At 38.9% G+C, this 72,089-nt stretch overlaps 3 protein-coding genes across 8 annotated transcripts in view; 2 read left to right on the plus strand and 1 right to left on the minus strand.

Annotated features, from left to right (window-relative positions):
- Positions 1–11,768, plus strand: part of LOC145465308 (protein APCDD1-like) — a 14,591-nt gene extending 2,823 nt beyond the window's left edge. The window contains exons 1-4 of one of the 3 annotated variants that reach the window (XM_081449083.1): positions 55–865; positions 4,270–4,413; positions 4,588–4,714; positions 7,993–11,768. In XM_081449083.1, coding sequence (XP_081305209.1) covers positions 4,362–4,413; positions 4,588–4,714; positions 7,993–9,451 — 1,638 coding nt within the window. In that variant the 5' untranslated portion in view covers positions 55–865; positions 4,270–4,361 and the 3' untranslated portion in view covers positions 9,452–11,768. Of the gene's footprint in view, positions 1–54; positions 866–926; positions 1,558–4,269; positions 4,414–4,587; positions 4,715–7,992 lie in introns of those variants that run through there. The other 2 variants (XM_081449084.1, XM_081449085.1) reach the window with 2 other exon arrangements.
- Positions 11,769–21,719: 9,951 nt separating this feature from the next.
- Positions 21,720–51,660, plus strand: LOC145465858 (DNA repair-scaffolding protein-like). 3 transcript variants are annotated; one of them, XM_081449612.1, is made up of 28 exons: positions 21,720–21,816; positions 21,887–21,956; positions 24,238–24,293; positions 24,463–24,517; positions 33,409–33,470; positions 35,622–35,716; positions 36,535–36,577; positions 37,638–37,833; positions 38,785–38,927; positions 39,723–39,767; positions 40,930–41,129; positions 41,528–41,628; positions 42,233–42,437; positions 43,085–43,200; positions 43,855–43,922; positions 44,077–44,327; positions 44,487–44,558; positions 45,074–45,154; positions 45,994–46,074; positions 46,444–46,543; positions 46,991–47,102; positions 47,330–47,644; positions 48,784–48,863; positions 49,118–49,232; positions 49,357–49,453; positions 49,526–49,640; positions 50,257–50,313; positions 51,065–51,660. In XM_081449612.1, the coding sequence occupies exons 3-28, from the start codon at positions 24,264–24,266 to the stop codon at positions 51,197–51,199; spliced, it is 2,970 nt and encodes a 989-aa protein (XP_081305738.1). In that variant the 5' UTR covers positions 21,720–21,816; positions 21,887–21,956; positions 24,238–24,263; the 3' UTR covers positions 51,200–51,660. The 3 variants fall into 3 exon arrangements, with proteins under 3 accessions (XP_081305738.1, XP_081305739.1, XP_081305740.1); XM_081449613.1 differs by lacking the exons at positions 21,720–21,816; positions 21,887–21,956; positions 24,238–24,293 and adding an exon at positions 32,890–32,979 and having other exon boundaries at positions 24,457–24,517; XM_081449614.1 differs by lacking the exons at positions 21,720–21,816; positions 21,887–21,956; positions 24,238–24,293; ... (4 more) ...; positions 37,638–37,833; positions 38,785–38,927 and adding an exon at positions 38,942–39,529.
- Positions 51,661–55,957: 4,297 nt separating this feature from the next.
- Positions 55,958–72,089, minus strand: part of LOC145465866 (phosphoenolpyruvate carboxykinase [GTP], mitochondrial-like) — a 19,211-nt gene continuing 3,079 nt past the window's right edge. For both annotated transcript variants that reach the window (XM_081449626.1, XM_081449625.1), the window contains exons 3-7: positions 63,703–63,887; positions 59,285–59,673; positions 58,303–58,618; positions 57,489–57,950; positions 55,958–56,522 (exon numbers count right to left, since the gene is read on the minus strand). In XM_081449626.1, coding sequence (XP_081305752.1) covers positions 56,239–56,522; positions 57,489–57,950; positions 58,303–58,618; positions 59,285–59,673; positions 63,703–63,887 — 1,636 coding nt within the window. In that variant the 3' untranslated portion in view covers positions 55,958–56,238. The remainder of the gene's footprint in view (positions 56,523–57,488; positions 57,951–58,302; positions 58,619–59,284; positions 59,674–63,702; positions 63,888–72,089) is intronic.

The raw sequence follows: 72,089 nt of genomic DNA on the forward strand, positions 1-72,089 counted from the left end.
AATCACAGCTTAGTACATAGGTTTCTTAAAAGGCGTGAGGCGACTTTGTGGAGCCGAACAGCCGAGATAAGGTAGGATCTTAAGACGCCGTGTTTACAACATTTAACGAGATTTAAGTAGATTTTGCTTGACCAATATAGTTCAAGGCTTTTACCGGATGTCCATTCCTCTTTGGTGGAAATGTGCCGTGTCATATCTCGTCTTTAATGGAAAATTAAATTTCTTTATATTGCTGTTTCTTCATAACTGATTTAGACATGGATAAAACAATTCATTGTGTCAGCGACTTAAGAACTTAACTGTAAACATGTCATAATTAATGTGGCTTCAAAAGAATAGAGCAGACAATTTGACTCCGAGTCATTCTGCCTCGAGGAAACAACATTAAAATGAATGAAGCTTAACGAAAGAGTAGGTTTATTTGATTCGATGAAGTTCACACATTTCAGTCGGTAGCGGAACAATTCACAAAACCTTTTGATTCTTGATAGCAGCGACAGATGTGTATCTTCGTGTTCCCAAATTCACTTACTGCGTTTTCCATTCCCCCGTACTTTCATCATATATTTCCATACAGTTTGCTTTGAAAGGCTTTTTTCAGGCGTGATTTGAGTGGCAGGAAATGGTACTTGAGCATTTTGCTCCTCGTAAGTAACTGTAAACTAATCCCTCTTCATTTGGTTTCCCTTCATTGAAAAGTAAAAGATCGACACGAGATTACATTTGGTCAGCTTGAAATCAGCTTTTATTTGGTGCGCACTTGTCCTTTCTTATAAGGTGTTTGCTATTTATTTTAGCTGATCACGTTTGCCTCTCAAACGCGAAAAAATCAGATGGCAAAATGGCGAAGATTTAATTTCTAAAGGTAGGTGTTTGTAAAAATCCGGTGATTACGAAACGCAAAGCGCTTTTACTCTTAGCTTGTTGGCATTAGTCAAGACTGACCATCCATCGATTTTTCCACGTCAAAAACAGCTTTCAAAACGACATAGCCGGGAAATGTCTACTAAAAAACGCCCTTCAAATATCATTATGATTTTTTGGAATTTCTAACATCCTTGACAAAAAGAGATTACTGGATAGCCATTTATGTTACATAAACCTTTTGCCTCATAATTAATCTTTTTCCTGTTGCTTTTTGAAGACTAGAGAGGAAATTAAATCGGCAGCAAATCAAAAGCAAGACGTTCTCTATTTAACTTGGCAATTCCGAGAGACATATTATGCACATCTGAGAAATATTAGTTAAATCTGTTTGCGTGCCGCGAGGATTTATATATCCGATAGTTAAGGCAGAGCCAGCCGACTTCGTCATCAAATATATAATGAGTTTCTTTCGGTACAGGTCTTAATGTGTTTTCCAGTTGTGATAGGATAAAATCCCACATCATTGTGGAAGATTAGACGGGCTGGTTGTCTGGAAGGGTTAGTATAAACTGCCGTCCTGCAACCGTTCAATCACAACAATTCAGTTACTCAGTGGAGTTTAGGCAGGAGAGCTGAAGACGACTGAAGATTTCATCGTCCTTTTAGAGCAGGGTAACGCTTTCTACCGAGGTAAATGTGATTAAGTTTTGGTGTATTAAGCCATGCTACTTCAGTTAGACATGATACTCGGTAGCTTTGGGAAGCTTACTGCAACAAAGGAAACTATTTTATTGTGTACAATTTGGCTGATAAGTATTATTCGTGTTATAAACTAATGATTCATGTTAAATTACAGGGGCTTTGCTGAAAAGCTTTCTCTTGAATCCATTCTTCTCTGAACCCTCGTGACTTATAACCTCCAAAAAAGATGGAACCATTCACGAAATACCTTCTCGCTAACGTTTTTTACGTGTTTGCTCAAACTAACCAACAAATTGCCCTCGAGTTTTCACAACCTCGACTTATAGCAGAAATATTGTTGCAGTCGAAATCATTATTAAAACCATCGTAGTGTTATAATGAGAATCTTTGTTTCATTTGAGTTTGAATCATTTCCAGCAAGATCGCGTTACAGTTAACCTCGCATATGCTAAATATGCTCATCTTGCTTTTAAATTCATAAACACATGAGCTTGAATTGACAGATTTTCCATAATTGTTAGATTAGAACTAAAAATAGCCGTAACTTGAAGACAAAATTTTTCAGGCAGCGTGCGAAGGTCTCGGGGGCGCTCTTTTGCCTCCATAATATGGAAACAGTATTCTCTGTAAAGCTCTCTACAATGCTTCTTGACCAAGAAGCAGATTTTCAGATTTCGAAAGAGGAAAGGGTCAGCGACACCACATTTCTACCACCGGGCAGTCCACACAATCAGCGAAAAGCCTGAAATTTGCATATCGTTTTGATTAATTTTTCGTGTTTTCGATCTTATGACCTTAAATCTTTCACGCGGCGTTTATAAAGCTGCTCGTTTAAAGAACAAATTGCCCCTTGTGATATCTCTGACAAACACGTCCTAAAACTGAAATATTATCTTTTTGTTGATAGGTTGACTCTTGCCCTTTTCCGTAAATTTAGCCAAGGATGCATTTTCTCTGAAAACACAAGCAAATAAACTTTGTATTTAACTTGTACGCCTAAGGTAAACTTTGGCTAACGCGATTGGAAAACCACTTTCTGGTTGGCCACTCTTAGCAAACAAAGCAAATTGTCTCAAGCTCTTAGCCATGCTAGGAATCTTGAGTTGGGAAGGTTAATGTCAAGATTCGAAAGTTACTGCGGCGTTCCTTGAATATTACAGTGCTTGCTGGATTATGGCATGACAAGCAATTATAATCTTTTGAAGAATTACTTATATGTCTAGTGGGATTATTTCAGGAACAATGTTAAGAAGCAAAAACATCAGAAAGTGGAATTTGTTACATGATAATACTTTTTCCGAGGTATTTAGATGAAAACTGGAGCTATTTTTCAACGACAACAGGCATTTCTATCATGTTTTCCCTCACTTCACTGCGTACCATCAGCTGGAAAAAAGTGTAAATGTTTTCACTTGACTAAAAAAATTCTCAAACAATCTTCCCCTAACCACTAAAAGAAAGTCAGTAGTCAGTAAATGACGGTTAAATTTCAACTACACTAAGAACGACAGCCTAAAACTGACCTTGCAGGAATTAACTAATAGGACATCAAGTAAGGAAGCATCAAATATCTATGGTATAAGATCAATGAATTAGATAAACATTCCTGAAGAACGAGTGAAAATCATACCATTTTAGAGAGTGGAATGTGTCGTGCTCTGGGAAATTGAAAAGATTTTTGACAAGTAAAGCGTCCTCAAGAGTAAAAACACGTGCTAAAGACAAAATCTGGACATTGGACATTGATACATAATATTTACTTTCTCGAGGGGCTGACATGTGAATTCCTCTCCCTAATAAAAGAAAATCATTAAACGGAGATCAAAAAAATTCACCACATGCCATGTTTTCCTTAACTTGTTTGCTTCATCTATGAGCGGATGTGGTTTGTATCGTGACCAAGGTAACCAAGTAATCCACACCATTAGTTATTCTGTAATTACTTTTAAATCATTCTTCTTTCCTTTGCATGATTGTCAACGGCAAATTTAGTTTTGAACAGGGTCGTGGAAACCTTTAAATATTATTTTGCTTCTTTTATTGACTCGTTGTTTACTACTTTCAAAAGAAAACACGTAAAAGTTTGAAACAACCGCCAGTTCACGATTGTTGCCATTCTACCTTTTGACATATTTTAACTTGTATTTGTAACAAAAACAAAGGCTAAAGAAACGTATCAAAAGGTACGCATCTCCGTGCCATAATCGAAGATCTTATATATCAATACCTTTTAAGGTTGTATCCGAACCGGTCAAAAAAGGTCCCGTATGAAAGTGAAGAGCTTTTCATAACCACAATGACCGGCCAGAACTTAAAACACCCAAAAAAAGTCATCCTTTGTAAACTTGTGGGATTTAACCATAATTATGAAAAACAACAATGCGGTTTAGTAGACAAGGATCGCGTTTCATAATAATTATTCGTTTATGAACAATGGAGTGGGAGCTGGGTGACACAAAAAAGTGACCTGGAGGGCATGCATTGAGACATGAACAGGCATCGCTTTGACACAAAAAGATCACTTCAAGAGATAATTAACTTAGTGGCGAGCCAATATAGCACAACTTCACTTCTTGACAAAGTGCATGCTTCATACTAATCTCTATGCGATTTTAAGAATCTTGCGAGCCTTGGCTACCAGCAGGAGACTTCAAATTGACCTCTTAGGATAAAAACGGTATTCTTGCTTTCTCTGAACAGAAGTAACAGTGCAGCCAAGAAGAAAGAGCATTTACTGAGCCTGAGAATTTGCTGTGAAACTCAAGCCTTGCATAGACATACTTGTAAACGCCATGAATGTAACGAGGTTTCACCTTGCCCTAATTTCCTTTTGGATGTTATTAGGTAGGTATTTATCGCTCTTTATTGAATTTCCAGTTTCAAGTTGACCAACTTTGAAGTTTATGTTTCATGGATCGTAGTAGAGCTGGCCAACAAAGTGCCTACAGTTTTCTGCAGCTTGTTTGGGCTTTGATAAGAATCTAAACCCTCACTCCGTGTTTTATGTTCTAAATTTAGTGCTACCAACATGCAAAGCCGGTGAAGGAAGTTGTCTTCATATTGTGCAGTACATATATCACAGCCTTGGAATAAGAATTCGTGGTTCCGACACCCCAAACATTGTGGGAAGGTGGACTTCATCGAGGTAGGGCTTTCGTCGATAATTTTAATTCAATGAAAGTGATTATTCCTGGGAAGGACTGCAGTGCGTGTTGTAATCCCAGGGATTAATAAACGTTTCAACAACATAATCCTCTGATAAGGGGCGGCAATATACTCAGCGAAACGTATTTAAGTTATCCGTAGCTTTCGCTTGTGGCAAACATTCGGAGTTAATTATTGTTTATTACCGAGGTGACTTAGAGCGTGAAGAAGGAGGAGATAAGGCAAATTAACTCGGCAGAGGTGCGTCGTGTTGACTGGTGGCGTTCATAATTGCTTGGATTTCTACAATTGGCTGGTCTCGTAAAAAAATTCCTGTCATTCTGACAGCGAAATATCTGAGCTTGTTAAAGACAAAAGACTGCAGCATTTCACCGCTTATTAACCGGGTGTCTTTCAACGTTACTTCCTTTGGGAGTTATCAAGTTAATTGATTAATATGTGTGTAAATGAACATCATCATTTATGAAGCAGTGACGGTTCCGCTAAACGCTCTTCACACTCCACGTTGTTTATTGGTGGCCAAATTGGCACTACACTTTCAAGCGCCACTACATGCTTTCTGTATTTGTCAGAATGTCCAATATATGTACTTTGGAATTCCAACAACGGAAGCTCTTTTAGTTGAAAGTTAGGGCGAGGTCCACTTGACGTTTATATTTTGCAGTGTACAAGTGACAGTGTAATGCTAATTTGGTTTTTCATACTTCAAGGATACGAGGGGTTATTTCCTTTCAAGGGAGATTCTGGCTCTATCAGCCATTGTTTCATCCTTTTAGTATCAAGTTTATTGTATGAACTGTCGTGTTTCATGATATAAATGTCAGCAAGGGCTTGCTTTGTTCCAAAAGCTAAGAAATCCAAAATAACACCAGATCAAAGGTCAAGAAAACTGTCATTTTACATTAGCTTAATGGACTGGTCTTTTTTGACTGCGTTATCGCAAAGCTAGGATTTTAGCCGAAGCAATATTAATGAGACAAGTAATAATTATTGAAAACAAGACGTCTCGCAATTTATTGTGTCTCTAAAAACATCATTACACGCACGAACAACTAACGCCATGGGTTAGTGCTTGGAAGAAAACATTCTTTCCTTTGTCGAGTGTCATGATGTAGAACGTAGATCGTGAATCTTCTCGCAGTTTTGTTACGTGATGTGGGAATTAAATAGCTCCAATAGGTATCATCGCTGTCCTCCAGCCATCGCTGCAGCTCACCTTACATTAAACAGGACCCATTTAGGCACGTGACACTCAGTGTTCCGCTTTGTCGTTCGAGCGGTTACTCCACTTTGTGTTGGCCAGGAGCCCGCATCTCACTTAAACCATTTTCGTGTGTAAAAAAGTTTTCAAGTACATCACGATCACGTAGCGAACTCATTATCTGCTCAAGAACATTGTGCCATTTACCGCAGACACTAAATTGCGGTTCAAAAATGCAAATGATATTGAGTTGTTTTGGGTTGTTTTTAAGTCCAATAAAAGCTCTTTATGGTAGCAAACGTCGCGTGAGGGCATTGTGGTGTTATTTTTTTTAAATAAGTATAAAAACGTTTTTTAAAAAATAATTGCCGCTGTTATTCCAGCTAAACTTTCAAGTAAACCTAAGGATATGTGCTTTCCTGAGACAATATTTAGAGACTCTAGATAACACAGCATACTTTCAGAAAGATAGCCGGAGAACTTTAATGTGCAAATTGTCTCTACTTAAGATAAGGTCTTTTACACTAAAGCTCTTAAGCGCCTTTTGGATATCAAAACCCAAAAACTTGATATCGGCATCCAGTAACCTATTTGTAGTCAGGGCCCTGAAAACGTCAGCCAAGCGTTGCACACTCTAACGAGCAAGAATCTTTGGCATTGAACTTTGCAAAACAAAAATATTGTTGGATTGAAGAAGGTAAAGGATTGAAAACATAACTCTCGCTTCATTGTATTTTCGGACTTGTGAAAAAAATGTTCTTCGCGAGATTTTCAACAGTTAAGGAAGGATGTCTTGTTTATTTAAATCAGTGAACAGGATGAGCTTCAGATTTAATTTAATCGTATTAATGCCAACCAGAGAAGGGAACTGTTCGTGACACACAATGGTTAAAATTTACCTGGTAGTGGTATTATTTGGAAAACGTCCCACACTGACTGAAAATCGGGTACTTTGGTGATTGTGATGTACCTCAGTAGATGAAGCAGTTTTCACCGAAAAAAATTGCATCCTGCTTTCGTCATCACAAATAACGTGCATTGACTTGTTTCCGAAAATCCTGCCTCAAAACCCGAAGTTGTTTGTTTCTCAGTTATAATCAGGACTCGTCGATGCCAAATAAAAGCACACTAAGAGAGGGCGTTATTTCTCGGATAATGTGAAAGAGTTTGATTTGGCAAAGATTTTATTTGCCACCTCTATGCAAGACTATTTTAGTCCTCTGCTAATCTTCCTCGTCGCTTAAAAGCCTAAAAGCTCCGGCTTAGTCAGTCTCGGTCGGTTTCAAATGGGTGTCGTATTTTCGATTTGGGACCAACGTATGTTTTGGTTTGGAATTTCCACATTGATCGTAATAAGCCGAACTAGGATCACGTACCTTTCCAAAAAGGTTCAGAGATTAAAACTGAGTTATACCTGCTAGGTCATGTTTGGTAACTGATAGCTTCGGGTATGGTACCTTTCTGTCAGACACTCGAGCCGCGATGTCTCTATAACCCAAACATTCTAAACTGAATGATTTAAAAGGCACTATACATATGCCTAATTTAGTAACAAAACAAATAGGAACACTTGAGACTGTTTTCTATGTTTTCGTTGTTTAGTGATCAACCATTTTTTTTTTTTAAATAGAAAAGGCCCATAATAATCGGCTTGCGGTTAATTGTACAAATAAGTTCAAATAACTTCCAGAAAAAAATACAACTAGTGCACGGAATACAGCGGCATAGCGACACAACATGAAAACCAAGTCTTGACCACACTGATTCAGGTCACCTGCCACCATCCTCTCCTAACGCGCTGACTAAAAGTTGGGAGATGTCTTTGACTTTCTTGGAGAACAACGGAATCAAGGGTTGATCTTTCAGCTGTAAATAATCAGTTCATCAAATCAGAGGGCAAAATTACTGACTTCTGAACTGCCGAGACAGGAGGCATTTTTTTAATTAAACAACCAGTATATACAAGACTTATTACCCCTATGGCCACCTTTCAACCATGCAATTCAGGAAGGCAGAAGCTAATTTCTTACTTTGAGTTCGCCTGTTCTTGTTTTCAGTTGTGAGGTGCGGCCAGGTCCACAGTTTGTTACAAGGTACATCAAAGTTCTACGCAACGCGACGTGGGAAGGTTATTTCCATCGCTACAATGACTCGCAGTGCTCAGAGCCCAAGTTAAGTCTTTATATGAAAGGGTTTTACAAGATATCGAATGAACCTTTGGAAACCATCGAAGGCAGCAACAAGGCATTCTTTAACTTTACAAAGATAGAACTATACCCACATAATGGCCATGAACAGGAAACAGCAGTCAATGTATCAACTAGACATTGTCCAAATACGCTGCGTGTTGTGAGAAGTTTGCGCGCCGCTGACGTGTTTGAAGTCGACATCAGAGCGTTCAGGAAACGTGCTTGTCGGAATGCCTTTGGTTTCTTAGAATCGGAATTTGCAGCATTAAAGCTCGAAACTCGAAGAAAGAGGAGCTCCAAGTTCGACAAACTTTACTTTGGTGAGGTCCCTACTATACGAGTGACCCGGAAGTACAAGCCCAAGTCTTACCAGCTTCCTCTGCAACGGTATAACTCCAACTACAACTGTACTATCTGCAAGAAGATTCAATCAGGCACTGGTGCGCGGCCTCCAAAGATGCCTCAGAAACCACCCCGTCCCGTAGTACTGGACGGACAGTGGGCCAGTACCACCTGCGAAGCAAGCCCAGGAGGAAAGTTCTTAACGCGCCACTTTAAGTTCATCAAAGATTTATGGCAATGGGAATGTCATTACTACTTTTACTTAGATGCTGAATGCAAGAGCCTTGACTTTGAGCTGAACGGAAAAGGAACATTCATGGGTGGTATTCCTTCTAAACTCGTGGCTGGAGCCTATGACTATGTGTTTACCATGAACGAGGCAGCAATCACTCCATTTGACTCCATCACCACACGAATCTTAAACACTGCAGAGCCTAATACATGTGGAAAAAGCGGGACTTGGAAAACACATGTCAGTCAAGATATCACAATAACCAAAGGCTGTGGACTGTATACCATCTCTCTTCCCCATACTGAATATGACCTACTCAAGATGGACACAAGCCAACAAGGCAACAAACTGCTTTACGTGGGACAGCGTGCCAGTGATGGAACAGATCCATCCTCTCCGACAAAAAGACCAACATCTTTTCAAGTGCCACTCGTAGAATGTTCGTCATTCAAGTTTAAATTTGTACCTCCGACAACTCGCCCGACAACTCGCACGACTACTAAGTTCCGCAACCCAGGTATAATCATTCCCATTGCAACGAAACCAACTGTTAGGCGAAAGGAGACTACCACCAGAAGGCGAACCGATCGAGAGACTCTTCATAAGACCACGCAAAAGATAAACGAGAATGATGACAACACCCAGAGGATAACAGGTGATGTTAGAGCTGCTTTTAGGAATACTGCGGCAAGTTGGTCATCGTGCAAACTCCTGCTGATACTGAGCATGCTCGCTATTTTATGGCGGAACTGAGCGAAGACATTGTATCGTGTATGTGATCAAGTTTCATGTACGTTGAAACAAGTAGGTACTGAAGGTACAGCCATTTTCATAATCGTAAAAGAAGGCACGCTTGTCCGCATAAATATAACGTAAATAACTGTTCGTGATGAACACTGATGCAAATGGCAGTTTATTTTAGTTTAAGTAATTTGATGGATTTTTTGCATAGAGACACCAAATAATGCTGACTTGGAATTCTATTGCTTAACACACCACTAGAACGTGCACTGAAGCATTCAGTTGGCGCAGGAAAGATATTTTTGATTGCCTTCGAATGCAAAAGTAGGTGAAAGCCAAAAAATGTTTAAGAACATCGTTCTTTACAGCAGTTTCTTCAGCGAAACTGAACCATGTTTTTAAAAGTGAAACGACAATTAGTGTGATGGTGTATTTTTCGTAACGATCGGCTGATTTAATTTGCGAATGTAACTTGTCGAGGTGAATATTCATTAACAGAGTAAATACATCAAAGAAGGAAAGGGAAGGCTGAGCAGAATTTCTCGAATTTCGTATTATCTTCGTGTGAGGTTCATCTGAGAGAATCTTAGAGATTTCTTAAAATCTTGAGAAAGTCGCCACCTCTAATTTAAATTAAGTTTACGTTCTGTAATTTGCCATGTTTACTATTCCTACAACGATTGTAGCAAGTGCATTCCAAGTGCGCTTTGTTCCCAATTTGAGTAAAAGTCAGGAAAATACCTACTTCAAGTAATTTAAAATTAAAAACTCCGTTAATGCTTAAAGCATAAAGGCCTACAAATAGAGCACTCTGTTCAATTAAATTGTTAACCAAGAGGGTGTAAATGTATTCCAAAAAGTAAAGTAGTATTTTTAACACTTTTTTGTTCTAGAGGCTTAAAATTTGTTATTTAATAATTCGTTGAACATTTTGCTGCATATTAAAAATACAATTGTAGTTCCTCGTGGTCGAAGAGACGGAATATCATTAGTGGGATGGATATTCAGTACTGTAAAAAGTTAAACAGAGAGCGTCAAAAAGATAATGAAAATTAGTTTTGTAACCCATGTATCATTGTAAAATGGAATAATTGACTGACAGTTTTGTAGATAGGATAAATTTTTAATAAAACATCTAGGAATGTTGGTAAAACACTATTCCTCGAGTCTTTTCTTTATACAGCTAATGCCTTCCATTCAGTCTTCGTATCTATCTGCTGTTTTAATTTTAAGTTTATAAAATTCCAATCGCCGTTGCAACATTACCGATCCAAGGAGGATTACCTGAATCCGTTTCTGCATCTCTCTCTCTGTCTCTTCGCTTCTTCCCTTCTGACACAACGTTTGCGCCCTCGTCAACTATCAGGCATAGAAATCGAGTTAGGATGCTTGGCTGAAGTTTATTTATGTGCGATCCTTTATTTTTACAAGTTTTAAGTTTTAAGCAATGATGATTTGATTATTTATTTCATTTATTTATTTTTCTAATACCTTTTACTACAGAATTCGCAAAACGCGTGCGAAATTCGCCAGTAACATATTTGCGGGCAACATTTCCGTGATATTTCATGAGTATTTCATTCTCTAATAAGGAAGGGAAAGTAGTTTAGAGGCAATAACAGGTATAAAAAGCAAAAAGCAAGTCTTAATTAATCGGTTTTTATCGCTGCTGTCGCCACGCTGTCCTGATTTTCAAGGGACTTAAACGATAAGCCAATTTCAAAAGAGAAAATATATTCAGTCAAAAAAGGCACACACTCGTAGGGGAATAGATATTGAAATATTCATATCGTAAATCCTCGAATTAGCCCCCACCACCTCCCCTCGAATAAGCGCCCCTCCTATCGGCCAAAATTTAAAATAAGCGCCCCCCCCCCCCCCAAATAAGCGTCCCCTCCCCTACCCCCATTTTGTGGACGAGTACTGAGATAACAAAGGATGTATAGTTTTCGTCATGTAGTATTAGATTAGTACATTGTTTCAGTTTGTGAACACGTATAGTGAACACGTTGAACATGTTAACTACTAACGGTGCTGCGATTTAAACTTTAGGATCAGCTTTTTATGTCGATAAGCAGCTTATGTTGTTGTTTACGCGCAGATGATGTATTAAAAAAATGATCATGTCAGGCCGCTATTTGGGAAAAAATTAAATAAGCGCCCCCCTCGAATAAGCACCCCCATCTTCTCCTAAATTTGAAATAAGTGCCCCGGGCGCTTATTCGAGGATTTACGGTATCTGGCGTATGCTACTGACTGCACTCCATTTCTGAGCTTTTATTGAATATCTGCATATCTGATCCAAGTTAGGACTTCCTCACGGCCGCCATCTTCAACTTTGAACGTGGTCATAGCGTAGAACTGAAAATAACGCAAGGGCCTTTGTGACACTGGATTGGTAATGACTTCAAATGTCGTTCTTGCATCAAATGAGAGCGTTGATTGATGAATTCCTGATGAATTTGTCAGGTTTCCCCAATTTTTTATTAAATGATCTACCTATACCTGAAAGCTGTTAAAAGATGTCTTTTAAGATCCTCTTTGCAATCATAATTTTGTTTTCTTTCAGTTCAACATTCAGTGTTGTTTTTAAATTATGCTTGTTTCCGACACATCAACCTGATGTATCAAAACGTTTTCATACTTAAAATTTGACTTATCAAAATTTCGTCTCGCTATGACTGTTTAGAGCGTTTCTGACCGGTAATGTATGTCGCTGGTTTAAAATTAGAAAACAGATGTTAACTCTACCAATTTGCATTATGATTGCATTTACCACTTTTTGGTAAATGTATATGCTGATTAACAAACCGATAAAAGTTACAAAGACGTAAACTATAAAGCAATCATTTTAGGCTGACAATCTGACCAAAACTCTAAACTAGTGACTGATGTGGAATTCATGATGAAGTTCATGTAATCCTCGGGGGGGTACTCCCAGAAAAATTGGGTGGGGGTGTGTGGCCCGCTTCCCAAACTCCTTACCCAATTTATGACCAAAATCTGCGATATTCCCTACCCTATTTATGACCTGACCAAAAATTCGAAACCCTATTTATGACCTGACCCTTAAATCAGAACCGGCCCTGTTTCAGACCTGCATTATAATTAGTTCCCTAGTTCAGACCAAAGTTAAATTACCGTAAACATAATTTGTGAAGGGCTTTTGTTGATTTTCTTTTCGATGATGAAAGAGCGGCTTTTTCTTAAAAACATAGCCATGTCAATAATTAAGGCTAGAGTGCAAAAACCATACCCTATTTATGACCAAAATGGCTAAAATTAGCTAAAATCGATACCCTATTTATGACCAAAACGACTGAAAAACCATACCCTTTGGGACCGCACATAACTATATAGCCCATATAAGGGAGTACCCCCCCCCCCCGGATGTGATTCCTCTACATGTTATTTTCATTTGTTGTCCTAAAAAGTCACCAAGAATCGCCGCCTTTTCAAAGTCAAGCCTGAAATCACCAATATCACCAACTGTCGTCTTTATTTTTCTCCCGATTCTCTTGAATCACGTAAGTCTTCCCATATTATAGCCTCCTAGCTAGACAAACGTTATTATGGCGACTATACGTGTCAGTGTAGGCCTCTTATATGTGTCTTGATATTTCCGGTCAAGGCTTTCCTAAGTTTAATCCTGTTACTATGAATAAACAGGATTAATTTGTTTATACAGCCAGGAAATGTTGTCGAGTTTTATTTCAAATGAGGCTTGGCAAACAAGATTTGGTGTCGGTTTTCTTGGTTGGCACAATAGGCTATTGACGATAGAATTGTAAAGATCCTTATATCACTGATAGAGTTTTTCTTGCAATTTGTTTTTACTCTTTTAGTTCAACGTTTTCTATGTCAATCTTCAATCTTTATCAAGAAACTTTAGTGACACAACCTAAACAAACTCATTCGCGTGTTTTCCTGCTAGTGAATTACATTGTGTATGCTTGAAAAATGTAGATTATGAAGTAGATGGACGATTAAATACTACACAAAATAAGGCGATGTTGGCTACATTGTACATGAAATAGTTATCTGCCTTTCCGATAAAAGAGTATGGGTTTGATAACTATTTCGATACATAGAAGAGGGTCACTGGGCCGAAAAATAAAGAATCGAACATACAACTTCAAACATCAAGCCTAAGGTACCTAGAGAAGGCGTATAAGAAATTGAAACTGATCCGTTGAAAACATGGTGGCATAAACATTTCTTCTCTGGTGTAGTTTCCTAATCAGATCAGTATTCCCTGGCTAACTGCGAACTTTACATCTCTCAAATAGTATTCGTAAGTATGGCTTTCTTGTGTGCATTTCAACAATGAACGGCAAACTTGTATGTACTGGACTACCTTATCGAAATGGATCTACTTTTATAATAGTGGAAAATCAGTGCTACTGTACTCTGGTTGTCAATCCACAGTAAATTATCCACTTTTACCACACAAACAATTCAAGCTAACCTATTTTCAATACTGCAGGCTATGATCGACTTACTAACATCCCGGCAAAGTTCAAGACTGATTCGAATCACACCGTGATTTTCCAAGATTTTTTCAAGATCTCAGTTGTAATGGGATGATTACCCAAACATTGTAACATAATCCAATGAGCCCCAGCTGAGAGGAACTTCAATATCTTGTCGCCGCACTTCGGCAAGAGACCCAGGGCCGGTTAGTATTTACGGCACAATGTAAGCCCCGCAAAATTTTTCACGACAAAGCTGCCCGAGAAAGGCAATGGAAATGATTTGTTTTCCCCTTTATATTCCATGGTTACATGGCCTCGTACAATAGCTAATTTCCAATGTGACTAAACAAGTCGAAAGTGACCTTGTAAGAAAAGTTTCTAAAATGAAAACGAGTTCTAGCAGGTCATCTTCAGCAGCAAGGTCAGTGAAGGAACTGAGATATAACAGAATTAGTCAAGTGAAATAACGCCAATTATTTCGAAAAGGCTGATAAATAGGAAACACTGATGTACCTAACCAAATAGTTAAACGATTGGTGTGAATCACAATTTTCGTCCTTGAAATATTACTAAAGAAGCACTCAGAATTTAGCCTAGTTCACGGTATTGCGCGTATCTTTCGTTTTCACGCATCCTTACCAACATAAACTGGTAGCCAGTTTCAGTGTACTCCTGTCAGTTTTAAAGTTTTAACTTTAAAATAGTTATTTCCATGCGTCTTTGCTCCAATTGCTTTATAGACTCGTTCCCCCTACTGAGGGCCTTACAAAGCGGAAGAATAAAGCTCCCACGTCACAAAGAACTTCTACCGGTCCGCTATTCATAAAATTTTAGCAGACATGCACCCAAGACCTTTTCAAGAAATTTTCAGGGATTATAAGATATATGGGAGCTACACACAGGTGCAACAGAGGCTTGGTTTAACATCTCATACTTTTTAGTGGCTCGCATACGTTCAAGTAGCCATTTTCGTGTGCAGAGAAAATACACTATTTGAATGTGCCTGTGTCTAGCCGCTCAGGCTAAGCACTGATAAATAACAACATGATGATTTTAAACCTGAATTCCATTTAGACTGGATCCGACTATTTGTTTCTGGTGGCAAACTAATATAGCTACCAAAGACGTTAAATGATTATACAACAATCCCAGATGTGGGTTTTTCCAGTCGACGGATGGAGGAACTTAAAACCGCGCTTAATTACTTTTAGCCTTTACTGGTGTTCGCGTGAAGACGATTCAGTGGCTAAATGATTTTAGTTCTGTCTTTTGGCATGTAAACTTTTAAAAAATATCAGACAAAACTGGAAAAATATGTCCTGCGCTGATGTTGGCTACTAATGAAGTTTCTCATCACTCTTGACGCTGAGTTGGAGCTATAAAAGAGACAGCCCATTTGTCCTTTACACTGGTCTTAGTATAATGGCCTGATGTAGTCCATTTTAATACCATGCTTATCCGATCCAGTGCCCGTGGCGTGAGAGATTTCCCGGCTTTCTTTTTCTTCCTACAAAGAACAGCAGGACTCGGTGCATATGTGGCTCCGAGTTATTGAATTATTTCCTTACTCTCGAATTGGTTTGATTTGTTTGTATTCAATTCTCTTCCGGACAAAAGAATAGGCCTGTTTGATGACAGACTGAGACTCACTTGCATATAACACTAAAGAGATAGGAAAGTGTTTACTTTTGGCACGACTTGACTAACTTTCCCACTTTGTCTTGAACTTGACTCGTATGACAGGAAGCAACAAAAGCCCTGAGTTATCCTGCAGTACTATTAAACTATAATACAGAAAATCCAGAACACTTACATTGTATGTATGAGATCAGTGTTATTTTGTGGACAAAACATTTTAATCGCACAAAACAAAATAAGAAGTCTTGTCCGGGCTCTTTTACCGAGGTCTCAGCATATTTCTTCTAAACATGCAACAGAAATAAAAAGGAATTCAAGTTCAGGTGTTTAATTTTATTTTGCTTTTCATGCTTTTTCCAAATGATCCTTTATACGAACCTGCAACAGTTAGTGAGGTATGTTTATCGTGGCATTTGATAGCTCTTTTTTTATACTTTACTTAACAAGTAGTAAGTAATACGAAAGATCCAGAGCAGACGGCCATTCGAGAAAGTCCTATCTTGTGTTTGTTTCTTCATTGTTTCAATAACAAATAGATTCATACCTATGGTATTGAACGTGCTCCACCATGTCTGATCAATGAACAAGCTAAGTAACTCAACCTGAGTTCATTTAATTATATTGGGATTAAACTTTTAACCCTGATACAGCTGTGCCTGAAACTCCCACCTCAAACAAGATTATAATTCGCTTAATTACATTTTATTTCTAAGGAAAAGCCGAGATGTCGTGGTAAGGAACATTTGCCGCTTGTTGCCTTTCAAACATTGAAAGCCGCCACATACGACGTAAGAGTTTTTCACCAAATTAAAGGTATCGTAGTGTTAGGTACCGTTATATACAGCAGCAGAAAGGAAAAGATATCACTGAAATGGCCGCTTAAGGAAAGATTGTCTGGAACAAGCGATTTAGTAGTTTGGGAAGACCGTTTGCAAATTGTATCAGTTGTAATGTACTTTACAACCTCTTTGGTGTAAATTCTTTTAGAGTTTTTGAAATACCAACATTTTGCCCACCCAAACAAAATTAACAAAATGCCAAGCGACAAAATAGGCAAAGGTTACAGCTGGCCGGAGTGGGTACCAAGAAAGAAATGTCTAGAAAATCCACAAGTATGCTGCTGTTTTGAATCAGTCTCCAAGTCAATGACACGCAGCTCTCATTTGCGTGCACCCACTCACGTGACATTTCCTGAACAACAAACTAATGTTTGAAATGTTGCACCGCATTTACCGCAATGTATGTATTAACTTAAGTGCTTAAGTCTGAAATACATATAAGATTAGTACTTGGCGGTTTAAAACCGTCATTTAAATTGTGTTAATTCTGATAAAAGGGCGTTCGGGCACTTGAACTATTACCAAAGCATATCATTATTATGGCAAGGCGAGACAAACTTCACTCTCCCTTGCTATAAGTTGATTGATGACTTCCGACCAACACTTGAAAATTTCCGACAGCCTTTTTCCCTACTTGACGTGTATTATTTACAACTTCTACGCTCAACTCTAAATATGTAAATTAACGTTTGAGAGAACACTGATGTGATTAAAATCAAACTACGAAGTATGATTTCGTTAATGTTGTTTAACAGACCTTTGCACTGAGAGACTATAAGAAGCTTAAGCTTTCATCTTTCATCTTCTTCACCTCTGTAAAGTCCTGTAAAATCCGACGAAACAATATTTGAATTTAAAAGCTCTTTTGAAGAGTCAATAAATGTCGTTGCCTTTTGTTGAAAAACAGCATATGCAACTTAGATAGTTTCAACATATTTGAATTATACCGCTTGCAAACAGGAAACTGATGGCATTTATCAATTTAGCGTTACCTACACTTCAAAGATGCTTTTGAAAACAAATTCCCCAATTCCGATCATCTACCCGTAAACTGCCGCTTATTGGCCCTGGGTTTATACAACGTCGTAAGGGGTTCTGGATGCGTTTATATCCGAGGGGAGTTTTAAGCGGCATGAAAAAACAGTTTGGAAATGAGCTACAGCAGTGTTGATCGAAATACGTTTTTTATATACTGTTTTTTTAATTAAGCTTTAAAACATCATAATAAATCGATTTCATTCCATTTTAAATTAGTGGGGGGCTTATATCCAGGGGAGTCTTCTAATCGGAAGTATTTTTTTTTTGTTACAGTTAAATGGGCCTATAACCAGGGGGCTTATAAGCGGCATTTTACGGTATGCGTTTTTCTTTATGTAAATTTTAAAAAGCTGACAAGCTGATCCTTTTTTGTGAACTATGGAACCTCGGGCATCCACTGAGTAATTTACAGGGTTCATTGCCAACTCAGTGTGGGACCAATATCAATTTACAAAACAAATGTGGAGTTCTACATTACGCAGCGTATGACGAAGAAACGACTCATTGCTGGAAAATGATCGCGAAGGACTAGGAACGAATAGAATTTTGATGAAGTAATGATAGTTTGTTCTCTGACTTGCTCCAATCCTCTACGACTTAGTGCAACAGCACAAACGTTCACGTCACTTGCCTTGCTGCTTTCGAAACAAAGTATCTTATCTTGACGACAGAAAAGTTAACGCTATAGAGAAAAAAGTGTATGTGTTAAAGAATTTTGATCAAATCAAGCAAAGCCAGGGAACTACAAAGTTTAGTCCTCATTTATTACTGCAGGTCAAAATTGCTTTAATGAGATCGCTACCCGTGTAGTGATTCAATGGTACAAATCCAGTAATCCAAATTAAAAGCTACCGATAGCGAAGATTAAAACAGGAAGTCGGTGCGTTTTCCATCAATGATCCCCTATCTTTATTAGACGCGCCACAATGCAAATCCCTTCAGTTCTTTACTAAAATAAGGTGCGAAGGTCAAACATAGGAAAGGAGTGCCTGTAAAACGATTTGAATCAAAACCTGCTCAGTGAACCAATCGGCAAACTTCAAGTAGCCGTTATAGATGATAGATCACGTAATAAATAAAGTCGAAGTAAGCAGTTCGTTTCCAGGAGCACCACTCAGTCACCACTTCTCAGTTCCCAATTTTAGTGAGCAAAGTTTATACGCTTCTTATATTTCAGAAATCACATTCTGTTGCAAATTATTGCTGTGATGATAAACTTGATTCCGGCCATACACGCATTCTGGCTGATCTATATGTTTTATTTATATTGCAGGTGCTGGAAAATCAACCATCCCTGAACTCACCTTTCTTCCCGCCCCATGGGGCGGGAAGAAAGGAGAGTTCAGGGACTGGACTAGTATAGCAAGCATGTATCTATCTTTTTTTTAAATCAATTTGTATAATAACCGACAGAATTCTCGCGTGCTCAGTGGTCGAGAGCATGCCGAGCAGAGAAAAAAGTATGACGTAACAAGTAACGCAATACAAGTCCGCTTTCAACTAACTATTTATCGTGGATAGAGAAAATTTGTCCCGCGATTCCAAAATATTTCTTTCTTCAAATTCGCAGTGAAATTGCAGTATTATTGTTACCAGTAAAAAAGGTTTCTTGGCATATTTTCGTGGTCTACCCTGTTATGGACCATAAAAGTGACGTCATAAGATGTCAAAAACTTTGCGGTGAAACCACTGAGTAAAGCCAGTTTTGATCATTTCCATGGATAACAAGGCCGTAGACTATAAAGTATAGAAGAAAATAACGAGCCTTAAACACACGTTATGAATAATGTAATTTCTGACGATTGAAGGTCGAATTAGTCAGAAATTATTATTACTCTGATCATGAGGGCACGATAGAGAGGCTCGCGGGGTGTCATGGGACTATTTAGGCGTCAGGTGGGAGATTTAGGTCATTGTAGGTTAGTCAGTCTTCGTGTAGTAGGGTACATCTATATCACATGATTGACTGACACATCCTCAATAATCTATTCACATTGAATGTCTCCTGTTAGTGTAGTCAGAATGTAACCTTGGTATTCAGAGTTAGTTATGTGTGTTGTCGGGTTAACAAACAAATATTTTCTTTACCAAGAAAGTCAGCGAGATCCCACATCCCATTACCATTTGGCGAGTGCGTATCATAAAACCACATAATCACTTATCATTTTACATAGGCTTTTAGTTTAGTCAGGCTATTACCAGTGTTAAATTTTATTTTATTTATTTGCGTTGTTTGTTAAGTCCTCATCAATATTAAATTTATACAGTAAAACCTTGCGTGTAAGAACCTACATTTTTTTTAATTTAAAGATCGAAATTCATCAAATAAGCATTTCACCAAACCGAATGAATTGAACAAATGCAACAACAAAAACAAAACCGGAGGAATCTACATAAACACACATATGCATACATGTATCACTGCGTCTGAAATCCGTTCAAAATTTCAGAATTGCGCGAGTGTTCAAGTTTAAAAATTATTTACGTTAAAGCGTAATTTGAATATTATTTTTTTCCGAGGGCTTTGCAACTTTACCATCTTTACCAGTCAGTTTTACCACTTCTCCCGGCAAACATTTCACTAAACCGATTAAATTGAACAAATAAAACGAGGAAATCTCCATACTTTGTAAACACAATATGAAAATCACCACGTACGAGTGTCAAATACAATATAGAAGCTTACTTAGCCAATCCTGTTCGCTTTTCAATTATAAAATGGTTTCCTGACCTCTCTTGGTTTCCAGCCGTAAAATTCAAGCAGCCTACGAAGCAGCCCGGTCCCTAACGACGCAAAGAAAACCTCAAAACTCGCCGGGCAGTATTTACAAACACAGTTTGGTTATTTTGGGAGTGAGGTTATGGGCGAAAACCGACAGAAAACTATTTAACAACTTCAACAAAGCAACTCAAGTGTTATTGTTTAGAGATTAGCAAAATTAAAACAATGAAATTTATGAAATGTCTCACAGCATGCACGGTTTCCAACCAGTAAGAGTTTACAACTCCTATTAAGATAAGCATATTTCCCCGAAGCAACTTAAAGAGTCGCTTACCACAATTTGGCAATTACCTTCAGTGTGAATCTTCCAGGCAGAAGTTGTGAAGACTTCAAACTGAACTAACCTTTTCGCCACCGATCTCTATTCCTGGTTCTCTCCACCTCGCTTATAGTTTGCCTCCATTCTCTATTCCTGGCAAATTCCACTTCGCGTCGTTCCTCGCTTATATTTCCCATTTTCGTCTCCTTTCTCTAGCCCTCGCTCGCTCTACTTCACCTGCTTCACGGCATTGCTCGGTATTATTTCGTCTCCTTTCTTCAGCCCTGACTCGCTCTACTTCACGGCAGTATCACGTACTCGCGACTTCCCGCCAAAAGATGGCATTCCGATGACCCCGGAGCAGGAGCGGGGGAGAACACTCTGCGACGCCTGCCCCCGAGTTACCTTGAGTACTCTCATCTCCCTTCCCCAGAGTGTGTACGAACGATGTGTGCGGACGCTCGCTCGCTCTCTCTCTCGTACTCTCGTACGGTGTGGTCACAACCAAATTTTCTCGGCTTGATTTTAAAACTTGGAAATGGGAAACCACACTCTCCCTACTTGAAGACCTTCAAATTGTCAGCTCATCTAAATGATCTTCATTTTACTGAACGTAAACGCAGAGCTTATTCATGAACTTTCGAATTGAAAATTATTTGGTGTCGGTAGAAATGGGGCCGCCATTTTGTTCTTTTTTAGTCATATATGATTGCTAATAACAGACTAAGAAATGAGAGAACTGAGGAGAGGTGCTATTTTTCTCCCTAGGTAGTACAGTCACGTGGGGTTAAAGTACTGAAAACCTGTGCGTAAGACAGAATTTCAAATCATCTCAGAGTCGCTTGCGCTACTTTTCCCGCGCGGCTATCCTTAAGCTTGCAAATCACGATTTCGCTTTTCATCGTTTACCTTATCAAAAATTTCAAGAATCAAACAAGCTGTTTAGTTATAAGAACATAACGAAATAAAATTCTTGAATCTGATTGGTTGGTAGTAGGCCCATAGTTGGTAGGCCCTATTTCACAGTATTTGTGTCCGAAATCTCTTCTTTCATACACCTCGACGACAAGTAATTTCCGCTATCCGCTAAATAAATCATTATCGAGTTCACAGTTCGCTTTGTAGACCATTTTCTCCTGGAACGCGCACCACTTTTTAGGACCTTTTAGAAAGTGTAAGTGCTCCATCGCCTCTATGTTTTAGTCAGCTTTCCCGCACCGCTCTCCTCAGCGCGCACGCTTGCCTTCGTTCCCAGTTCAAAGCGGTTAGAAACAATATGGCGGATATTTATGGCGGATAATTTGATTGTATCTCCTTTTCAGTTTTTTGGCACTGCTTAGCCCAAGGTCTGCCTTTGCCAAATGTAATTCATATCCCAGACAATAAGATCATTAATTAATGTCCTGTTTAATGTAGATTTCCCGAAAAGTGGAGATGTGCAAAAAAGGAAAAAGGATGGCGAAGATCGTTTCAGTCGTTTACAAAGGTAAACTTTCCTCAGGATATAAGCTTTAGCTTAGTTTAGGTGCTGGAAATAGTTTCCAGCACTTTTCCAACAGCTTGCTTACCAATGATTGAACGCTTTGTCCGCCAAAGAGTGGTAGAAGTGATCCATCAAAGTATAAGTGATGGAAAGAGCTGAGAAAACTATGACCATTGACCAACAGTACAAACCTGTACAAACACAATGACATGTGCGTGCAGTTAGCTGATTTTGTTTTGTTGTTGTTGTTGTGTTGTTGTTTGTTTTCTTGTTGTTGTTTTTTTTTTTGTGTTTGCGATCTCTGCTAATTCTTTTGTGACAAGTCTTAGCTTAGCAGAGATAATTAACAGTCTTAATTGATGTACGATTAAAGAAAATGTAGATCAATTTGTTTTATGTATGTTTTCAATAGATTTGCTTCATGCTGCTTTTTTGTAACAACTGCACGCTTAATTGCTGTATATGTTTGGGTTGTAGATTCAGTACCCCATTATACTAAGTCTTATACCTTGGTGCATCTCAGTTTTCTTGCCTTCATCACTCATCAACTTGAAATATTTCCAAACTTTTACATACTGTAACATAGGATTACTATGTAGTTGTGCGACACTTTTGAGTGGTATACCATGGAATATCTGAAGAGTCAGTGGTATTTTCTTGACATACACATGAGCCTTTGCCTACCAAGGAAACCTTTGCCAAACTATTTATACCACGGTATGGAAAATATAGTGGGCAATACAATCTATGAAATATACACACAGGACAAGATGGGAAGGTTAGGTGTAATACTGTTGAGTATGCATTGGCTTTCTTGTATTTCTATGGTATGGTATAAATGTGAATACATGGCTTTGTTTCCATTTTAGCCATTTAAGGACGTTTGCACTAATTGTTTCTGCGCATCCTTACTGCACACTCAAATTCATACTCCACGTCATGCGTGAGAGCGCATAAAATGAACAATGATAGGGCAGATGGCCATTACTATAGCTTTGCTTGGATTTAACCATCTTGGACGTTTGGTGACCCCTACTTCTCTTTCCAGAAACAGATTTCATTTACAATTATCTCCACATTGTCCAAAAATGAACTAAAAATCGATGTGGGAAGTTAAAAAAAAATTCAAGATTTCTGTCCATGGGATATCAAATCCTGCCATCTTGTGGCTGTAAGGCACGTGAAACTATGGTCGCTAAATGCGAAATTGTTTTTTAAGGAACCTCACCAGTTGACTAAATTCACTTAATAGGTCCACTTAAACAATATTTGGCAGAGAACGTGTCACATCAAAGATCTAATTGCAATATTTTGGGGCTTACAGACACTGTGGCCTTATTCGCTAACGAAGCCCAATTTTTTCAGATTTAGGGTGTTGTTCTGGGCATGCTCTCTTCAAAATGAAGTCGGTGACCCCCCATTTTTTTTTTTACATTTCTGACATAACTAACTCAACATCGTACAGTGGTAAAAGTCTCAGAAAGAAATCAATGTTGGAAAATTTCCGTGCGAATGTCCTTAAAGGAAAGTAGGATCGTTGCCATAATTTTGCAAAAAAATTTTAAGTGCTTTAAAGCCTGTTGTATTATTAGATTATGAGCTGAAGATTTCTTTTGCATAAACGTTGCCAATGGGGAGGCTGAGCCAACTATCATGCATAGAAATCAAGAGCAAAGAGCAAATAATCTTATAAATTGTTTTAGGATATATCCTCTAGTCTTTCAAAAGAAGTGGCCACCATTTTGTTAACAACCATACACTGCTAGGCTATGCGAAGGACTTGGTGAACATCTTCGATGCATCTAAAAGAACACTAGTGGTTTCCCAGTTGCAGAGCGCTTTAACTCTCTCAGGCAGTCTATCTGACATTGTTGTGAGAGATTTAAGGAAGTGTACTGGTGTTAGTTTCAGATGGAAACAAATTATAAGATATGGAAATCATTTCTAGGCTCGGCCCAAGCAACCAGGGGGGTTAAATAATGTCTTCCATTTCATATAAACAGCGTATGCGTCTAGTTTCCACGTGCTTAGTTTCCGTACGTTTTTGTTTTCAAATGTACAGTCATGTGAATTGGATATTTGACAGTTTCACACTGAAGAAGGGCTATGCCTGAAATGTTTGAGATTTTTCCCAAGATGACACTTTGACATTTTTCTACATTATCAGTTTTCAATTTGTATTTTCTTTTGAATTTTTATACCTAAAATAAAATACTAAGTACATGTAGAATAGAATGCTAATAGATTTGTACTAACCTGTCTTAAAATGTTTTATATTCAACAGAACCCCAGTAAAGAAATTCTATTGTCATGTCCTGGAGCAATTTTGAAGAGTTGAAGGTGATTTTATCAATACTATTTCGTGTAAATAAAAGCTTTGTGCTTTAATTAAAACCCTTCAAAATTGGCTAAATGTTGAATTCAGTTTAATCTAATGGGGGGTGGGGGATCAAGTGGAATAAATGTAAGAGCAGAATGTAACTGCCCATACACATGCACCTTTTTGTAGAAATTTGCAAGAAAAAATGGAAATGTCAAGAAAAAACGGCCTGCATCTAGTTTAGGTGAGTGTGATGATATCACTAAATAGTTACAAGGCCCTGGTTTAAATTAAGTGCCAATGAAGTAAAAAACAATTGCTGCTTATTTGAAATGCTAAAGAAGTAAAGAAGAATGGCGTTTTCCTTTTTGGAATATCTTCTTTTGTTTTAGAGATATTTACGTTTTTGTATTATGCAAATTAGGAAAGCAATGGCATCATAAGTACTTCCACTTAAACAGTAAAAAAACTGAATCAAGAATATCTCTAGAAATTTTGGAACAGTGTTCTTCAAACTTGGCACCAGAAATGTACTTCACAAAAGAAACAAAGTGACACTTACTTTGTTGCTGCCATGGCAACACTCTTGGCTCCAGTCTCTTTCTGTGAAAAAATAATTATGTCCATTTGCAAGGTCCCTTTAAAGTGGGACAGAGGATCTTGCTCAGAACACATGTGGCTTCCATATTGTCTTAACTCTCCCCTTTAGATTGTTGGGAGTGGATGATCCTTGTTTACAACAAAATCTGGGAATTTTAGTCTTAATTAAAACAGGACAAGCAGTGTGACTGTTGTCATGGTAATGACATGATGGGTGTAATATTGTTTCTTTTGTGATGTACATTTCTGGTGCCAAGTTTAAAGGACACTGCTCTAGTAGTTCTGGAGATATTCTTGATTGAGTGTTGTACTGTTTTAGTGGAACCACCTATGACATCCTCACTTTCCTCATTTGCATAAAAAATGTAGATGTCAAGGAAAAGGTTGTTGTTATTCATCATGGTAGATGCAATAATAAAGTATTATTGTTTGTCACACAATGTGGTCACTTGACATGTAGATTGCGACGTTTTGACTGCTTATGTTACAAGTAGAACGTGAGGGACTGGGCCCAGCCCCAGGTTACTTATTATTATGGGACCGAAAATCCCACGCGTGGGCGAGAATGAAAACGAAACAAGGATCGATGAGAAAATGTGTTGTCATTGTAGTTTTGTAGTAGTTCCTGTGCGAGATTGAGTAGAGTGTAACATTTGGTGACCCCAACGTGACAAAGAAACCATCGAAATGTCTATAGAAGTCGTTGAAGAGATTCAGATAGAGGTGAGAACAGCAATTTGTCAGCTTAGCGAAGCGAGTCTTCGAGAAATCTGTGCGGGGCTACATATCGAAGTTAAAGAGACGGATACGGGACGTCTGGCGTTAATACAAATCCTAACGAAATATTTAGACGCCAAAGAACTCGGAACTGAAGCACTAATGAATCTCAGAGAAACAATTAAAGAAAAGAAACCGGCAACGAAGGACGCGAAGAGTGAACAAGAGGGTGGTGTGAAAACTGAACATGTGGATCAGAAGTCTGCTGTCAAGTCAAGCACAAATGCAGTTACGCCTAAAGAAACCACAGCGATTCCACCGTTCAGGAAGGAATTTAAAATATCGGGACAGATTGGAGATTCACGTCAGAAAGACCGCTTGAGCTTTACCAGTCTTGCTCACCAAATTAACGCTGGATTGAAACGGGGCTATAAAGAAGAAGAAATTGTTGAGGCCGTTATTCGAGCCATCAATCCAGGCCTTAGATTGAGGAGCTACTTGGAAGGTAAGCCCGATCTAGATCTTGCCAGATTACGTAAAATACTCCGGTCACATTACCAAGAAAGGGGGGCTACGGAAATGTATCAGCTGCTCAGTTCGGCAGTACAGGAAGCTGGGGAGACCCCTCAGGACTTTCTTGTTCGCCTCCTTGATCTAAAGCAGAAAGTACTGTTTGCATCTCAAGAAGCAGGATCTGATTTGAAGTATGACCCAAAGCTGGTACAGTGCATGTTTCTGCATTCATTATTAACTGGGTTACAGAATGATAGCATTAAAATGGAGATAAAACCATGCCTGCAAAACACCCAAGTGGAAGATCAAGAACTTTTTGAGAAATTGAATGCAGCAGTTAGTAATGAAACAGAAAGAATGCCGAAGCTTGGTTCCCGTCATGACCAGCTCACAAACCGAACCCCCACACAGCTTGTAGCTCAATTGGCCACCCATGACGACAGCCATGCCTCAGTTGAAGGTAAAACCCCAGAAAAGCCACCAAAAGTTAACCTTCTTACTGAAGTTAGAGAGTTGAAAGCAGAATTGGCTGCTATCCGGGAGGGCATGGAACAACAAAGCCGCACTAGCCCTCACCCACAGTACAACCCTGTAGAGCAAGGGAGGGTTCCCCCTAGAGGGTGCTGGAATTGTGAAAGACAAGGAAGGGGTTTCCGTTGCAACCATTGTTTCAACTGTGGTGATGTCGGCCATGTCAGTTACCAATGCCTAAGGTCAAGCCGAAGGGGCTATAACTCAGCAAGCCCCCAGGGAAACAGACAAGGGTTGCCCCCACAGGACAAGGAGCAGCCCCCCCGATTCATGAGCAGTCCCAACAATGCATGAACTGTGGAAAGAGGGAGGATTGGGCACATCAATACTTGCGGTGTTCACAGTGCCATACTAGCCACTATTGTTCAAAAGTTTGTCAAAGGGAACATTGGGAGAAGCATAAGAAACTATGTCAAGCCATTAGCGAAGTTGAACTGAGGGAAAGGGCAAGTGTTGAAACATTGAAAACGTTGTTCAGTTCCCACCTAACCCCGAGACAACGCTCTAAACTCACCAAATTAGTGGGAAGAAAATGTGTGGTTTCCTGCTTGATTCAAAGGGAAAAGGTGGATGCCCTGTGGGATACCGGAGCTCAAGTTTGTGTTGTGTCCAAACATTGGAAAGAAATTAACCTACCAAACGAGCCTGTAAGAGACATAAGCGAGTTATTGGGGGAAGATGGATTAAATCTCCAGGCCGTGAACAGTACAAAAATCGCATATGATGGCTGGATTGAGGTAGAGTTCCAGTTGGTTGGGGAGGACGGGTACTCGGAGCCATTGACAGTACCCATACTAATAGGAAGTGAAGATAATCAGGAGTATCCCATCATCGGCTTTAATGTCATTGAAGAGGTCATTAAGAGGAGTAGTAGCCCCAACACAACCAGCCTATTGCCCCGAATAGTGAATGACTCGTTCCTATCTGTGAAAGAGGGCGAAGCAAGAGCGCTGGTTAATTTCATCCAAAGTATGGATGATGAAGCTGACACCGGTATGCTCAGAGTCGGCAGACAAGACATACGTGTCCCACCAGGAGAGACTGTGAGAGTCAAATGTCAGGTACACTTTGGACTATTAGAAGAAGATTTGCCTGTTGTGTTTGAGCCCAAAGAGGAAGGGGCGTGGCCTGAGGGGCTAGAAGTTCAGGGCTGTCTCCACCGAATCTCCCCGAGGTCTTCGAGCCGAATGTATGTTCCAGTATGCAACAACACCAAACGAGAGATGACCTTACGTAGGCGGACAGAACTGGGCACTATACAGTTAGTGCAGTCCGTCACGCCACTGCCAGTCGAAGCTGAACAGAAACAAGAGAAAGAGGAAGGTGAAACTTGGAGTGAGGCAACCAGTTATGAGTGGGAGCCAAGTCAGCCCGAACAAAGTAAAGCAAAGTGGACTCCCCCAGTTGACTTGAGCCATTTGTCAAGTGAGCAACGGGTGATTGTCAAGGAGATGTTGAGGGAAGAATCCGGGGCCTTCGCTATAGATGATGGTAACATTGGATGTGCCGAACATTTGAAATTGGAAATCAACCTGAGAGATGACGTCCCAGTACAAAAAACATACAATTCAATTCCAAAGCCCTTGTACGAAGAGGTAAAGTCACACTTGCAGGATATGATCAATCGTGGTTGGATAAGCAACTCAAAGTCACCCTACTCTTCCCCAGTGGTGTGTGTGAGAAAAAAGACGGCAGTCTGAGACTATGTGTTGACTATAGGCAGTTAAACAGCAAAACTGAGGATGACCGCCAGCCCATCCCTCGCATCCAAGACATCCTGAATAGTCTCAGTGGGAACACTTACTTTTCAGTGTTAGACCAAGGAAAGGCATATCACCAAGGATTCGTAGCAGAAGAACACCGACATCTAACAGCGTTCATCACCCCCTGGGGTTTATACCTGTGGAACCGGATTCCTTTTGGCCTTAAAAATGCACCGGCAGCTTACCAGAGGTACATGGAGAAATGCCTAGAAGGTCTCCGCAATGAAATATGTATTCCATATCTTGATGATGTCCTGGTGTACAGTAGAACATTTTCTGAGCATGTAGACAATGTGCGAAAGGTACTTAAATGTTTGCAGGAGTATGGTATCAAGCTGAAGCCAGAGAAATGTGAGTTGTTTAAGCCCCGTGTTCGTTACTTAGGCAGAATAGTCTCAGCAGATGGCTACACAATGGACTCAGCAGACGTTGCAGCAGTGGCAGCCCTTAAGGAAACTAAACCAAGAACTGTTGGTGAATTGCGCAAACTCCTGGGTTTCATAAGCTATTACCGCCAATATATTCGCGACTTCTCCAGATTAGCCAAACCCCTTTATGACCTACTTTCAGTTAAAGAATGCAGTGACCAGCCCAGCAGAGCTAAAGGACAGAAAGAGCACCCCAAGTGGAAGTTGCTGACATTGAAAGGACAATCGTCATCAAATCACAAAATCCCGTGGAATGAAAGACACCAAGAGCGATTAAACTTCCTAATTGAACTTCTTATGCAGCCAGGGGTAATGGCTTACCCTGACTTTGAACGACCATTTGTACTGCACATGGATGCCTCAAGCGAAGGACTTGGGGCGGTGCTCTACCAAGAACAAGGGGGGAAATTGAGAGTTGTTGGCTATGGCTCAAGGACATTGACGCCCGCAGAACGGAACCACCACTTGCACTCAGGAAAGTTAGAATTCTTGGCCCTAAAGTGGGCAATTACTGACAAATTCAGGGATTACTTATTCTATGCTCCATCCTTCGCTGTTTTCACTGACAATAACCCGTTAACGTATGTGATGTCATCAGCAAAGTTGAATGCCACGGGGCATCGGTGGGTGGCCGAGTTAGCGGATTATAACTTTACAATCAAGTACCGACCGGGCAAGACTAATGTTGACGCGGATGTTCTGTCAAGAATCCCATTGGACATAGACAAGTATATGAGCGATTGTACAGAGGAAGTACCCAAAGATGTCCTTGAAGCAACCGTGGAAGCAGTTAGGGAACAGGCAAAAGGCACAATCCCATGGGTTACGGCAATTGCCGCAGACTTGACAACTCCTGAACCGACATTAAAGGATCTGAATCTAAAACCCTTCAGCCCTAGTGAAATCAAGGAGGCACAGCACTCGGATAGTGCTATATGCCGCGTTCTTTACTACAAGACACACGGGATCAAACCGGGTGGTGGCCAACTGAAGAATGAACCCCATGGAGTTACCAACCTTATGAGAGAATGGAAGAAACTGGAAGTTGATGAACATGGTATCCTGCGACGAAGAACAAGCTCTAAGATACAATTAGTTCTGCCACACAACTTCATCCCAGTGGTACTTAAAGAACTACACACAGAGATGGGACACCTTGGAGTGGAGAGAGTCGCAGAACTTGCAAAGTCCCACTTCTACTGGCCACATATGTACCGTGACATAGAGTATTTTGTGACACAACGTTGCAGATGCATCAAACAGAAGAAACCAAACACAGTCATGAAAGCACCTATGATGCACCTGATGACATCAGCACCCTTTGAAGTAGTTTCCATTGATTTTCTGCATCTGGACAAGAGCAAAGGTGGATATGAATATGTACTGCTGATTGTTGATAACTTTACCAAATATGCCCAAGCCTATGCAACACGCAACAAGACGGCCCGCACTGCTGCTGAGAAGATCTACAATGAGTTTATCCCAAGGTTCGGCTTCCCAGCACAAATACATCACGACCAAGGTGGTGAGTTTGAAAACAAATTGTTCCACAACCTAGAACGTCTCAGTGGAGTTGCCAGCTCGCGAACCACTCCATACCACCCACAGGGCAATGGCCAGGTAGAACGCATGAACCGAACGTTACTCTCGATGCTAAGGACCCTCCCGGAGGAAAAGAAATCGAACTGGAAAGATTCCTTAAACAAGCTTATACATGCGTACAACTGCACAAGACACGAAACAACTGGGTTCTCGCCATTTTACCTGATGTTTGGCCGTTCCCCACGATTACCAGTTGATTTGCTGTTTGACCTAGACAACGACCTTCAACAGGGTGATTACCAGGACTATGTAAAGACATGGCAAGCAGATATGAGACGGGCCTACGACCTAGCATCTAGGAACACCCAGAAATCGTCAGCCAGGAGTAAAGTGTATTACGACAAGAAGGCTTCCGCAGCGGTCCTACTCCCCGGCGACCGTGTACTTGTTAGAAACCTTTCAGAAAGGGGAGGACCTGGAAAGCTCCGTTCACACTGGGAAGAGCAAATTTATGTAGTTGAGGAACGCATATCTGATAGTCCAGTCTATCGAGTAAAGCCAGAACTTGGCCGTGGGAAACAACGTGTGTTACACCGTAACTTGCTACTTCCTTGTGATGCTTTACCACTGCCTAAACCAACGAGAGCATCATCCAAGACCACCCAACTAAGACCTAGAGTGCCACCTCAGCCTGAAGACATTGGAGAGAGTTCCGATGATGAGTATGAGATGAACACACTGTCCTCTCTAGTCACCCATGAAATAGCCTTTCCGGCGGAAGTAGACACCCCTCCTATGGACCCACAGGACCACTGTGATAATGAAGATTGTGCCACTATGTCAGATACCAGGGACCAACCTGACCCACAAGTGGACACTGGTGACTCATCAGTGCCAAATTCATCCGTTCTAGATGTGACTGATATGGCCCCTGAGGAAAGTGACAATTCAGATTCAGAGGAACACCTAGAGGGAGCTACGCGACCTAGAAGGGAGAGACGACCCCCTCGGATTCTGACTTACAGTCAGATGGGGGTACCCGAGTACCAACGTTTAAACCCAGTAGTAAACGCAATTCAATGCCCTCAGGTGATACTTCCCTACCAAGTCATGGCCAACTGGCTTGTACCTCACTGCCGGTGTGTTCACTGCACCCCGCACATCCCATTTATTCCACAGCTGCAGTATATACCACAGCCCATATGGACAAACCAGTAATGAACACTCCTGAAGTCACAACTGATTACTCCGAGTATTAACCATGGACAAGCAGACCTGTTGCTCGTCTTCTGTGATTTAACTCATAAGCAAAATTTGTGTTGGATTTTCCCTCTAGTTACAAACTGTTAAAGACAAAACCTGCGGATAATGGAACTGCCACAATAAGTATTCAGTTTGAAACATGATGAGAACTGACGCTCCCTCCTAACCATTGTTCTTTTTGGTTTTGTATTTCCTGTTATAATGTCGGGACGACATTTCTGTTGGAGGGGAGTGTGTTACAAGTAGAACGTGAGGGACTGGGCCCAGCCCCAGGTTACTTATTATTATGGGATCGAAAATCCCACGCGTGGGCGAGAATGAAAACGAAACAAGGATCGATGACAAAACGTGTTGTCATTGTAGTTTTGTAGTAGTTCCTGTGCGAGATTGAGTAGAGTGTAACACTTACTGCTAGTCTTCTTCAGGTGATAAGGTCGACTGATTGCACGGTATCATTTATATCACAGAGGTCAACTGTGATTGGTGCATTTCGATCCTCTTATTGTTCCATTGTTCCCGCAAGTAGCTGTTCCCTCAGTGGTCCGCTGTTGTACCATTCTCTTGTTGTTGTGTTTTTTGATTGTGGGCATCCATGCTTCAGGAATTTCAATTCCACTATCCCTGTTGATGTTATTAGGGTGAAGTCTTATGTGAATAGCTTCCTTGACCCTACGTGTGTACCGGTAAGGATCTCGATCAATAAACCTGACTTCATTCCAGATAGGTTAGTGGCTGGTCTTGTGGGTGTGTTCAGAAACGGCGGAGGTCTGGGTGCAGGCAAGTTGTATATCCCTGTCGTGTTCTTTGATCCTCTCCCGCATAGATCTCCCTGTTTCCCTGATGTAGCCTTTGCCACACTCACAGGGAATCCTGTAGACAACACCATCTTGTTTAGCCGGGTTGATGGTGTCCTTTGGTCGCACTACGGGCTCTCTTCTTGGGGTTGTTCGTTTGTTCACACGAACAACCCCAAGAAGAGAGCCCGTCACGGAATTTAAATCCACCGCCGTTTTACCTTATGTCCAAGTAGTTTCGGAGTCTCTCTGCCGCTGCCTAGAACAACAAGGCATTCACACCGTCTTTAAGTCCGACACGACACTTCGGTCACACTTAGTGCAAGCAGTCGAAACGTCGCGATCTACATCTCAAGTGACTACATCGTGAGACAAATGATAATACACTTCCAAAAAGGAAACACCATTCTTCTTTATTTTGAAAAGCCTTTCAAATAAGCAGCAATTATTTTTTTTACTTCATAGGCACTTCAAGAAAAATTTTGAGGAATGCAAAGGTTCCAATTCTAACCATGAAATCCTGGGCTTCCAGCATTTAAGCTTATATGGAAAAAAGTAAGTTTTTCCAGTCAACCAAAGTCAAAAGTTAGTGGCCTGGTGCACCCAGGTGCTTCTGGAGCACAGCCCTGAGTTACTCAGATGTCTTGATTGTTGTTAGTTGTCCTTAATTTAAGTCACAAGAGCAAGATTTGAAAGAAGCTCACCAGTACAGTCTTTTATTTTTTCTCATTTTTGAATCTCACTTAATTTCAATGTATTCAGTCTCATATCTAGAAATTCCAGAGAATCATTGAACCAAATTCACAATGTGTGTTTTGAGAAACTGGTATAATAGTATACATGAATAATGTTTCCGGACCAAAAAAAAAAAAATTAAATAATTCAAATTTGTTCTATACAACTTATGTTTTGTGCTTAGTATAAAGTATTGTTTACCTGTAATGTTACATGTACACATTAGTCCTGTTATTGTATTATAAATAGGATGGCATAACCCATCAGCAAGAAAAAGGAGGCAAACAAATAATGAGTCACTTTCTTTTGTGGTAAGTGTGTAATGCAATGCAAGTCCCATATAAAGTGACATGACATGTGCACTGTACTGTATTGTTCATGTGGTATTATTTTTATAGCGGAGCTCTGGTGGCCCAAAGGGCTTCCAAGCGGAGCCCCATACTCGTATAGGAAAGGAAAGGAAACCCATGAATTGATTTTCTCATGGTGATCATGGCTAGCGGTATTGCTCGTGGGCATGTACGCACAACTATGACGGCAACGACGACGACAACAACAGAGTCACGCAACATGGCAGCCATACTCTATCTAGTTGAGACATGCAGCCTTAACTGGTTTACAGTATAGATCTTTGATATCAGACATCCACATTATGGTTAACACCTGTCGAAGCAAGGTATCTGCTGCCCAGTATCACATGACCATACCGCAGGCTCAAGTTTAAAGCTTATTGAGATCACATGATTTTTTAAGTTGACCACTGACTAAGTGCTGATTTTCAATTGGATCACAGGCTCAAGTCAGGTTAACCTGTTGAAATCAGAGCTTGTTTGTTTGAAAGGCAGTACTGTTAATGCTAACCAAGGATTAAAAGTTGACCAAAGTATAAACTTGTCTTGTGTAAAAATGTTTTCCCTGCTTATGTTTTGTGTAGTTTGAGATTGTTCAAATTCAAAACAGAAGGCTAAACAATATAAGCAGAAAACCTCACCACAAAGTTGTAAATTAACTTCAATCAAAATTCTTGCTTATCCTGTTTTTTTTTTTAAATTTCATTTTGCAATACACTTAAGTGTATCGCTTATCCTCAGTTAGGTTGATCAGGCTTTTAAAACAACCTGACCCAGGAGCTCTGCTTTTAGGCTTGGCTAAATCTATGTATTAAACCAGTGTAAAAGAACAAGGCTAAAATCAGCTACCATGTATACTGTAAGATGTTCTTCACACAGTAGTTGCAAATAAAAAACAATAGAGCTTTGATTGCCATGTATGTGATATATGCAACCACATGCACATTTATTGACTAGCCAATATTAAGTTGTCAATATATGATATTGTAATGTAGAATTTTGCACATTAATTGCAAGTGCAATACAGTTGGACCCCGCTAATTCGATCTGGGTTATTTCAAATGACCCATTATTTCAAACTCAAAACCATTTTCCTTGGATTTGCCTCTCAGTCATTTACTATCGGCTATTTCAAACTCCCACTATTTCAAACTATTTTTCGTTTCCCCAGAGAGTTCGAAATAGCGAGGTTTAACTGTGTAAAGTTCCTTTATTAGACTAACAAAATTACCTCCATGTCACACTGTTCCCTGCAAATTGTAGCTTGGAAGAAACATTCTGACAAACGATTTTTTAGGTTTAATCCTTTTGCAGAAGATAAATTTTCTGATTACAATTGTACCAAATTAAATATAGTTGAAAAGATACTCTCTATGGAAAAGTGGCAGTGGATCTTTTCAAAATCTTCGAAAAATCTTATAACAGAAAATTTAGGAATGAAAGTGTTTTGTTACAAGTGTCAGTTAGAGCAGGGTGGTACATTCCCAGACAGTTATCTCATAAATTTCTGTAGGTTTCATGAAATATGAAGCTTGGAAGATTGTATAATTATTTATTTGTTTATTTATTTTGCAAACCTTCCATTAACATTGGGAAATCTATGGAAATATTTTGAGTGTTCTTCTGCAATCTTCAGTAATCTTGGTACATAAATGTGGAAATCTTCCATACTTCCTGGGTGATCTTAGCAAATATTTGACAATCTTTAGAAAGCATTGAGTGGACTTTGTCTATCTTCAAAGTAGAAATGTACTGGGTGACCAGACATGACCACTAGAGATCCTAGTAAGTTTTTTTTCCTTGTGCTAATATTTTAGGATAGCTTTGTTTTATTTGCTTGGTGTCTGGTACAGTAACTTTGCACTTGTATTATGTGTTTCTGCACTCTTTTTGCAAAAAAGGTACAGTTCTTGCTTAGAAAATAAGAACTGAGTAATTTTCAAGCTCTGTCGTATTCCTCAGCAAACATATATTGAACAAGAGTGATCTTTGTCAAATGTAGCAAATGGCTTTTTCACCAGTAGATAATTGTCAATTAATCTACTCTAACTTTAAGTACAGGTTAAAATAAATTCAGATATTCATTGGTTTGTAAATTTCTTTATTGCCAAGTCTAACATTGAGAGTACCGGTGAGATCGATGGGTTTTCAACTGATGAAGAAAAAGATGAGGAACTTCTTGATTGTGAAATGGATTCTACATCCAGGTAAGATAATTTTACTTCACATAAATAGGTCCACATGTACATTACATTAGAAATCTGCCCCCCCCCCCCCCAAAAAAAAAATATATATATACCTGTGTGTCACTTGTTGCTCCAGCAACCTGCTAAAAAGCCAGGCAAGAGTCTTGGCAAGTACACTGATCTTTGAAAGCCTCACTTATCCCCAGCACTACCCTGTACAAGAGTATTGAAGGTCAAAGTTCAACATGTGACCTTTGAAAACCTCATTATCTCCCTGGCACCGAGAAACCCAGCACAGGATTGGATAAGACTGTTGGCAGGTGTACAAATGAAAGGGACAAAACAGTAGCCAAAGCTTGAGGGAAGTCCCTAGCTTAAGACTTACATGCCAACCCCAAACAAGGTGACCCCCAGGTTTATTGACAAACAAGTACATCCTCCACACAGGGAGGGAGGGTAGGAATTTTCTTTACTTTTAAACAAAGCTTATTGAGTACAGTGCACCACAGAAGGGAAGACTGCTTTTGCACTGAATCGTGGTGCTTTTATAGCTAGACATGTCTATGGGTGTAACCAATAGAAAGGTAACACAGTGCAGATCATGCTTTGATAAGACTGGACAATCTTTTGCAACACTTGACAACATAAAGCATTAAAGAATCTCCCCCAATCTATACTCTTTTTCATAAAAATACAGGAACTGTTTACAAGATTTGTATGCCACATTCCATTAAAATTTTGATTGTTTTACTGTTTACGCCGTAAAACGATTTTCTTAAATAATAGATTGTAAATGCATGTAGACTGTATGCAACTGATCAGTTTTTTTTTTTTTCCAGGGATCTGAGTAAGCCTTGTGTTAAAAGGAAGTACTCCAGTAAAGTAAGCAATTTCACTAATGTAGTCAATCTAACCATGTAGATTAACAAATCATTTCACTAAATTCATTAATTTTCCATAGCACTTTAGTTACATTATATTTCTGTGCTATTAACCATACCATTGAAACAACAAGATACAACAATGATATAGAGAACAATGCAGTGTACCTGCACGTGTACAGATTCCAAACGCACAGAATACAAATATATGCTACACTGCGTATCACACACATATTATGTCATTATTGTTATAATAAACTTAATCCATATAGTACACGTTCTAATTGGCTGAAACAGCGTCCTTTTATCAGAGAACAAATGCATGGTAAGCTGAAGGTATGAAGGCTGGCCATATCACAGCATCTTTTCATATGTGTATTATGTCAGATATGTGAAAAGACACTGATATAGCTTACCATCATAGAAAACACACCCCACTTAACAGCCAACTTACAGAAAGTTTTGTCTCAACGAAGGTTTTTTTGTCTGCAGGAATGACATAGAACAAACTGAAAAAATAGTAACAAAACATCAAATACCATTATCAAAGAGTGCGCTACTCTGTAATGTGCTTATCATACTTATCATGACTGATAAAAAAAAAAACAATGAGTGCAGTTGAACTGGGGTCGTGAGAGGACTTGCCTTTTGATTCAATTAGTGAGCAAAATTTTGTGCAGCTGGTTCAAGATTCTATGAGCAAAACTGTCATAATGAAAGTTTTGCTCATAGAATCTTGAACTAGCTGCGTAAAGATTAGCTAAACCATGCAAAGCAAGTCAGTTCAGGTTTTAAAGCTGCAGCTTGAGGGTAGAATGTGTCACCTGAGCATGCTGCTGACCACCATTGCCGGGTTAGCAAGCTATAGGCAATTATATTAAAGATAAAGAATAAAGAAGCATTGTGTGGCAAGCTCATAATGGCTGCAAAGGAGACTGGTAAGAAAGGTGAACTACATACATGTCCTTCCCTTGATTTCATTTTTGATTGAAATAACAGCCAGGGTTGGTGGAGCTGAGTAGTAAATAACTCTTCTTTAATTTTTTCTTCTTTGACTTCAGTGGAGGATTTTTTCAGAGAAAAGAAGTTTTTCATCAGAAGATTCAGGTTGTTGCAACACTTCTGTCACCCAAATAGGCAGGAAGCTAGAGGATGACAAAAGCTGCAATCTAATGCTGGATGGAGCTTATGAGCTGATGCAATGTTCTGAAACACCCAAAGAAGATGAAATAGTTTGGTGTGCAAGTGACGATGAAGGTAACTTTCAAACAACCAGAAATTAACCACTTGCGTGTTGACTAGGTCTGCCATTTCCATTTCGTAGGATGAAAAGTAGGTTTTTAGAAGTTAAATACATTGTTTTCATCTTTTTTTTTCATCTTTACATTTTTGTCACCTTCCCAAGAAGGTGACAACAATGTAAGGTTAACAATGAGATAAATTAGTATAGAGCGGTTTTCAATAACTGAGTGTCGTAAAACCAAAACCAAAGTAATCACTCCAGCCAATCACAAAGGACAGAGATGCTACAGTGAACCAATCAAAACCCAGAGTAATTACATGTAGCTGATGCAAAAACGAGTGTGAGTGAGTGACAATTGGTTTTGGTTTCACTTATGATTGTATGAAAAAGTGGCGCAAGTTCTTTTTGTGTAAGTGTAGAACCAATTACTTTTCACTCAAGAGAAAACTGCTCTAATTTTGTAGTGGTTAGTTTTTCAGCTATTAGCAGTGAGTGTTTAGTGATATGCAGCTATTCTGATGTTCCTGGTGTTGTACATGTACATGTTCTTGAACTTGATTTGGTCACAGTAGAAAAATTGTTCTTTCATACACTTACAGCTGTATGTTAATTTCATCAATGTCAACCTTAGCACATGCATGGTATGCAATCCACGCCTTTTGCGATCCACAGAACGTGTGCGCACTAACAAGAGTAGGCGTCATCGTTGTACTTGCTGGCTGGGAGGTCCGTATAGTAGGAAACTTTGATCAAGGTCTTGAAAATGCTGTCTGAGGTCACTGTTTTTCACTATACAGACTGACCTTAAGCCAGTAAACAATTTAATTCTTTATCTCTAAAATCACTTTTAAAAACTCAGGAAAGCATTACCATGACTGTGTGCAGAGATAGGAACTCTGGGCCATGCTAAGAACCAGTTATATTGTAGGATTAATTTCCCCACTCTGAAATATTCTGATTTTCAGAGTTGCCTGGCATTGTTTTCTATGAGAGAGCAGAGAGTGAAGATACGGATTCTGTAGCAAAGGTTCTGACAAAGCATCCAATGACAAAAGCTTGTCAAGGAGAAGCATTAACAAACGAGACATTAAACAGCATCAAGCCCTCTGTAAGTATGTGTACTTCAGCAAAAATATAGTATGATAACAGTAACTATTTCTGACACATTTTCTCCATTTTAATCATGGTGCTCTCAATCTTGTATGAATGATCTAATTGTAACCCTTCATTTAGTCAAAGATTAAGTCAGCACATCAGTAGTCAATATCACTGTTGCTGGAATTCAAAATGGCTGCATTCACATTTATGTGGAAACAGCATCTAGATACAGGATAATGTGGATGGTCAATCAACATGTGTCAATTTCTGCTAATAATAATTAAGTTGTCTGTAGTAGGAGCTAAGGTCTAAACTGTGTACAGTCCTAATTACTTCATAAAGTGCACATGGAATGAAGCGCTCAAGCAATACTGTATACTCTAGTAGCACTAAAGAGGCCTGACAATATGGGTTTTAAGTGATTAAGTAATTTGATAAAGTTAATTTATTGCAATAATTGATTTTCTTATTAATTTTTGCCACTAAAACTAGTTAATTTTATTTCAGAGAGAGTGTGATGTATTCCAAACACATATGGTGAAATTGTATCAGACAGGTTCCAAAAAAATTCGCGAGAGCTTGGACAAAATTACAAAGGCACTGCAATACATGGTATTCACAGTGATTCTGCTGGAATATTGGACTATTCACAAAATTAGAAACTAGAAAAAAGAGCCTAGAAAAGAAGTCCGGAAATCATTTAGTTCATCTCATTGTCTGGTATTTTGTTACATGTGGGTAACAATTTTCAGATCAAAGTTTTAATTTGGAATGTTGACCACTGACCATTTTTTGCTTTTTAAAGGGAGAGCTGATAAGTGATTTTCAGTCAGATCACGAGAGTTCACAGGTTTGTTGAAATTTTGGTGTAAAGAGTTCTTCATAATCTTACAGTTTAAGTGCCATTTTTCATCTTTAATGATTTAAGTTATATAGTGCTAAATTAGTCCCCCCCCCCTCCCACACCCTTAGTCTTAAGGATTTGTACCCCTATACCAATAGGTGCTGCTATTTTGTGGCAATTACTGCTATTTCCTTCAACTTTTCATGTCATTCCCACATTACAAAATAAGTGATCTTCTAAGTAGCTTGACTGTTGTTTACATGTACAATTTCTTAATAGAAATTAGTGTTGCATCCCTTTTAGGAAATGGCCTTTGAGCTACCAAAATAGAAACAAAAATCTTAGGTGCTAAGTAGAATCAGTACAGTAAGCATTGCTTGATAAATTAAAAGTAAATAATACTTGTGAAATGTCAGTCACTCTTTTATACATCACATACCACATGCTTTTTCTTCTTCATGTACATCTACCTTTTTAACATTAACTGCATCTATACTAATTAACAATTAGATTATGAGCTTTCTATGAAGTGATAGTTGATTATAGAAATCGAGAGTGAATAATCGAATTTTTTTAGTAGAATTCTAACTTAAATTAAACGCAAATAATGGTTTCCAAATATTTTTTGACGCATTATTGAACTTTACCCTTTGACAAAATCGCACGTATTGAATTGTCCTTTGTAAATTTGCGGTTGTTTACACACGCACACCGGTTTTTCAACAATTTAGGGTTTTTAAAGTCATGAATCTGTTTATATCCTTCTTTTAGTCTTCTTGGGAATTTAATTATCCATTTACATCTAAACTTCCCTCCAAAACTTCAGAAAAGCGATAAAAACGTCGCATTTCGTGGACGACCAACAGCTGCTGCACTCTAATCGCTGATAGTATACGAGTAGCTCAGCCAATCAGATTGCAGCAGTTGCATTAGTATACTGGTAGAATTCTACAAATGATTTTTAGAATTGGAAGTAAATATGCTAATATTCCAGTCACCGCGACAAAGGTAATATCTAGAAAATTATTACTTATTTAATAATGTGGTATGGAAGCAAAGCAAGAGATTTGTAAAATTAATCATGCACAATCATTAAATTAATCATGTACAACTTGTTTCCTTCAAAGATATCAATGAAATATATTTTAACGCAAATTTTATCTCACAGGAGTCCCTCTCAGCGGATATATCAACACCCACACCCACACCAGTCAGTCCTGTGGTTGTCAGGACTCCCAAGACTGCGAGCGAATGGCTAAAACAAGTTCAACAGAAATCACCTCAGAAGAGTGAGCAAGAGCTATCTCCTGAAGGAAAGGGTGTCAGCATGAACTGTGATTCTGCCAAAAAGAAGAGAAAGTTCCTCAGGTAACATGAAAGGATCTCCATCTGACTATTGTGATATGATTGGTAGAAACCGCTATGGTGCAAGCTATGGTGTAAGCTCTACTGAGGGCTCACTACAAATGATCCCAAGCAGGTCTAGATAGAAAAAGATATTAATAATTAAACATAGATATTCAAAACCTCTTTATTACTTTTTTCTTCAAGTTTATTGCATACTTAATTGCTGTGTCTTGTTGGCTTTTATGGATAACTCAGATCCATAGAGAAGCCTTGGTTTTACTCTGTATCAATGCATGGCACTGTAGTATCACCCATCATTCCTTGTTTGTACAATTAAAGTACTTCAGATCTTAGTAATTAAGCACTAGTATAGATTACAAGTTATTTGTTATCTTGTTGTGTGTATTGTTGTGTCTCAGGTCTGGCCTAGCAGAACAACTGCAGCATGTCATTTCAAGAGATAAGTCAGAAAAGGCATTTTGGAATCACAGATTAACAGACACAGAAACGAAGCAGGCAGGTAAGTACACTGATCAGTCTATGTTACTCTGTACTTAAATGTAGGAGTGCATAGACACACCCATCTCACATGTGCTTGAGAGATATAACAATGTACAAGACTCTATTGCTGTTTCTTTCGGTTACTGTGCATGATGTCACATGTATGTCAGGAATTTTAGTTCTTGTTGTCCAACTTCATTGTGTAGAGTACAAATGATACACCGAACGGTTCCCACATTTTTGTGGTATATTTGAACAGAAGACCGACTTGTTAACAGGTTATTTGTATGACTGTTATTCATTCTATACACATGAAAGCACAAAATACAGAAGTCAGGATTTCTGAATAGGGGTATTTAGGAAAATAAATCTTTTGCCACCCTTTGAACAACCCAGCCCAACAAAATAAACATACTAGCATGGTAATTACAAGCTACAGAAATATATCAAGAAATAGAGTTACTAACCTGGCAGCTCTTAATTCAGGCTTGGTAAGATTGAAATGTCTTCTCCTAGCAGGGTGGGGTGGGGTGGGGCTTTGATCTCCAACCACACCCTTCTGCAGACTCCTGTTCATACTTACCCTTCCAAACTTTTCCTTTTTAAACTCTCTTCCTGTCTAGGTACATCCTTGCGGAAGGAAGGATCTCTAGTCGTACAGATCTTATCTGACCAGCTGCAGGGCTCTGTTCATCTCACACAATGTGTGTTGCATAGTGACGACATGAATCCCGACCCTCAGAAGACTGTTTTTGTCTTGTTCGCTTGTGATACTTGGAAACAATTAGCAATGCAAGTTGGAGCTGTAGTGAATATTCATCCTCCATGGTATGTTATTAACTTCCAGTCATAATAATATTGTGATCACACATCCACAAACGAACAAAAGTCTTGGAGTCTGGTTTTCACTAGCGATGGAGTCGTAGTCGGAGTCGAAATCAAAAGCGTAGAGCGATACGAACAAGTGAAAAGTAAACCGACGGAGTCTGAAGCAAAATTCCCATCCTGCTTATGACTCCGTCGCTTACGATCTTTTGAAAACTAGATTGTCGGAGTCAGAAGCAGAAGCGGAAGAATAAACCAATCACAATGTGCAATTCCGGGTCTTGTGATTGGTCACTGGATCATAAACGACGGAGTCGTAAACGGAATCGGAAGAAATGGAAACGTTCTGATTCTTCCGACTTTCATTCCGTCGAGCTTATGACTCCGCTAATGACTCCGATTTTTGATTTTCACTAGGTCGTAAACTCTCTTACTACTCCGACTACGACTCCGTCGCTCGTAAAGGCCAGCCTTAAAGATGTTGTTGAAAGGTTTAGTTTGTTCTGAACTATTGCAGTGTCACAACCCTGACACACTATACAGAATTTTACTCGACAGTATTCCACAGTATTTTTAACTTCATCTGCATGTATTGTAAGCCAATTCCAGTAACTGTTTTTTTTTTTACTATATCTTTATTCATTTGACAGGCAGAAGTTGGATATAGCTGGCTGTCCATGGCCTGTTCTTTTGTGTACCTACTTCTGTGAGAAACAGCAAGCAACTACAGAGCAGTCACTTGACGTGCTCCCACAGTATGTCAGAGGTAATAACACTGTCATAATAATGTTAATAACATTGGTCAATCTGCAGTGAGTCACAGTGGAGCACCGCAGTATATGATTCAGGGCTCAAAAAAGTCCCGTCCAGTTGCCCAAGCAAGTAAAATTTCTTTTCAGTCTTCCATGTTCACTTGCCGGGTGGGCGAGCTGCTCCACGCACGCTTTGGGCTAACTACATTGTGATTCCAAAACGAAAAAGTAAACTTACTCAAGCACGTGACTGCCCCAGGCAAGAAAAGTTTAAGAGTTGCTTGTTCAAAGGGCAAGCTGGAATTAAACTTCTTTTCAAGCTCTGACTGTACAAGAGGTAATTAAAGAATTCTTTTCCGCATGTTAGCATTTTAATTCTGCATGTAAATTAGTTGTGCATGTAAGCTCAGTATACAATTAGAAGGAAGCAAAACCTTTTTTTTTTTACTGCGGTTAGCAGACTAGACAACATTATTTATGTAGGGTTTGTGTTTAAAGGAAGCTATTTACAACGAGTAGATAAGCTAGGAGCACACAAGATGGATTTGAGCTTGGGTCCAGCATCTTAACTACAAGGCCACATCTCTTCCTCAATTTATAGAGATAAATAAGACCAAAATACTGCGCACAAGTTACACAATGTTATTCTTTCCTTTTCCAATCTATAGCTGGGTTATTTATTCCATTCCTACATACATCACCTTCATCATCAAGTCTAGTGCAATCACCTCGCAAGGTAAGCCTAAAGATATGCAAATTAAAGCTGCTATATGATCCATTAATATCCATATCTTATTTCCTTTGTTTTCAAAACATGATAATGACGATGCACGAAATTGTGTCCGATGTGGGGGCATCAGTTATATTAACATTTTTATATTATTTTACAGGGATTCAAACCTTCAAAGTTACTCTTTGGCGATGCTGAACATGAAAGTAAGGAGCAGAAGAGGACAGCTTCATCGTCATTAACTACAGTACAGCAAGACAGGCCAGCCGACTGCAATCCTCAGACATCCATCCTGACTGCAATAGAGTCATGTGGTGGCTTTAGTGGCGCACTTGTCACTTTCCAGAGTATGGTTCAGAGAGTGTACTGTAAGAAAGTTAAAGTCTCTAAGGACAAGACAACAAATTACAGGTACTAAAGGACAAATGCGTTAAGTTTAACATAGAGATTGAAATTGCAGAAATTTCCTTTTCCTCTAGTCTGTCCTTGCTTTCCCGTGCATACAATTAGTCTGCGGTATGTTTTACATTCATTGGTTAATGTTGTATGTTTCGGCATGTTTCATCTCAGGTGTTCTCTGTTAAATCAAGATCTCAAATCAGTGGCCAAATCATCAAATAAGGATGCTAATGAAGAAATGAGGTGACTATAGTATTATTATTGGGAAAGAAATGCGAGTTCTTCCAGAATAAATATAAGGAAATGTTGCCCAACTATTATTGAGTGTTATTCACCCTCGATCTAGCCAATCAGAATGCGCGGATAGTACCATTCACCTGTGTGGTATACACTAATGTAATTTATTCAAGGGTATATCATAAGTCTAACCATATCTTGCCCTTCTCCTTCCTTCTCACTGTAATTTTTGCAAGCTGTTGTGGTTCAGTATGAAGCGGAAGAATTATATAAATATACAAACTGAATTAATAAAGAAATTAAGTGTAAATTCAGGGAGAAACGTATACTCGGAGAAAATCCGAGTCCCGGATGGGATTTGAACCCACGACCCTTCGTGATCTAGAGAAATTGATTAATGAATTAATACATAAAGAAATGAGTAAATAAACAAACAAATTAAGACAAACAATAAATGAATACATAGAAATAAGTGCCCAAATCTTGTTTCATGATTGGTGTGTTGTTCGCTGCCTTATTAGGTGGGCGCTCCTGGTTCAGGATATCCATGGCATGTGTGCTGAAATTCAGGTTCCTCAAACGTTTCAAGACTCATTTGACTGGTCAGTTTTAACACTGAGTGTTCTGATTCTTGGCTAGCGATCATATGGAAACCAACCATAACTCCGGGGGAGGGGGGAGGTCGGTACTCCCATATATGAGCTACATAGGTATGTGCCACGGGATAGGGTACGATTTTTGTGGTTCTCTTTCCCTAAGGACGTTCGCGCTAATTGTTTCTGCGCATCCTTGCTGCGCGCGCAAATTCACTCGCCACGTCATGCATGAGAGCGCGCTTAGTAATGAAAGGAACAATGCTTACTTTGTACCATATGGCAGCGATTTTCGGCGTTGGTTCTCAAGGCGTGAGGATGTTGCCGATTTTCTTGCCTTAGTAAATAGGTTGCGAAAAAACTATATTTGAGAACCAAGACTTCGCAGTTGTTTCCCTGTGTTTTCCTTAGTGTTTCCCTAGTGTTCCCTGACGACCTTGGAAAGAGTAAATTCGTCGGTATCGTTGCACTTACTGGTAATAAATTTGTTGATAATAGTGTCAATCAACTTTGAATGATAACAAAGGTTTGAGAACGTCATTCGTCAATAAAGAGTTTCCTGCTCTGTTTAGCCTAGTTTTTAATAAAGTAATAATGATATAATAACAATAATTTTTTGTAATATTTATCATCCTGACTATCAAAATGGCGATAAATATTGGGGTACGAATTAGCTGGGCGTGTGAAAAATGTGACAGTTATTGTAAAATGAATATTTGACGGGTTTGTAATAATTGTTCTCTGTCAGCATTATTAGGATTCCCTGTAGCTGTGTTAAAAAAAATCAAAGATTAGAAAGTGTTTATACGCTTAAAAATTCACTGCTGTTTCTGTTGTTTGTACTGCAGGCATTCTTGCTTAGTGAAAGGTGAAGGAAAAATATATATATTTTCACATGTGAGAGTTATTCAGCGGACTAACAGAATGAGGTACATCATGCACAAACAGACAATCCTGCTTTAAATCTCAGATTCAACACAAAACAAGAGTTACTAACAAAATCACTCGTTCCATCCTTTTAACATCCAGAAACAAAGCTGAAACCAAGCTGTGGGAGTTATATCTCAAACCAACCTGCTGGAAAATTAATGCAAAAAATGTCCACTTTAAAATCAAATATTTAATGATGGTTTTAGGTTATTGCTTGTGTAGTTTAAATTATTTTTCGTTGGTAGATTTAAAACCAGTCTGCGTTGTAGTTTCCTTTATCGTGTACGCATTACCAAAGTCTTTTAAGACCATTTAAAAATAGTCGTATCAATAGCTAATTATTCAGCCACAACATTCCTACTTTGTAGATCAGCGGGATTATTCAGCCTTATACAGTCAGTGTGCTGTTCAAATGGTCATGATGCAGTCAGTTGTGATAGTGGAAGCAGCCAGATTGTAACTCAAGAGGTAAATCAGTAATGGTACCACAACTCCACGTAGGACCAGTCACCTTTCAATTTTTAGCCTGGTGCTTAACATGGTAAATTATTTTTCTCACAATTTGTCATTTTTTTTAATTTTCCAATTTCTACGAAATACGTGCAAACGTATTTCCTATTTTACTTGTCACCATTTAATTAGATATGCTAAATACTATAAATTTCATTATCTGGTCAAGTGTCACAAAACGCTGTATACTGACGGTAAGTCTGAGGATATCTGAACGAAAAAAATGTCTGCGATACTCAAAATGAGGACCACGAAGGACTTAGTCTATCCTCTTACTTGACCGACAGTTTTCAATATGACCAGTGAAATAACGTTGCAACAATTATGAACGAATCTCTGTAGTACTGATTTGTAGTAATCTCTGTAGTAATAATCTCCATGATTTGTTCTATTGTCAATTGCCAGAGTGGAAATCAAATCTCCAGCATCACTTCTCCTCCAAACTTCTGTTATGTACTGGCAGTGCATGAGTCAAGTCGTGTATCACTCTGTCAGGATGTGCACATTGGCTGTGAAGGTACGAAAACCTCAGCTTGGTTTACTTTCACCATGGGCTGCATACCAAAATACAGTAATCGCTTTGTTTTAGAGTAGGAGAGCCAAGGCTGATCCATGTTAGCAAAATTTTATAGCGTTAAGACAAAGCGCAAAACAAAGAAATGGTTGCTGTTTTTCAGAGAGACGTAAGTCATTATAATGTGGTGGGTTGCCATCGTTGCTAAGCAAGCACCTTATTCTTTGCAGGCTTTCTGTACAAACCTTGCGCGTTCAGAACACTGTGTGATGTTCATCACGACAAAGACATTGAGCCCCAACGCATCAGCACGTCATGCAAGTTGTTGTATTGCCGTTTCACTGGGTTATCAGCTGATTCCTCTTTCGAACTGTTTGTTACTGATTCGTCATTACAAAATGTACCCGAGACAGAAGGAAGGTCCCATGAGTTACTGTGTTATGTTAAAATAGTTGGAAAGACTTGGCATGTGTTGCCTCCAGAGCTTAGAGAAATGCAAACAAACTATGGACTGATTCTATCAGCAAAACACTTAAAAGTTCAAGGTAGGCTTGGAGTTATTTTATCACTGTTTGTGGTTGATCCGCACGGCATTTATGAAATTTGAGAAACATTTTATTTCGGTAATTTCTTCTCGCCTGTTTGTCCTCACACATTTCAGTGGAAGCCACTTGTTAAGGCCTGGCTCACACGAGCGACATAACGACATAATCGCTTATGTCGTTAATGTGAACATCGGCATAAAGATATAAGGGAAAGATTAGTTTTTTTCCCACATGTTCCCATATGTTCATGCTGTTATATTGGTATTATGTCATTATGTCAGGATGTTCACACTGAAAACATAACTACCTAACGTCCCTCCTATGTCGTTATGTTTATGCCGTTACATGTATGTCGCTAGTGTGAACTAGGCTTAACAGTCAACGCTAAATGTCATTTGTTGTTTGCCAATCATACTCAGGTTTCACTCGGTTTCCTGTGTCATATTCAGTAGCCTTGGTTCACCCATGTTCCGTTTTATAGTGAAACCTGTATTTAGCGGACACCCTTGGGACCCTCACTAGTGTCCGCTTAATACAGGGACGGTGTTCGTTCAAAGCAGGTTCTAATATGTTGTGCAATGATAGTTAATTGTTAACTCTTTTGTAACACAGTGTAACACAGTGTAAGATCAAACACTACTCATAGAAGAATGTCCGATCCAGTCAGTCAATGCATCAATCTGGAATAATCACTTTGCTTATAAAACGACATCGCTGAACAATGTTAAATGAGTCACGCCTAGACCTTTAGAAGTAAAAAGCTCTTGAAGTGTCCGCTTATTGCAGGTTTGTGCAACAAAATGGCTTAATATTGGTGTCCGCGTCCGCTTAACAGAGGTGTCCGCTGAATGCAGGTTATTTTACAGTAAATGTGGGAAGAAAATTTTTTGGACTTCAGCTGGTGTCCGCTTAATAGAGGGTGTCCGCTGAATATGGGGTCCGCTTGATGTAGGTTTCACTGTATTTTAATTACTTTCTTACTATGAGCTCGAGGAAATTTTGATGAAGGTGTCAGAGTTTGTTAAATCGTCGTCAGGTACCGACCAGTTGGTATTGGATCAACTATATATAGAAACTTGATTAATTGACATCAACATTGCTACACTGAAGAAACATCACATCGTATGCTTAATTTACAGCTTTCCATGAGCTTGTTGCTGATGCTTATTCTGTTATAAGAAAAGCTGTTCCACAATCTGTTACAGTCACTCCCACTCTGGTACGCAGTACATCATTATCGTTATCATTATGATTTTATGTTGTATCTCTCTGAATCACAATAATGATGTCGGTTTTTGTCATTTGTTCTTTTAATCCACTCTGGTGGTTTTGGATTTTCGATCCATTGAGCTTCTTCTTTGACACGTCTTAGTTTAAACAGCTGAATTTGCACAGAACAAAGAAAACTTTCTGCATTGTTTACAGAACGAGATGATAACTTAATAAAATGATGTTTGTTTTTTCTCCTACCAGTTTCATGACGAATATATACGGCAGGACATTTTTGACGCTCTGACAAGTTTAGAGCCATCCTGCCTTCCTTCTCTATCACTTCATTCAATTCCTGGTTACATTTACCTCATTGAAGGTAAGTCTGTTCAGTTTGAGATGAACAAACAACCCACCCACCCACCGGCCAACTCGTTATCGTGAATTCTTGCAGTGGTGTCATCTCACAGACCTTTCATTTGCTGTGTGATCCTTGATTGCAGGTGTTGTAACTGGAGTGGATGAAGAAACAGCTTGTTGTTGGTTGGTGTGTGACACGTGTGAGAATCGTGATATAAACACACTTACAAATGCAGCAAAGTATGTACTGTTCATGTTTAGTGCAATAATTAAACTAAACTGATACGCTTCATCTGTCACATTTGTTTTTAGTTCGCAGTTTTTCTGCTCATCTTGTAACCATGTTGTGGAATCGCCGCAAACCAGAACTCACCTCGCTGTGTTTGTCAAAGTCAGGAGTTTTCCAGATGCGCAGGTCAAAGTATTGGTAAGCTGAAGGATACTAAGCACTTAATGTGAACTTAGTTAGTATCATTACAGTAGCTATCGAGCCTTGCAGTGCAGTGACATAAGGACTTTATCCCTTAAAATATAATGGCATCATTAGTCACGGTCAGAGATAATTGCCGTCCTCTCAGTGAAGAGTTCATGGTTTCTGATTTCTTTTCGATCGATGACTGATTATTATATGGCACCACTGGAAACCAAACCGGATCAGTTAGTTTAATTGGAGTCAAATTGATTTGAACCTTTTGAAAACGGTAGAAAATTAGGACTGATGAGGGGCTAAACGGATTGCAAACATCATAACTTGATTATTGTTCTGTCTATAAAAGAAATCAAACTTAGGCAAAGCTCAGGCAAAAAATCTGAGAGGGGAATTGAAGAGGAATTTTGTTGTTTGTGTTCGAAGCTTGAAGTGTTCTACATGTTTTCACTTTCCCTAAAAAAACCACTCCACTCTTTCTCCACTGTTTCTTATTCGCTTAACCAGATGCTACTTAGAGCATTTCAGCCTCTTGCTATTTAAGCTGTACCTTGCGAAAGAGGTTTGCGCTTCAAACACCAAGTACTCTTGTTAATATCTTGATAATTTTTTGCAGCTTCAGCAAGGTACAATTGAGAAACTGTTGCCAGTGTCGTATCAAGACAGTGATAAGGTAAGCCTGTTTAGGACCCGTGACGGTCTAGCCTGTATACAACTGTCCGCTTCAGAGGACACTGAGCTTACCATCTGTAGGCTAAGTCAGGTGAAAGGAATTTATAGCACTCGCAGGCAAAGTATACTGGTAAGGTTTAAGGCATGCATATCTTTGACGGTGGTTAGAGCTCTAAAATGGTTTGCTAAAACCAAGGAAGAAGAGAGTTGCATAAGTCATGTGTTTAAGTCTTGGTTTTGTTTGATACCAAATTTCTGTGAAACTCAACATCTTGGCTCTTTTTGAACAGAGAGTATCCATTTTAAAATGATAAGCTCACTAAACAATAGCCAAAGAAAGCAGTTGTTCGCATGTCAAGCTCACCAGCTGACCGCCATCGTGTAGTTGCGTAACTGAGGGTTTTTAGGCTTATTGGCTTGACTTGGCTTGCTAGAATTATTTTTAAGTTATTGTACGTAATTTGAGGGCCGTGATCGTTGGAGTTGTTTGAGTAAAACAGATTCAGTTTCCATTGCACTTGACATTTTCCGTAATCGGAAAATTATGCTTGATCGTTCTGCTTTTTTTACAAGCATAATTGACGTGAATTATATATTCTTGCGTCTATTTTCTTACTGTTGGTGGCTCCGTAGCTCAAAATACTTTAATTTTAACATCTCTTTTCATCAGAGGGAAACGCTAATGCCCCACACTCCAGCTACTGAAACATGATTCTTTTAATTCCTTGCTGAATAAAGTTCTTTCTTCACAGGGTTATGATATTGAAGCATTGTTAGATAAACAGCTGCAATCTATGATCTGCTACCTTAGAGAGTGTTCTAAACAACAGCGTGGGAGTATGGCCACATGCAGCTTCAATCTAGAACAGATTCAGATCCATTATTAGGACATATTCACAGGTTGCACCGATAAGCGAACCCCAAACAATTTCAAAGCTAGAGCCACCTTCAAGTTACAACTTTTTTCCGCATTTTGGAGGAGAGTCGTACCGCGCTTTATCTGTGACAACTTGATCATTGTGGGTCATGTCAGTGCTTTTTACGCAATGTATTTGGATGTATCGTCAGTACTCATTAGGGATGAACAAAGGTGTAATATGCTTCTTGACTTCTTCACCTTGTAAACTTAACTCCAAAGGGTTCTGTTCTCGTTTATTTAATATTCGATTCTTTTGCTAAAGAAAACATCGTATTTCGTTGTTGTTGTTGTTACTGTTGTTGTCGAGGCCATCGATTCCTGACGATTCCAAAATCGACAAATAATTGCGTTTTACGCGGAACAAATAGATAGTTATTAACTTCAATTGTATTCATGAGGAAATAAAAGGTGACATTATGACAAAATGGAGCGATATCGTCATTATTCTGAGGTTACTAAGTCAGCAAGAAGCCAGAAGCAAGAAGCCCTCTCTGATTACTAAGAGAATAGGGTCATTTATACAGGAAAAATAATCCGCGGCTTACTTAAGATGCGAACTGGACCATTTATAGGAGCCCGGCTTATATAAGGCGCGAAGTGCTCGTATAAATGGTTCACTACTTCTTCATGACTAATGCCTCGCTTTTGTGTTGGTTGTCATAGAAATCGCGGAATTGCGCGAGCTGTCGCGCGAGCGCGGGAAAAACTTGCCCTTGCGCAGTGTGAGTTCGCGTCTTACGTAAGCCGCAAACAAACCGCGATACCATTTATACGAGTGGTTTCGCGTCTTATTGCGCTTCCTCGGTTTATTTAAGCCGAGCTCAAAATCCTCGTCTTACAGGTTTAATGAGGATAACAATGGCTGTGCACGTGCGTTATAATTCTTGGTACATTTCTTTACCGTCCTCGACAAAACAACAACGTGAAATGATCAAATTCTACGTTGTCTGAAGAACGTGAACCACGACGGCTAATTTTTTAAAATTTTATTTCAAGTTTATCGCTGCGTCCCAGATTCAGTTTTGTGAAAGTTTTGTCAGTAATAAACAAAGTAAATGGTTTTTGAGTATCGCGAGATTCGTAGGTAAAATATAAAGTTATTTTTCAACCGACGTTGTCCTCGGCGTCGCCGTCGTGGTTACTTAAACTCCCTAATAAAGCTTGCTGGGGATCGCGCTGAGAGGATATGGGCCCTTGATCTCTATCTCTGAGCCCCGGGCCGATACTCTCACAAACAAGTCTCGCGCTTGGTTCTCCACATGGCTCAGCGGATTCTCCCCACCTCCACCTCCTTGGAGCCTCTGTAGAGGAGGGAGCGGTTATTTCAATTAGTAATGGTAATAGGACTGAATGGAGTCCAATTCGGTCTGTTATCATAAGAGTGATAACAAAATCGGACGACCGCGAGTATGATTACAGACCGAATTGGACGATACGAAGTCTTATTACCAATTAATCATAAAAATTACAATTTCCGAGAAAGTAGAATAGCCAAGTTATGAAATAAAGGGAAAATTTGCATTAAAATTCCTACAAAGGAGATGATAACATTCTAAGGCCACCGCGCCTCCTCCCGGCAATTAGGCGCCAAAAACAAAAAAGCAAGCGCGCGCACGCACGCACGCACGCACGTAACTACAACTTTAAATGTGATTGGTTGATTTAAAGTACAACTTTGAATGTGATTGGCCAATTGAACTGTCCGATAACAAACTGTCCAATAACAAACTGTCCGATAACAATGTGAAAGTGAATTAATCAACATGACACGAGCGTGGGACAAAGAAAAAATTCTGAGTCCCCGACAGGAATCGAACCCATGACCTCCCGAACACCGGGCGGGCGCTCTATCCACTGAGCTACGAGAACTCATGGAGAGCAAGGTCATTAAACTGAGTTGATATATGACAGGTGTCCTGCATACTGCTAGGATCAACGCTATCGAATTCATCGTGAGTAGTGATAAGTTAATAAAGATGGTGAATTTTAAGCTCGGTAATGAAATGTGAAGGTGAATTAATCAACATGACACGAGCGTGGGACAAAGAAAATTCTGCATACTGCTAGGATCAACGCTATCGAATTCATCGTAGTAGTTGTCCGATAACAACTTGGCAAGTGAATTAGTGGAAAATAGGAGATTTTTAAACAAATCACAATCGAGGAGATTGTAATTGCACTATTGCACTTATTGCTCCAATTATTGGAGCAATTATTCCACGAGTGTCAGTTGGGTGTGAGGGGATAGATAGATAGCGAAGCGCGTAGCACTGAGTTGACTATTTTATACCCAACAAGCGCGAATGGAATAATTGTATTACGGAAAACGCCCCAAAAATATAGATAAGAATAAGTAAGAAGATATGTATGGTAAGTAAGATATAAGTAAGAAGAATAAAAATACAAACGCCCATATAATTGCCAATAATAACCATGATATAGAAAAGTAAGAAGAATAAAAATAAAAATGTCCATGATGTAATTGCCACAGAAGCGTGGGTGATATGCTTCTGTTGCCAATAATAGCCATGATGGCTAAGGCAACGAAAACTCTTGAATTGCATTATCCAATGATCCAGTTTTCAATAGTAAGAGATATATTGCTCACCTTTGTGTAACCATTTTCATCGTGCGTCAATGAAAACTGAGAAGTTCTGGTCTGTTGATAATTTTTAACACTCTTTTACCGCGTGACTAGTTAACTTGTTGTGGTGAGGTGATTCCTCAGTATTGCATTGCGCATCCCTACTGCGCACGGTTTTCGCGTCATTAGCGCGCGCACATGAGCGTGTGCGCGTTCAAAACGTAAGAAATTCCCCTCAAGCTAAGCTCGACAGCGAAATAAATACTCGTTTTCTTATACGAGCACGCTGAGCCCACTTTTTAATGCATGAATTTAAATTACACAAGGTTTTCTACCATATATCTCGATTTGAAGAAAAGTTTAAAGTTCTGCTTAAAAAGATTTTGATTTTAATTCTGTAAAGAACACGTCTTAATTAAGTTGTGCTAGGTATGTGCGCCCGCAGAGAATTCTTAAGTTGGTAGTATAATCGTAACTCCTGTTTAACTAACATGGTTTAAAATGTAAGTTCAGGGCCTATTTTGTTTAACTTCTCTAATAAATTAATCTAAGAAGTGTTTTTCTTAGAATTTCATTAACAAATCTTTCTCCACGTGTCCTCCCTTGTATCCCACCACGGTTCTCTCGCCATTACTGCATCCTTTGTACATTGCGTATATATCAGTGGTTCTAAGACATCAGGGTGTCGCACGTGTTTGGCGCGACAGGGTTGATAGGTAAATCCGTGTATCTTCCTTCTCACAAAATCCGCAGTTCGTTTGTCTTTGTCGCTCAAGGTCTTGTACGGTACGGGAATGAAGTAAGCATGGCGTCTGTGTTCTCCGTTCCAAGTGTAATAAGCTAATTCTTTGACATGAAACGTCTTGTTGACGAAGAAGCCTACGAAATCCTTATGTAACATTTTTTATTCATTTCGCCTCTTACTCAGTCCGACGAAAAGCAAATTCGACGATCTTCATACCAATAAAAGAGGACTCTAAAGGCTTTCAAACAATACCAAAATTCTTGAAGGAAATTAAATTTTAAAAGATAAGTTATGTTATAATTAATTAAAAATGTTACGTTAGGGAGCAACGATGAATCTAAGACAGACTGCCTGACTGACAGACAGACAGACAGACAGACAGACTGACTGACTGACTGACTGACTGACTGACTGACTGACTGACTGAATGGATGGTCTTGAATCCGTACGGCGTGGATGAAACTCGTATTTCTAAAGTCAATAGCACTAAACGCCGTCAATTCATTGTCAGTTTTACACCTGCCTTTTGAAGCCAAAATTGATTAACCCGTAAGTTGCCCTAACCATTTCTATCTACCTATCTATCTTTACAGGAATCTTCAGCCCCGACCAAACGATCGCAATATTTCAACGCAACATTGTGGCCAAACACACGCGCAACATCTTGTGCCCAACCATGTTGCGAGACGTTGCGTTAAAATGTTGCCATCATCTGGTCGGGGCTTTATATTAGGAACGCAAAGAATGGTTACACAGCTGGAGGAATGTCTTACGCAGGAATTTACGGATATCATGACCTCGTTTTCACGTGACTTTGGTCACGAGGATGCGAGACAAAAAGCATCTTTGAGGTCGCCCGTTGATCTGCAGCCAACATATTACCGTTTTTTTGAAGAGGAAGACAAAACAATTGCTTTCAAAACTTGAAGTGAGACAAACTTCTTTGCTTTGTTGTGGAAGAGAAACTTGTTTCGAGCTTTTTTCTGGCAATTCATAGAGAACAAAGTAAAATATAACCTACAATTCGACATAAGGCGCATATGCCTACGGCCCTTAAATTGGAGGACAAATTGAGTTGAAAGACCAGTAAATCAATGCTTAACTTTTGCGCGTGCGTTTTTCGAGAAGCTCTGTGATGATAAGTTCTTTCGTTGAAAGAGCTTGTTTGGTCCGTATTGGGGAATATTTTTGTTTACTGAGCCTGCCTGCGGCTCTGTCCATAAACTAGCAAAAAAACAACGAACGAACTTAACAACGAACTTGAATGACCTATGTTTCTCCAATATGCACCCCACACTAGTTCAATTTCAGGTATGTACTTTGTGCAGCGAAGTCGAAAGGAATCAACCACAACTTGGAACAGTGTTTAGTAACTGCGTGAAAAGATCAAAAGCACATTAGAGAGTTTAAAGTCATTTAATCAACAAGTGTTTCTAATATGATTACTGTCAGTGCATACTCTTTAAAGCTATTGCACTGCACTTAGCTTCTAACTGGCTCCAAAGGTTTCTTCACACTAACTTCTAAAGCTGGAGTGTTACAGTTTCAAGAACATTGTTTCATGGACTACGCAGTAAAAATCAAACAGACTCTTAATCGCATTATCCTTGAAACTTCAATAATTACTATTTGTTAGGTCGTTCTTTCTTTTTATAGGAAGTTGTGAGGAGTATCCGGTCTAAGCGGCCTTTAGACGTTCCTCCAGAGCGTTCAACTCATCCCGCACGGCTTGAGGCAGGTCCTCACCAAGTTGCTCCTCATAGTACTTGCGCAGGTACTCGCATTCCTCCAGCCAGTAGTCTTTTGGGATTTCAAACAACTTCTCCATGTCTACTTCACCGAGCCCGTCAATGTTGATGGTGTCAGGTTTAGGGATGTACCCAATTGGACTCACATTTGCCACATCTTCGTCGTCACAACGCCTTAAGACCCATTCTAGAACACGACAGTTCTCTCCAAATCCTGCCAATAACAAATTGAAAACACGTTAGATAGAGCACGCACGATGATAGATCAAATGCTTGTGCAGTTGACATGAAAGGGTCAAAGCCGTCCAAACAATGCTACTGTAAAAGAATTATTTTACCAACTAAAATTCCTGAAATTACTTAGTTGTGTGATAATCTGTTTGCCGTGCTACACATTTCGATCAGTTTCCCAAATAGCACCTTAACTTCTTCGTAGGAGTGGAAAACCAAACATTCATAACTCGCTTCGAGTTAACGAACAGGTTTCGGATCGAACTGAGAAGCAAGATGACGCCTTTTTCGATTAAAACACAGCGTTAAATAAACTGTTGTTGGAACAACAGTTGAGTTGTACAGTTAGTCATTTGAGTGTAACGGCTCCTTCTAACAAGCGAGTGCCCCCATTGAGCCTACATTTCCCCAAAGATTATTCCTTTATCGAAACATTCAGAGTTTGCCTGTAAAGTTTACAAGGGAGAAAAATACCGTTATAGATAGCTCAACTGGAAAAAAGTCTCTGTAGCATACACCTACAACATCATTACTTAAATAGGTAGGTTAAGACTGCATACTAGCCACGTGGCCCATCACGCTGGAGCTTATCCCGGTTTCTGTAGCATGAAGCGACCAGGAGTATTTCTACTCCCCCCTGGATGGGATACTAGTCCATGGCAGGGTTACCCCCAGCATCAATTTTGCTGGTACCCATTTATACACCTGGGTGGAGAGACGCACTGTGAGAGTTAAGTGTCTTGCCCAATAATACAACACAATTTCCCTGGCCAGGGCTCGAACCCGGACCGCTCGATCCGAAGTCGAGCACACTAACCATGAGATACCACCCAATAATCTCAAAGCAGTAGCACTGAAAAGACAAAAGTAGGTACTACTATAGAGTATCTTTCACACGTTTTGCAGCTGCATTTAACCCTAGAGTTTTTTGATATGAGAATGAACTCACCTGGCCATATAAAATGACCTTCTTCATTGGTACGGAACCAATTCACGTGAAAAATCTTAGGCATTTTGCGGTTGTCCTTTTCCATGCTCAACCAGTGCTCCATGTACTTGCCAAAATTGTAACCAAAGAAGGGCCTCATGGCAAAAGGATCTCTCATGACTGTTTTAGACTTGTGTTCTGCAGCAGCTGTGGCCTCTGACGACATAGATGAGGCAACGAACACTCCATGCTGCCAGTTAAAGGACTGATAGACCAAAGGAACTCCCTGAGGGCGTCGGCCACCAAACAATATTGCACTGATAGGTACGCCTTTAGGATTCTCCCAGTCCTTGTCCATGATTGGACAATGGTCACTAGGGGCACAGAATCTTGAGTTAGGATGTGCTGCCTTGGTGTTGCCAGGCTTCCAGTTTTTCTCCCCAAGCCAACTAGTGATGCTCACATCTTCTGGCAGGTCTAAACCTGAAGTAAAGATCAAAAAGAAGTTAAACTTTGCTAGGGCCTACATACAAGTTTAAGAGTCCATAACAAAACATTTCAGTCAAAGAAACTCAAGTCTAGAAAATGGAACTCATCAAAAGTCCTTAAATTGCAAATTTATACCCCAAATAGTGCTTCCAGTCTCTCTGTCATTATACCTGAGTACCCCTTAGGGTTACTGTCAGTAGTGTAGTACAATATAGTATATGTTTTGAAAATTCCTTTGGGTTATATTTCCATCTCTAACTGCAACCAAGAAAACATGTTTACATTTTACTGAAAAAATAACCACCATATTAGGTCACACATTTTCACTAGCCATAATTAAGTGTACCTTCCCACCAAAAGTCGCCATCACTAGTTTCTGCCACATTAGTGAAAACTGTGTCCTTCTGGAAGGTCTTCATTGCAATAGGATTGGTCAAATAAGATGATCCTGGCGCAACTCCAAAGAAGCCACTCTCTGGGTTTATGGCTCTCAGTTGACCTTCTTCATCAAACCACATCCAAGCAATGTCATCACCAACACACTCAACTTTCCACCCTGGCATTGTTGGAGTTATCATGGCAAGATTTGTTTTACCACAAGCACTTGGGAAAGCTGCAGTTATGTACTTCTTCTCTCCCCTGGGATTTGTGAGGCCCATGATCTGAAAAAATAAAAAGGAAAGTTACTGAAATTACAACTTATCACAATCACTACCAATAATTATCATTTCCCAACTAGTTAGTAGAATAAACAAACTAGGCCAAGCAAGGGACTGAAAAGTTGAATATGTGTGTGTCAGAGAGGTAGAAACAAACCTGGAAGGTGATACTCCTTGAATTGTTTCTGAAACTATTTCCCTTTTAAGTTTATGTTCATGGCTTATTATCAATTTTTACTAATAATATTTAGCTATTATTAATGTACTAATATGAATAATTCAAAATCCTTGGAAATTATACAATCCGTGAAGTAACTCCCTCTAATTAAGTAATTGATTGACTGATTAATTAATTAATTAAATTGCAATCAAAGTTTTCCTCATAGTAAGTGACTAGATGGGTTGCAAGGGAGCAATTTCCCTCTAGAAACCTCACTGTCACAATTACATCGCAATGCAAAAAATGGTGAAAGTCACACTAAGAAACAACACGCTTTTGTATTTAAAAAAAGCAGGAAAAAGTTTAACACAAAACAAAGCATATATTTTAAGTTTTGAGATTAACTTCAAGAACAGAGAGGGTTATCCCTCACTAAAATGTTTACTAATTTGTCTCAAGTCAGAAAGACAGGTCTATGGACAGAATTGTATTAATATTACTAAACATACCAGCATGTGCTCTGCCAGCCATCCTTCATCACGACCAATAGTGCTAGCAATCCTTAGAGCAAAACACTTCTTTCCCAATAGAGAGTTTCCTCCATAACCACTTCCAAATGACTTAATCTCGCGATCATGAGGAAAATGAGAGATGACGGTCTTATCTGGATTACATGGCCATTTGTACTGAGATGGTGGTTCAGGTTTAGGCACGCCAACTGAGTGAAGACACCTCACAAAATCACCGTCACCAAGGACCTTCAGAACATGAGCACCCATGCGTGTCATGATTCGCATACAGCAAACAACATAAGCAGAGTCAGTAACCTGGATACCAATCTTGGATACAGGTGATCCCACAGGACCCATACTGAATGCCATCACATACATGGTGCGACCTACAAAATTATACAATGAAATTTTCAAGTGGTATTTTTAATAGAAATAATGATTGGGAATTCCAGAAAATATCCGAACCTGTATGCTATGGGCATCTCAGAATTTTGAAGGAGAGAGGGAGGTCCATAGGCTGGAATTACTTTCACATGTCTTAACAGTTTTTCAGGTAAAAAAATAAACATTTCAAATTTGTTTTCCTTTTCAAGGAAGCCAAACAGTCACTCAATCAGGTCTTTGCATTACTCATTCACTGAGCTGAAAACTACCAAATATGCACATTTTTTGGAGGGAGTGAACAATAAATCTCCATTTAATAAAGGTGTTTAGATAGAGAGGGACAACAACAAGGTTTGTTTTGAACTGTAAAATTAACTTAATTACTAATTAAACAAACCAGTTGTAAAGAAACAGCACAAATTCCTGAGCGTGTTTTGAGTGATGACAGAAATTCAGGAGGTAAAGGGGGGTGGAGCATTTTGGAATTTCTGAAGCTTAAGGGGTGTTTGGATGAAGATCCTGCCTGAGGTAGACTGTGGATATTTTTTTTAACCTCCTAATGAAAAAAAAAACATTTTGCTAAGAAATAAGAGGCCTGCTACACAAGCAATACTGAACATTTCTTTTCAAAGATAATGTTTCATATCTGAATATGAAAACCCTGCAGACCACAAGGCTTCTTCACTCTTCTTGACAATGTTGTTCCATTGCTCAAACAAGAACTTGGTTGAAAGATTCAAGTGCCTTTTTTCTTGGTTATCCATTAAGTTTGCAGTACTCTGAAATTTTTTTAGCACACTTTTGTCAATCCCACAATACATGAAACAAAAATAACTTTACTTATTATCCTGTCCCCAATTATTGCTCATCATAAGCACAATTCAAAGACCAAAATAGACCATCACATTGATATCCGCATGATGTCAAATTAAACCAAACGTTTCTTAGGAAATGTGGGAAAATTCCTAACAGTCCTCTTATCAAAGTCTGACTTGTAGGCTTCATCTGCACTGCCTGCTTGATCAAGCTCATCTCAAAATATATTCATCTTTAACAAGTGTTTTATTCTGTGTTATTTTGTGTTTCAATCCTCTGGCTGTAAAGCCAAACAAAAAGTGCGCAGTTCCAGAAAATATCCATACCTCCACCACAATGGGAATTGGAAATTTTCTGCTGGGGTAGGGGTCAAAGGCCCAGGAAGTTCCAGAGGGGAGGGGGGTTGGACAGTGGATTTTTTCAATACCGATTCAAGTATCAATCTTAAGCAGTTCAAAAATCCTTCCTTACCAAATGCTACTACATGTAGGTAGGTCTTTCACAAGAAAAAAGACTTTATCTGTTTTGTATGTAATTGCATTACATTTGGAAGAAAATTTCTTTCTTTGAAAAGCACTTGGGAAGCTAACAAGTTCAAAGAACATGCTGTTGCATGGACAAGGCCACCATTACTTGTTACCAGTCTACTAAAAGATTCTCTGTTGAATGGCATGCATTGTGATCATTTGTTTTTGTTTTGATTCAGTCACTGAAGAAAGCATCAAAAAAATCGAAAGGATTTAGGCATTTGGTAGACTTGCATATAATTTACTGGTAAAAACAGGTATAATAACTAGCAGACAGTAATCAAGGATCATGGGAGCACATTATACGCCTTTACTGTAATACCTTAAATGATTTCATTAGCTGACTTTCATCTCCTATTGCTAAAATCGATATTTTTTTTTAAATCAGCAACCGACGTTTTATAGACAGATATAACATAATGACAAAATCCATGCCAGTATTTTCATGTGGTTTTCTGGTTGGCAAGTAGAGGTCTCTTTTTAGACAATAAACTATGATTTGTTGACACATTGTGTGACAGCGCCAGTTTTCGGGGACTCACAAGTTTAATAGTAAGAGCTAAAATATTTACATTTTCCTTCAAATTTTGTGATAAAAATTTTCACATTTACTGGTAAAGTTAAGGCATTAAAAGCAAATTTGGAAAAGTATATATTTTACATACATTATTCTAAATTGTTGGAAGCAAAAATATTAGCCAACATTTGCAATCGCGTGCTTGTTCAGTCATAAACAAACTCCATGCGACTGATCCGAGTATTTCCGCTGATGAATAAAAATAGACTGCATTTACATTGTTGTTCCTTGGTTAAGGCTTACTATTATAGACCTAGGCCTCAAAGTACTTCTCCACTGATTCCAAACAATATTCGACCAAACACAGACTGAATCATTTGCCACACTGGAACTAATGAACAAATGTAATCAAAATACAGCAAATGAAATAAAGCTGTCCACGGTTAAAATCCTAAAGCCAAGGCATTTCAAAGTCGCGATCATAAACACATGAATAATTGTCCTAGTCATGTAACAAAAATGCTCCATTTCACATCCTCACAAAACAGGCCACGTTTGTGTCTGCACAGCCTAGAATCATAACTACAAACCAGCATGCATGCGATCAATCAAGAAACACTTTTTGTGTCAAGACTGGCTGGTTGTCCCACAAAACCTCAATTCAGTCTGCATTAATTCTGGGTTCTTCTTTTCGTCAATGGACTGGTCTTCTCCACTGACGAGTTTCCTTACCAAGAGTAGCTAGAACTTTGCAATTGATCCGATTTCACTCTATCTGCTTGTTGGAAAAGTCTTCTGTTTCCACGTGAGTACTTGCATTAAAGCAAGGCTGATAAAATAAAAGCGAGGCCACAGCCCCTCAAAAATCTTCAGGGGGGCTAAATTTGCATCCACCACAGGGGTTCTTCGCAAATCACATCGTGCCAGCCATTGTTTAGCTTCTTATTTTGCTTAGAGTGCTATCTTAGTCATAATGTAGAATAAGAGTAATGACTAGTGCTTAATTTTTTTTTCTTTTGGCAGTTTCATACCACACTTTGGAATCCCTATGGAGTTATTATTGATAACCAGTCATGTATGGATACTAAAACGTTTTCAGTTTGCTCTTTTAGTAATAAGGGTTTTCTTCTCTGAGAATAAAATGCAGCAGAGAAACTTTCATTGAGAACTTTTTGTTGGTAAGATAATTTCAAGAAATCTTGCGGAACTGAACCTAAAATTGGATGAATCTACAACCGATGCGATAGACTTTTCTTAAGGCTAGCGGTGACAACGGTCGGACAATGACACCAATACAATGGAAAATAAAATCAATTCTCTGTCAATCACTCCAGCAGAAGGGAGTATTTTTCCCTTTCCCATATCCAAGTACATCTTCTCTACTATTTCTCCACCAATCCCTGACAGATTTTCTCAGATAATTCTCTTACGAGCTTTTATGGTCAAAACCTTCCACCGGGGTTCTTCACAAATCACATTGTGCCAGCCTTTGTTTAGCTTCTTCAATATGTAACAGACAATTTACTACCAATAATTGTTCTCCTAAAGTAATCGCCTTATCCAAGAGCAACATTGAAACTGTTGATGAAGAATGATATCTGTGCAGAAATGAAGTTAGATCACTCAGATTATCCCAGATCGAAACAGCTACTACAAAACACTTCGAAAGAAGGTTTCCGTATCATGCAAAATTTGAGCCAAGGCACACAATGCATGCCGTTCAAAAGAGAGTCTTTAATGAAGTCACTTTATGGATCGAAAAGAATTCAAGAATTCCAAGTGATTTTTAGGTGGTAAACTTTACCAGTTACCATCTGAAAAGTACTCATTTTCAGTTTATTAACCTGCAAATAAGCACTTTAAATTAGAAAATCCTTTCTATGAAACTCTTGCATAAAACTGTAACACCTCAAAATTGTTAAACTAAGAATAACTGGTAAGCACATGTAAAAAGCTGGAAGTTTTGAACAACCATTCAATCTACACATTATTTTGCCAAATGTCAGGTTTAATGCTAATTAATATGTAGAGAAATGTTTGGAAATCTTCATTTGAAGGAAACTTAGTCAGAATGCTCATAAAACAATTAGATCGTACCCTCTTTATGTCTACGTCATAATCAAATAATTAGACACTATATTTAACAATTTTTGTTAAATATCAATACTTACCTTTCATGCAGCCTGGATATTTTTCCCCAAGTTGGTGATTCATGTCACTGACACTCATCCAGTTACCAAGCTGGCCTTTCACACCCTCTTTAGCGCGTGGAATTGATTCATGTTTGTTCTCTGTGCAAATATATGTTTTGGATTCCACGCGTGCCACATCATGTGGATCAGTACGCACCACGTAACTGAATAAGAAAAGAAAATGCTGTATTTATTCGATTAAGCGCCCAGGGCGCTCATTTAAATTTTGGACTTTCAGGGTGGGCGCTTATTTGAGGCTGGGCACTTATTAAATTTTCACCATTTTCAGTAAGTAAAAAGTTTACTTTGTAACAAAACAATAAATAAGAACAAAACATGACAAAATATTAAAGCATATAAATTGTAACTGTTTGTTGTTCAGTTTATGCCCAGGACTAGCAACTCATTGTTTGGTCTTCGCAGAAGTCTCTTTAGCTATCATAACTCTTAATCAACATCATAAAATTTTCAGACAATGAAACTAGAGATTGTAAGCCATTAAAGAAATACCGTAATAATCAATACCTGTATTCCTCTTGTGCACTTTATTATCATAATTCTTTTTTTTGGGGGGGGGGGCACTTAAAAAGTACTTTTTGGGGGTGGGGTGGTTGGGGTGGGCGCTTATTCGAGGCTGGCGCTTATTAACTTTTTCTACCTTCAGGGTGGGCACTTATTTGAGGTGGGCACTTATTCAAGGTTGGGCGCTTAATTGAATAAATACGACAGAAAGTATGATTTGAACATAGCTAGTTTCCCTCAACCAGCATTTCTTGAAACAGAGGACTTTATCTCAAGTAGTTTCTTACTGTAAAAACATAGGCACGCAAGGCGTGCAAGGGTTTTTTTTTCTGAATCAAAAGTTCTGGAGGTAACAGCACTCACTGAACTCTTAACAGTTATGATAAGGTTAATCAAACAAGTTTGTTTGGTTACGATGTACAGCGCAGAAAAAAAAATCAGGATTTGCTTCTTATAAAACGTTTTTTGTAATTTTCATCAAGTTTTCATCTCAAACACTTTGTAATTTTCATCAAGTTTTCATCTCAACACTTGATTACCCATTTGCCTTAAATTTACTCTTTTAATTTTTTCAAAATTGTTATCAAAATATTTAGTCATCAAATTCTTAAATCCAAAACTAAAGAGCCACCAAAGTTTTTATCCTCATCAGGCATGAGAGGTACTAAAGTTATATCTGTTTACAACTTTCCAGCTCAATAGTGACCTTTGTTTGGAAACCAGCGCATTTTGAATTTCGAAGTTATGGTGGTGTGTAACATAAAGCTTTGATCCCATTTGTCGAAAAATACGTCTTTATCTTGTGATTTTTAGCCATTTAAGATGTTGTTGTATTTGGAAAAGTGCTTACCGGTACTTAAATGTTTATTTGTTCAGTGCAGATAATCACTGTCCCAGATAACCAAAGTAAGTTCCAGATGTTAACACTATTTTCCGGCCACCATATTGGTGTACCACAGAGGAGCACTAACATGGCAGCTCCATACTAGGCTCTGTAAATTTACACAGAACATTTCGACGAATATCTCAACTTTGGGACAATGCACACACCTTAAACTTGGAGAACTGCCTTCTTTATTTATCTTCTGTAATATCACAATTTCTTCACCTTATCCACTGAATGGTTTTTGATTTTATTTTTTATTGTGTGACAATGAAAATGCTCTACATGGTAAATTTCAACATTTTCTGGGCGAGGGGTCATGCCCCCAGGCCCCTACAATGAGGGGCCTTGCGGCCACAGCAGTCTACTCTTCCCACTGCAGATGCCTACTTCAAAACATTTTGAAACCCCTGAATGCTGAGGAAGTTTTGTGTTATAGTCAAATTGGTACAAGAGTTTTAATAAACTACCACTACTACTACTACTTCTTGTACAAAATTGAGATAACTGCTAAAGAAAATGAGACTGCAAGACGTCTGTGAAGTTTGACAAAACTTTTTGTTTCTTAAACATATTGGTAGTCAATCGATGTCAATCACTGACTGACATTGACCACCGATAGCAATCAATGAAAATCGATGAACGAAAAAATTGTGAGTTCAATTGTTACTGATTCCCAATAATAAGTGATATCAATTGATTCATCGATTGTTATGAGAAATTATTTTTGTCCTTTCACAAGTTACACTGATAAAAATGTTTGACAAAACTTGTCTGTACTGGTCTCATAGCTTGTGTATCTTTTACAATCACCAACAAAAAAACAAGAACAGAAACAACTTATAAAAAAAGTTTGGTCGTAAAATCTTTCTTTGCTAGTTTTAAACATTTAACAAATTGACATCAGTTTTATATGCATCTGTCCTCTTATTGATGATAAATTGCGTCATAACATTGTCAATGTGGCTGTGGAACCACCAGGCGAGTGGTTCTGCAGTAAACTTTGACAATGCTATGACAAAATTTATCATCAATAAGAGGACAGACGCATATAAAACTGACCTGGGAATAAATGAGCAGCAATGATGCCGTAAACTTGCTGTAAACAAAGGTAAGTGGATTTTATTCAAAATGACCTGAACATTGTCACTAGCTTTTCTGGCTTTTTGATTGGCTACTTAAAAAAAGTCCATAAAATCTCATTGGTTAGAAAGTTGACAATTTGACAGCTGAAAGCTGAACTTGAAAGCTTGAATAGATTAAATTTTATCCATCTGTACTCTTATTTATGACAACTAGTGAGACAATCTCAGATAGTGCAGAGTGTAATGTATAGCAGTACTCATGACACAGTTCCTGTATAACCCCTGCTATTCACTCCTGGTTTGTACTGACCTTGCTAGTCAGCTAGGGATTCTGATGAGACATAATCTTAGCAGTGTGTGTGTTTGATGTGTGTGTTTTCATTCACAGTCCAAGAATAACTTACAATTAATTACCGTTTGTCAAGACAGCTCTCGAATTTTACTGTAGTGTTTTACGTTGATTTTTGCTCATTTTAGATTAAATAATACATTTAAGTAGCGAACGTGACAATTTTCCTCTTCACGAAAATGTTTGCAACTTGATACTCTTGTTTTCCTTGCAAAGGTATGTAACCTAAAACTCTTGTTTTCTCAAAAACACACTGAAGATGTGCTAGTATTCTTTTCACAGCTGGAGATAAATGGAAGAAGTTGAATGTTGGATGAAGGAATGGAAGAGGAACAATTTGCTTTATTTAAAACGCAAATTCTCTTTTGACCGATAAACAGGAACTAATCTAATTATCAAATTGTCACAGAACAGCACATTTTGTTGACACCTTTGGCGTTAACAATATAACCACTTAAATTTAAAATACACACTCAATGCTCCAAGCTGCGACCATTTTGGTCGCCATGATGAGTGAAAAAAATATTTGGCGACTAAAATTTTTATGAAAGTCGCCAATTGGCGACCAAAAGATTATAAAAAAAACTTACTTAGAAAATTAATCGATGTTTGGTTGAATTATCAAAAGTAAAAACGACAGTATCACTGGTCTTTCTCTTTCTCACCGTTCCGCTACTCGATATGAATGCGTAAACCCAAAATTAGCGTAAACTAGGAAGAAGCCAACCTATACCTCCTGTACCCTGCTGAGGAACAGAACTTACATCCACCCCAACAAAAGCTGGCAGAGACAGTTCTCTGTTGAGACACTTCAGTGACCGCAGACGATTTGCCGCCCCGGTTGATCTGTTGGCAGCGAAATCCATGCCTTGTTTCGACTCTCTCGGAGGGATTGAATGCTACAGGATTTTCAATGTGTTTATAATAAAAATAACTTTATTTGAGAGCGTTTCTGTCTTCTTTTGTGTATTTCATATAAGTTTTGGGGCATGGTCTTCTGGAAAAAAAAGTGAGGATGTCTAATTTTCCCATAGGAAAGAAAAATTCAGTGCTGACTCAAAGTGCAGTTGTCACGCATCAATGATTACGTGAATGATGTTTTTAGCCTCTTGAATGAAAGAGATAAAATGAGGCAATCTGAAAGGGTTTTTTCCTTCAACAGTGATTGCTAAAAAAAAATGGCAAAATTGAGCTGTCTTTTTATTTTCACGAAATATGGGATATAAACAGGATAAACCAAGAAAGGTGGTTTCTTTGGTCACCATTACTGGTCAACGCTGACCCCAGTCACTCATTGCGATGAAAAGTGTCACGCAAAAACAAAACTTGGTAAATCCATACAGGGTTATTGTAGTTTATAGTAATTGTCTCTTGTATAAAGCCAGAAGATGGATGAAGATGATTTAAGGTAAATTTCATTTGACGTAGTACAGCACTTTGATGCAGCGGTGTGACTGATTATATGTTACGGAAATATAAAGGAATGTATGGAAATAGGATCAATCAAGCCAAGTCCAAATAAGCATAAATCTACCTCAATTGTTTACTTGGTCGTCTTTGCAGCTCAAAATGGCCAATTTGATCGATTTGAAAGGTTTTACGAGCCACTGGCCATTTGTTACCAGGTCTCAGCAGCTTTGTAATAAATCATTTCTGCTACCAGCCATCGGAGTCTCTTCCTTCTCTTTGTCTTGTCCGTTATTACAATCTTTTAATTGGCAAGCGAGTAAACGTAACAATTCAGCAAAGGAAAGTGTTGCAAACATGTCGCTCAGTGTAGTAGACATTCATGTACATAACATACACAAAGTGTCCGCCCTTGGATGTTACCTTTTTTTTTGGCGACCAAAATTTTTTTTTATGGTGACCATTTTACAATTGAAGGTTGCCAAAAGGCAACCTTCTGAAAAAGTGAGCTTGGAGTGCTGACACTGATATCGAGTAATACAACTGAGGAGTGTTTCAACGAGACGTATTGAAAGTAAACAATGCTACTTGAAGGAGATTATATCCTTCATAGGTGTACGAGTCTCCTCAGAGACTGATAAAATTTTGCTTTTAGTAGGTGCCACAGAGTCTGCAGCAATATTTGAGCAGTTTCCTGGGTTTTTTATTCAATTTGACAAGTTTTAATGCCGCTTACTCGGGAGAGTTTCGGCTTCGGGTATGAACATTTTGGCCTCTTTGATGGAGACAATTAAAAGATGAAATAAACACACTGGTGCAGTTTGGAAACAACAGATGATATTTCTTGAACCAAATTAGGCGTAATTCCAAAAGATACGCAGTCACAGTAGCATCCTTGTATTGTGCTAACAATGCTAGAATGCTGCGTATGATTTATTAGGGTTCTACCACAAGGAAAAGCGCTCAACGTTAGTGTGTGATCTTGTATGAAATGTATCTTCCACCTGATATGTAGTTGACACTAACGCTCATTAATCTGCACATGCATTTACAGCAAATATTGGTTTTGTTCTAAAGAGAAAAGTTCCACAAGGAGAGCAAGGGGCTTTCTGAAACAAATATATAGCTTTTTAAAGAGATCAACGAAGTAAGGTAGGTCTATGCACCACCAATTTTATGTGGTGCTCACAAGTACCTACCCCATAGACACATTCGGCTAACTCATGCACGGGTGTCACGTGACTTAAATTGGGTACAACAAGAACCAAAACAAGTGCATTCGTATTGACATTTAGAGAAAAATAAGCCATGATTCTGCGGTTTTGTTGCACTGAAGACTATCAGAACAGCTCCACTAACAGAAAAGATCTGTCATTTCACGGGTTTCCGTTAAATTGTAAGTTTTCTCTCTGTTTGGATCGTGAAAATGAAAAGAGATCCACGATATTTTAACGTCAGTGCTGCCGCGAACACTTTACATCAGAAGATTTCATTAATCTGTACTCTCGTAAAATCGATTGAAGGCTGATGCAGTTCCTTTTTTTTCGTGGGATAAAGATAAGCAGGAGAAGGTCCAAGCGGTGAAGAGGTACGCTTCAGAAAAGATGAATCAAAGCAGAAAAGAAAATGAAGCAACGGATTGGGCAGAATCTGAAGAAGAATGTGTCACGTTGGTCTCGACCAGGACTGGTGAAGACATTATTTCTCGAAAAGGCACAAACATCTTGAGGATGAAATCTGTAGTTAATTAGATGAACATCTTAGAATTCCCTGGCTACATAATTTTTCTGTATCGTAACTTCTTTCCGAATGCACAGCCCAATGAAAGAGAGCAAATTTATTACACTTCTCACTGGATTTAGCAGTCATGGTGAATTCATGAATATTTTACAATTTCTGTCGCCTAATCTAGACAGAAAAATGCAGATTTGCTGCCATACTGCAACGAGAGAATCAAGTGTCATTAAAACAGAGAAACTGCTCTCGAAATATACCAAGACTGGGGTAGTCTTGTAAAGATTGCATCACTCGGGATGTCTCTGATATTAAAACATGAATAATCATTCAACTGGAACAATAACGCAAATACGTGACTGCAATGTCCACCTCTTCCTCCCTTACACGAAGAGCGTGCTTTAATTAAAAACATCTGCCCTGCCATCACTGTCCCTGAAGATTACAACTAAAATGAGGCTCCTCAATTTTTCTTAGAGATCCTTAGCAACATGTCTTGACATGGAAATCCTCCAACTGCTGACACGTAAACATCATAAACATACCCTTCCTGAGAGAACTTATAGCTTTTCTCTCCAGCATTCTTTTTTCCGCCTTGCTCGAGCTACAAAGACCATGTTTGTTAAGCCAAATTTTGGAAAATTCCTCAAGGATTTTGACCATTTCTATTCTTTATTGAATAAAAAACTACAGCAACGTACATGATTAACACAACAAATACAAGCGGCTGCAATAATAAGGAAAATGTTAAGGGGGCCTCATTTTCACACAATGTAAACACCCAATTCAATGTCATGTGTGTGTTAGCCAAATTTGTCTATCCTAACCCCCCCTTGATGTGAGCCTAATTGATTAATTGAAATTAATTAATTAAACAAACATTAAAGTTTACACCTTATGGCCATAGTGCCATATTGCCACAGCGCCTTATTGCCATAGTGCTTTAGCGACGTCGACCCCCAAACCATTCCAATAGTGCACTCTGCACTAAAAATAAGCCAATCAGCACATAAGAAATTAGACAGTTATTGCAAAATTAACAAATAGATTCCATGTTGCCATGCTGTTCAGTAATAGATCACAGATGATGTCAAAATGTAGTAAGAACAAACAAGTGGCACACGAGACGATAGCCAAGCATGTCACTGATGTTCTTACCCCATTTTGATGTCCTCTGTGATCTATTACTGAACAGACGTACGGCAACATGGAATCTATTTGTTTTATATAATAAAGAAACAAACTACTACAGAAAAAGCTTTCTATTTCAAAATCTTTCAACATAACTTGAAAGCCGGCCTTTGCCCACTTTGGCAAACACGAAAAAGAAGCCATTTGACGTAATCCATTGGAAATCATTGGTAATCTCATTGGATGCTATGCATAGCAAAGAATTGTGTTTGGTCCAGGAAAATCACGCCACTGTCAAGCTCGACTTGAAAGTCACTTCTCGTGGAATGAAAACTTACAACAAAAGCAGAATTGAGCTGCAGAATCTGCAAATCTTATAGAAAATGCTGGAAAAGTCAAGGCAGTTTTTGTAATCAGATCAGCTCTGTGAGCCGAAAAACTTGGAGGTTGCCTTGAATATTGCAGGAGTTGAAAAATACGCTCAGAATCAACTTGCAGTTGTGGTCAACACTGGAGGCCATTCAATTCAAGTTTTGAATGAAAGTAGCATTAGTGACGGTGGAAATTTGTGTCCTCTGTGGTTGGTGATTCTCAAATCAGTTTGATATAGTGTCTGAGACACCTTATAGCTGCAGTACAGTTGGCCGTGAGCCATAGTGGGCTATACTTTGCTCGCTGCTGTGCCCTGAAAGGGACTGGAACATTCGCGTTCGAAAGCAAGGTTATATGTTTATTTTAATTGATTGTACGAAATCATGTTTTCATGTTTCATTCCTGACACCAATCTGTATCAACAAGTATTTTGAGACTGAGAATTCTCTAAATAAATTAATGGGTTATTCCAGAAAAAATACACACACCCCCAATGGATGGCAAACTGGAAATTCTCACGGGACTGGGGGTTGATGGCTTGGGAAATCCGGGCAGGAGGGGGGGATCTGAACATAAAAATTCTTCCTCGGGGGTCTTTTTTAATTTTAAGCTTGATTGATATATTTTAACCACTTGAAAAAAGAACTTTGCAATGGAAAGTCTTGTAGTCTTTCAGTTTATAGTGTTCTTGCCTCATATACTTTAAGTTTACCTTCAGAGGTCCTGTTAATCATGAAGAACCAGCATGATAAATGGATAACAGCTTTACGACCGAATAAAACACCGTCGACTGAGCACGCAATGCCTCGAACATTTTTACAGTACCCAGGCCACCTGCACCTGTGCTTTGTAACATCCCCAAAAATGCCAAGAAAAGATGATT

This window comes from Orbicella franksi, chromosome 13 (assembly GCF_964199315.1).
Source record: "Orbicella franksi chromosome 13, jaOrbFran1.1, whole genome shotgun sequence".
Lineage (NCBI taxonomy): Eukaryota > Metazoa > Cnidaria > Anthozoa > Scleractinia > Merulinidae > Orbicella > Orbicella franksi.

Bases quoted from the DNA above. Each gene is read 5' to 3' on its own strand.
- LOC145465858 (XM_081449612.1), top strand. From the start codon at position 24,264: ATGTCCTGGAGCAATTTTGAAGAGTTGAAG. The intron at 37,834-38,784 runs GTAACTTTCAAA...TCTGATTTTCAG, and splicing joins GTGTGCAAGTGACGATGAAG to AGTTGCCTGGCATTGTTTTC. The intron at 44,328-44,486 runs GTACTAAAGGAC...GTTTCATCTCAG, and splicing joins GACAAGACAACAAATTACAG to GTGTTCTCTGTTAAATCAAG.